This window comes from Trichoplusia ni, chromosome 2, assembly GCF_003590095.1.
Source record: "Trichoplusia ni isolate ovarian cell line Hi5 chromosome 2, tn1, whole genome shotgun sequence".
In the NCBI taxonomy this organism is placed as follows: Eukaryota; Metazoa; Arthropoda; class Insecta; order Lepidoptera; family Noctuidae; genus Trichoplusia; species Trichoplusia ni.
Genome location: NC_039479.1, coordinates 9,960,820 through 10,032,908, shown reverse-complemented (window position 1 = coordinate 10,032,908; position 72,089 = coordinate 9,960,820). Strand labels below are relative to the sequence as shown.

Below are 72,089 nucleotides of genomic sequence, written 5' to 3'. Positions count from 1 at the left end.
CTGGACTTTTTATGTTTCAGGGTTGATTAGTTATTTTGTAGCAATAATGAATGCGGATTTTGCATGTAGGAACATCAGGCAGAACTATGTTGCTAGGTGGATTCTAGTGCATCGTGTAACTAAATCGTTTGCTTTGTTTTAATAGCTAATTAAGCTCATAAAACATTGCTTGTATACAACTGAAATCATGACTTGAGTGATGTTCAAGAAGTGTTCCATAAGATAGTCAGAGACACGTTGAATGGAACCTAGAATATAATATCCTTTTAAAGCCAACAAAATGCTGAATAAACAAAAGCTCGTTTGAAAAGGGTTGCGAAAATAATACAAAAGTTGTAAACGATACTGAGTATGCGGTTTTGGATAAACCACGCTTGATCTATGATCCTGATGTCTAGCGTTGAAATTACTTTACAACAAAATATCCAATTTGTATCATTAAGGAATAAATTTGTCTATAAAACTAAAACTTTAAGTATATTTAAAAACTTCGATGAATTATATTTATTAATTTTTGAGAATGTGTTTAGAACAGCTACATCTTAAATACGACGCTACGCATAAATTTCGTAGCACTAAAATCAGTTGACCGCTACGCCGATCGTCCTAGAAACCCGTGACGCACATAATCGCACCTTAAGTGTATACCTAAAGTTCAAGGTAAAAGAGGTTTAAACTATCAATCTTCGGCATTGCGTGAACAATCTTGTGTGTTTATCAACAATTGAATTAATATATTTTTCATGCTTTCACCGATAGGAAACTGATAGCCGAGTCTACGTAAAATCCCCCGCCAGTCACGTTGCTACGCCAGATAATTATCTAATTTAGACAGTAGAAACTAATTATAGGTGTTTGATTGCTTTGAAAGTATATATTACAAAGTCAAATCCAGGTTCATTTGATTTTACAACCAAGTGCTTAAATTGGTTTTAATTGTTGTTTGTACTAAAGATCTAAGATACGATTAAACATAAAACGTTTGACGTTAACCTTTTATGTTTGATTAAACCGTAAGATGTTACTTTGAAAACTCATCAAATAAAAACCTTGTTTACCCATCAAGATGTGGTAAACCTTTCAAAACTGCTAATTAAACGATAAAACATTTGAATCAAACCAACTTGTTTTGATAAAGTTTACCAAAACTTCATCATCCTACTGATATGAACAAGGAACTAACTACTTTCATGAAGGTTGACAACACAAAGGCAAGTTATTTCAAAGCAATTCGGTGGTTTGCACTTCTAATTTGTTCTAACACTGTAGGCGACATACTGTATTCTAGCTTAGTCATAGAACTTGTATTAAATTAAGCATGGGCTAATCCATAAGGATGTCTATAAGGATGTCAGCTTTCGCAACAAAACGTCTTTGGATTTGGGGTTTGATATAACTTCAGAATCATCCAAACTAAGTTTTTTATAATAACTATCGTGAGACTGATTCATTATTAAATGATGCTCGCAATCCCGCTGCGTCAGCTCATGATTAAGGACTCCGGTTGGGTCCGAAACTAGTCGAGCACCCCCGATAAATACTCGTGAGTTAACCGTTGCATCATTTAATAAATTAAGTTTATTTGTAATAACCTTCTTAGGGCAGATTCTCTATCACTTACGTGTAATTATCGGGGTTTTCCGACTAGTTTCAGTTCGATTCACAACTCTGCTGCATCAGTTTATGATTAAGGATTTCGGATAGATTCGAAAATAGTCGGGTGATCCGAATAATGACTAAATTGTTGTTAAATAGATATATAAATAAGGTTTAGCTATGAAATATTAAAAACTCGATAAAGTTACGTTAACATAAGTAGTTTGAAAAAGCGTAACGTAATTTAACGTTTTCGAGATAATTTACATATTGAAGAACGATGTGAGATATAAAAACAGACGAAAGCGGCTTTTCAAATCCTCGTTTAAATATTCATGTGCATATTTCCCAAGTGTAAGTCAAAAAAATTATTAAACTCTAAGAAAAAGTAATTTATGAAAACATACATCCTAGGGCGATCCCAATACATTTCATCACGGTTTGCATTTTCAATTCTGAAGAGTTCAATTTCTGTTTTACTTTGGTAGTACCACACTTTTTTTAGAGTTGCCCTGAATCAATTTTCCAAATTTATTTCGGTGACACATTGAAATGAAACCAAGTAATAAATTTGGTCCTTTGGCCATTTACTTAAAAGGGTTGCTTCCAATATTGAAGATCAGATGTTCACTGTGGTTTCAATTTTAACTTTAAGTCTGGGACGCAAATACTTTGTTGAATAATCCTTAGCTACGAATATTTAAAAAACTGTTACCAATTCTACCTTAACCGCAAAAACAATTTTAATATTATTTAGAAAAGCAATTCCAAAAACTATTTGATAAAATGCAAAAAACGAAGTAGTTAGAAAATAAATTCGATAGCCCAACAACTATAATCGCCAATTCATGATCCCACCCTCATAAAACCAATAACATTTAATTTAATAACATTAATCCACTGCCAGGCCTTCGGAACCGCCACTTAACTCACTACTTATCTAAGGAAGTGACACGCAAGTTTATAACCCCGTACCACGGTATCGAGTTAATTTATGAAGACTGACCTTGACTTTGCCGGCCATTTTGAACTATGAACACTGTAAACTGCAATATTTGCCAAAAAAATGTTAAAAAATATTGAATAACCTCGTAAACAGAAAATGAAGATCCAACAGTCATTTGAAATCTCGGTGGAAGCGTGACCGCGCTCTACCCGTTGTATAGCGACGTCTCTTTCTCAATCGTGTGAAACACGAAACAATCTATTCACAGACAACTATTAACTGAACGAGTAAATGTACGGAAAGATATTTAACAATGACTGACATAGATAATGAACCACAAATTCAAACCCCCCCTAATTACGGTAACAAGCGACCTTGACCCCAAACGATAGACACTTAAGGTAACTTATCATGAGTTAGACTAAACTGTACTCTATATCCTTGTAATAAAGACGCATTTCTGTTCATCAAAATTATTTAATTTGTGCAGTATAATTAAAAAATTTGGAATGTTTAATAGTAATTATGGTTTTCATTCGATCACGAAATATGACGTGTTAAAGCATTTTCAAAATGGTTTACCTTGACATTACTATATCATTTCAATTCGAAAAGTTTTGTAGTTTTAGGAAGTTTTATCATTATGGAGTTTTCAATTCAATAACCTTTTACAAAGAATGGATATGGTGTTGAATAGACTGCACGGATAGTCGAGCGGTTTAAGAGGTTTACTCGCCAAACCCAGTGTGTGCGACGTGTTCCGGGTTCGATACTCGTGCAGGACAAGCATTTGTGTAATCCACGAATGCTTGTCTTGCACTACAAAAGAATTTAATGTCGTATTTTTTTACTTAATTTACTTTGACAAAAAACATTATATTTAAAAAAGCATTCGGCTCTGCAAACATAAAATCTTATCGTTTCGAACTAATATTGTACCTGCGCAATTTGCAACGATTTACTACCCACACATCTTTACCTAACCCAAAATTCATTACCTCGAGGCAAGCAAACAAATCTATACCTTCACATACCATCGGAATCTCAATAAATGAAAACCACAGCGAGTCATAAATAACACCTTATAACACCTTTTCATCACGTTGCGGTGCACCCTTTGTAATTTGCACGTTGACAATGAACTTGCACTTACAACATATCAAGTTGATTAATGAGACTACCTGACCTTCGACCTTGGCTTTGTCTGCAATGCTGCAGGTTTCTTTAGGTGCGACCTGCCCTCAGGCGGCGTAGGGTTAGGTCTGACCTTGGCCAAGACTTTTATTGTCTGCTTCCGAATTAATTAGTTTTATTTCCGTGTCTTATGGTGCACGGTTAACGTTTGAGGGTTTACTTTATAATTCTTTATCGTATACTGAGTATGTCCAACTAAACAATTCTTTATACTAGTTTGCAATATATGAAGGAAAGTTGATAAACCAAGCTTAATAAATAAAATTCTGCCAAATGAAAATTCATAGCGAATATGTTTTTCATATTGCTTTATCCATTTATTTAGTTACAGAAAACCTTTTGGTCACTGTTAAAAATTATTAATTTTTTACAATTTATTTTAAACATATTAAAAATACATTAGAATGTTCGGTAACATTTTCCAAGCCAATTAAATTTAAACCTTAAAATTTTAATTAACTATTTTACTCAACCAATAACTTAGAATGACTAATATATTATTTTCTTGACGCTGACTAATCGAAAGCAAACAATTCAAAACAAAGCACAACTACCCAGACAACATTGAAAATAACTTAATTTCTTAGACTGAAGTTAGTCATTCGATTCAAGGTATTTACAAAAAAAAAACAACATGACATTTTCCACACGCAAATACTGTGTCAAACGATTATTTGTTTAGCTTTAATGTAATATTGCATGGTTACGACAACACACGCCAGTCATAGGTTTACAAAAATCGATCTTAATAGTTTGCAATAGAGGCGATGTCAATAAAAGATTATCGGCTCATAGTTAAGCATAATTTGTGTTTTCAGCTCCAAAAATTAATATATATGAATATAAAATAATTGATGAGTTTTTCCTATTTAATATTATAAAAGAGGATGTTTATTAGGATGAATGTTTGGTACTTTTTACGTGAAAACCACTGGATAAATTTGGAAGAGATTAGTTTATAACATGGATTAACACATAGGATTATACCGATTTTATGTGCCCTGTTCCCGCTCGACTTGCAGGGGCAAAGCCGCTGGTAATAACAAGTTTAAAAAAACAGTATAACTGTAATTCACTGAACTATTCAAACATTTTTATCCGAACTCAGGTTCAAGGTTTCGCATTAAACTCTTACCAAAGAGTTTGAATAGCTTTGTATTTCCTTATCTACCCACATTTCAGTTGTATGTATATAGTAAAGGGACTAGTTTCAGATCGCATCTCTGAAAGTAAAAGGAACCTTAATGCGATGGCTAGAACTTCGATATATATCTGTATTTCCTACTTTGAAATAGATACGAGGAATTGTAGGCAAATAAATGTATTATTTCTGAAATGATGTATGCAATGCAGGTTTTAATGTACCTACACGTAGATAGGTCGCATTAAAACCTTTACCAAGAAGACCGTAAAACAAAATTCACACAACCCAATGCTGATCTTCTCTGACATGAAACAAAATGCTCGCGAACTTTTTAATCCGGCAAACCCGCGTATAAATACGTCTGCAAGTTTTAAACACATTTATATAGACTTTTTCTGACAACGTTTCAATCAAAGAACAGCAACTTTCAACTTTAAAGGAACAGTTTTTTCATTATGATCGCTGCAGGTATGAAAGAGAGACGTCGTTCTATACGGCGTAGCGCCGTTTCGGTCCCACGACTGTAAAAATCTTATTAGGAGTTACCTAACCGCCACCGCTAAAAGCCCTCTAGTATGAAACAATGAAACTTGTCAGATTTCCATTTGCACATTGTAATATTTGTAAAGCGGTAAACGAGCACTGAAACAATGCGCTCTAGTGAAATAACATTATTGGATTGTATGCATTGTTGCGTGCACAATAGGTTAGAAATTAATTCAACGTCTAACTGCAATTGTCGTGCATTTACGAGATAGGGAAGGGAAAATTCCGACTTTTCTGTTCCGTCTTAACTTAACATTCTTATTTATCCTTTAGTTTCTATTTTTAGTTTTTTTCACACATTTTTTTAATGTCCACATAATAAAAATTAAATGTGTCTTACTTGACTCGTGTACTCGTGTGTTATACTTATTAAGACTATTAATACGGCTGCCAAACAATTCAGTACTTCGCAGGGATTGAATGAAACAGAGAACAGGCTGCATGATAAGAATTTCGTTTGGAGCCCATATCGAGACACCAAAATCGAAATGTCTGCAATGAAGAGTCGCCAAAAGAGTTTGTCCGGCACAAAGGCGTTCCTCAGTGTTCCCCACCATCATTGCAATATGAACTCTACAAGCTCACATGAAACAACACACAAACTATTCTAGCTCTTATACCACAAAGCGGAATCGCCATCGGTGACAATCCGGCGAAAACCGGTCGCGTTTCCTGCGTCGTAAATTCAGTTATGCCATTTGTATTTCGGCCTGTTTCATTTAAACGAAGGTCGGAAACTGTGTTTGGTCACCGGACGCCCATGCGGTGGGCTGATCGTGAGCCATCCGGCGAGACAAGGGTTAGAACCATTGTTGTATCGTATATATAACGCCCATTTTGTCATAAGGAAGTCTTTTAGGGGTCATCGAACTAGTACCAAGAGGGACCGGCGTCGATATCGTATTATTTTCGGAAAGCAATACAATCTCGGAACTGAAACCAATTTTGGACCTCCCAAAATTTTGATCAATTATTAACATATTTACGAGTTTAGTGTGATTGTCTATCTAAACAAATTATTCGCTTTTGATGGGCAAACTTTATCAGGCTAAGCTGTTAATAGCGATGTTTGAAAAAAAACAACGATTTGTTGCGAGTCGGACCCGCAATACTTAACTGACGATTCCAAATAAGTTAAAAAAAATCAACATAAATCCCATCATCCCATCAAATTGATGACCGTAATAACCGTTGCTTTGCCTCTATATTTATTTATTTATTATATATCTATGTATATTTATTTCGTCATTTGGTATGCGGTACCATGTAACTGACGGATAGACGGACAGGGTAAACAAATGTTGCTAATTTAATAAAACTATTCGCCGTAGACCAAACTGTTCCCCAAAGTTCGTGACAAAACGTGGTCTAACTTCATTAGTGTGAGTTTGTATTGATTATGACACGCAAAAGTTTATTCAGAGGTACACTTCTCGCGCAGATTGACACCATGAATATTTAATGTAGTGATTCGTTGTTTGTTATGCATTTTGGACCTGACAAATAGGATTGATTATAGGACTAATTGCTCGTGGGCTGTGGCTTTGAAACGCAGGTTGGGAAATAGACTGACTTATATCCTTTCAAAACAATTGTGTATATTGAAATTGTACAACAAGATATGCTTAGTGAGGACACGGTGCGCGACGTACTAGTAAAGAGGTTTTGAACCCCGCTTTGGACATGAATTTTCGTGATTCAAAAATGCTTGCTTTGCGCTCGAGTGTCTTTGTGCATGTAACTTGTATAGTTGTTAATCCCCCCGTTAAAAAGATTATTTTAAGTAGGGTTTAGCCGATTCGATGTCGATTGCCCGGCTACTGTGGGACCCAAAAGGAGTCACTGTTCCGGTGTTAGCAATCAGCAATATTAAGGTTGTTGTTCGGTCGCTTGTCCTTGAGTATTTGTATGTTTCGTTTGCTCCCCTTAAAATGTAGAACGTAGAATTTTCACAGATGTTCAGTCACTTTCACATAATGTTAGAACAAGTCATAACCTTGTTATCTTTTAAAATCCTTACAAAGACATGGGTATAGTTAAAATTGATGTCCGAAATCAGATAAAGTACATTCCATTTGGTCAGTTGAAAACTTTGATAGCATCATGGCGGACCGGGGGACGAAATACCACAATAATTACAGCTATGAAAACGAAAGTCGAGAAAGGGATTGAACATTTTATACAAAGTTATATTATCACGATAAAATAATGACTGAACATAACAAACACGCGAAGAATGGGTATTGAACACAAGAGCATTGCCCTTTCAATCGCTTTATTATAATATTTACCTTTACAAGAAAATATATAACATTATTATGTTGTTTTTTAATAAACTGTCTTATATGTGTTTAAATCCTTAAGGAATATTCATGGAACACACGTTATACAGGTTATCCTTTCATCTGAAGTTCATTAACCTGCTTGAAGTCTATTGTAATAGGACCCTTTGAGTTCTTAGAATAGGCCACGTACTACGAATAGCTAATAGTTTGATTAGGTAAGTGTGGTTAGAGAGATATTGACTAATGAATCAAAGGCAGTTTTCATTATGCGGTAACTGGTAGTACTATTAAGGGAAACGATAATGTTGATTGTGCGTAATCGTTTATGTACACACAAAATGTTAAAGAAAAACTGAATATGTCAGAGTTGCTGATTATTTCATGATGATTTTTTTTTTGATAATCCAAAAAAAAAAAGTTTAAAACTTAAAGAAGCCAGCAGGAATCGAAGCCCACTCAATCGTACAAATACAAAGGCTAACAGACAAAGGAAAACCAGACATCAAATTGTAATGTATCTTAAAAATTTCGACTGTATAGGTAAATCTTTCAGTTAGTACAGGTGACAGACTAACAGACTAGGGCTCAACCTTTACCCTTTGGGTAAGGAACCCAGAAAATATATCGGCTGAATTGAGGAACGCCTTGTGTGTATCCAGTAAGGACTACCTTTTTAAAGTCGGTTGAAATAGTCGTACTTCCCATAATTCAAGCACTCCAAAGCATAAAGCTAGTTAAGGAATTAATTAATTACCCCAATAAAGTAATCATATATTAAAAGAAATTCCCCGCACTGCGTCCACTTATTACTGTATAATCAATACAAATACAGAGCACGCAGTAAGTTATTTTTTATTCTAAATATAGTCACATGGCGTGCAGTGGTCTCGTCAATCGATGTTACCTTGGCCCGAAATCGGTACGTTTACCATGTTATTCGTGAATTTGCATTTATATCATCAAGTCAACTGGTAATGGGTTAGGCAGATAGCCAGGTGATCAAAGGCCGATAGAGGGTTTAAAACAAGACTTCCGCATCTAGCTAAAAATTATGTATGAAAACAATGTCTACAAGGTAGACATATAATTCGAAAACAGATAGAAAATCAGTTGAAATAATAACATATTTTTTAATTGAATACGTAATCTATAAAATTTTATCCTTGTGTTGTTTTCAAAAACTTTTGTCCCTCATGATTAAAGACACCTAAATTTAAGACGTGAATTAGTGACAAACGATGTGACAGTTTGGTGTAGTGGCCTATTACCACATGACAATCCGTGGCTCTACAAAACTCAACTCATTCTCACATTGAAATAAAGTGATATAAATTGTTAGAATAACTTTTGTATTTCCAATTAACTTGAAGAATGTTAGTTAGCTAGTTGCAAGTCATCGCATTTAATATGAGTGCAGAATGAGAAACAACAAACAAACAACAATTTATAACTTAACTTTTGTTTATACTTGCAGTTGTAAAGTTTCTTTCTAGTTCAGTTAATTTGTTGGATCAATGAAATTGTTTAGGACTTAAAAGAAGAAAGAATGTGGTAAAACTTGTGGTAACGGTGAAACACGCTCATGTGGGCTCCGAGTACTTGAACTGAAGTTAGCCCGAAGGTTAGAGATGCATTTTAGGGAAGGTTTTACGTTGTTCCATTGAGATGTACGAAATTGACTGGCAAACGATTTTTGCTATATAAATTATGCCTCGGGATGGACTCGTGTACAAAAAATATTAAATACGAGTAAATGGTATAAATGGTGCAAATAAGAAAAAAAGTCTGCTCCTGGAGAAAGAGCCAACCGTGATCGTTTTAACTAAGGTCATGCAAAATCCCACATTTTTACCTTAAAACTTATCGTTAACCCATACTGGATTGCAATGGTACTGAACAAAAAATTCGTTAAATTTTAACTGATAGTTTCTCTTCGTAGCCAGCAGAAGCTAAGAAAGAATTTATAAATATTTAGGTGCATAATACCTTGGTTTTCTTTTATGCAAAATCTAAAACAGGTGCGGAGGAATTCCAACCAAGAATTTTCTAAATTATTTCTCAACGAACATTCCTAGCCGCTATTTACTTGCTACTAGAATGCTTCAGAAGATAAAATTCTGTACTCACTAGACGTCAAAACTCGAGCTAATTAAAAAAAGCAATCCTTCTCTGAAACAAGAACTATAGTTTTAAAAACAGAGAACTTCCACTTCAGTTTCAACGATACGTCAACGATATGGACAAAATGAATGGGCGAACAAGTCATGGAAGACTGAAAGTACAGCTACCAGGTCCTGTGACATAAATTAACAAGGAACATTATACAGTATGGTTATATCTTCCCCCCTATATTTTATTCAGATCGTCGCATTGCGTAAATCGTACTGATTGCGACATTTCAACTTACTTCGTCAGGTTTCTGTATGTTTTTCGTGTTATCTATTTCGTTTTCAAGTTTAGGTACCGCGTTTCTTGAAAATTCCTCTTCGTTTATCTTCGGACAAGATATTTTGCTTTCGTATGTTTGTGAATCTTAGCTTAGACATTTTTTATACTAAATATTATGACTTTTGTATCATTTCATTGCGTTTCACTCAACTTTAAGTATTTTTCTTCATCGTGTCCGAGGTTTTGATTTTAATGTTGGACGAAGAGATTTAAATTATTCCATAACGGGAATGCATAGTACTCTTAGCAAGTTGAAGTTGAGTGTATCGTCATTGACATTTAAGTACGCGAATTCATCGCAAAACAAACTTCATATCCCTGCTGTATACGAGTTTATCCGCTTTGAAGATTCCCATTAGTGATTATTTGCTTTTACTCATTACAAACGTATTGGCAGTACTTTTGATTAATCATATAAAGATGTAAGATCATACTTTAATTTTGGCTAGACATGATTTTAAAGGAATTCCCTCGTTAAGTCCTAAATCACTTATAAACATTCCTTCTTTCATAAATTACCTACGTTACAAAGATATCAAATTAGGAAATCTTGGTAAAATTCATACGAAATAGAATTGTTGCTGGCGGACATTTAAATTGGGATCAACATTTCAAATGTCATGGCATAGTAAGTACTAGGTCAGATGGTTCGTGTGAAATACCCTGGATTGGAGACAGGTGATGGCATTTTAGCGAAAGCTGTGATATCAGTTTTGATATTATAAGACCTTTATGATGGACTCACTTGATTCAGAGAATATCTTTATCAGAAGAAACGCAGTCATTATAGAGACCTACATGGGGCGTATCAATGCAAAGAGAACTGTTGGTAATTTTCAGTCTTTTTCTATAGCTTTGATGTATGTGTACATGATATTTCACTACATCAGTTAAACTTAGTCTGTCAATCCGCGTGGAAGGCAACTGTTATACCAAACTGAACGGCTTTTTCTTTAAAATTACAAAATGTTGGCACGAGCATAGTGTTTACAACTATACTAGATAGTAGTGAACATTTGTAATTTAATTGACAATGAATAGTATAATTGTACGCTGAAACTTTCAGTTTTGTACTGAAATACGTTAGGCGCACGCCAACACGTGAGCGCTGGCACTAAATTTAAACACACCATGCTAAGTTAGCATAATAACAATTTTCTTTGACGTCATAGCCTGCAACAACTTCCCAAATACACACAAACCTTATACTCATATACATAAGGTTGAGAATCCTTTTTTTAATACTCAATGCCTATCATGAAATATTCGGTTCATTACACTATAGTTTAAAAATATAACTCTTAATGCTTAGGCAGTAGAGTTTAAATTGTTTAAAAATTACAGGAATGTGCTAAGTTTGCATATCGGTTGACTCGTAAAACTGAAACGGAATTTGTTAACTACTTTAAATTCCAGTTTTATTAGGCTAAAAATAGTGTAAGCTTTTACATAAATTATCATAGTATGTGTTTTTTTATTTAAAGTAGTGCAACCTACTTTTGTTGCTTACGTCAATTGAAAAGGATGTATGACCTTGTTTTTTTTTAAATTACTTGTGGAATTTGAATAACCTGATAATTCATGTGCACTTACAGAGAGCTCTGACTATATTATAAGCGGGACTTGATGCCCTGCAATACATGGTTATGTGTTGATTAAACTATCAACTCATGTTAATGCAGGCACGCAAAATCTATTCGAATTATGGGTGCTTTTAGTAACATTAAAACTTCTGTTTTTCGGATGTCACGTAAAAATGCGGGTCCTGCGCTTGTTCGTTCTCCAGATTGCCGTCCCGTTGGGCTATGACCGCAAGGGAACAGAATTCAAATGTCTTGGTGCACACACTTGTGTACTGTAATATTCCCCTAGCTGGCTTGCGAAACTAGCTGCTCGTGGCCAAAAATCGATCTGGATAAAAAAAAACTTTAGCTTTATGAATAGAACTTAAGTCATCCATTCAGCTTTAACGTGCCGCTATCACTTTGAGATTTACAACTAGTTCCCTCATATGGCAGATCAAATTCCGATGCAAAATCCTTCACTTAGTAGGTCGTAATCGTCCTTAAAGCGCTGCGCGTGTCACATGACCTATATCTTCAGTCAGATGGAGGATAAGAATTTGCTTCTACGACACAAGTAGTTCACGGGCATGTTTCGCGAGACGGAATAAGGATACACGTGTTACACAAGTGACATTTCCACATTTTTTTCTCTCCCGTTTAAAGGAATTTAATCCTTGTATCGCGGGAGGCTTCACAAACATTCATGTCAAATGCACACAGGCAATGAAACCCAGGATAAACATTCACGGATCACACAAATGTTTCTCCGCGGGGATTAACCTGCGATACGACGCGCGTAGTAGGTTTTTGCGTGGTGACCGGAACCGCGCGGTTATCCGTGCAGTTAATGTTCAGACAATTTGCCATAGTAACCGATGGTCGTCTACTTTAGACTTTCAGAAATGAGTCAAATAATTCTCTTCGCATTTTCGAATCAAAACTTGATTTTCCGCAGTCTGACATTTCATTATATTCATGCCAGTTCAGAATGTACACCGTCCTCCGAAGTCTATTTTTGCCGCAACATTTGGCCTTCCACTTTCTATTTTTAGCCCAGTTCCAAAACTTCATCAATTCATTGCTTAGCAGCAAATAAACCCTCCAATACCTAGAATTGGAATTTAACTGACTAGTAACCTTCAAGTGCACTTCAATCTAATTTAAACTTTAATATAGTAAAAGGTTTATTCACGGGGGACATTTAAACGTCGAGTATTCAGGGGCGATAGAACACATTGATACGTTGGAAGATGTGTTCCTGGAATAAATATAGGAAATAAGGCACCAATATACTACTACTACCGGCAAAGCTGAGTATTTCTTGAACATTTGTAACAATTCTGCAGAAAAGCTCCTAGTTCCACATTTTTTTATTGATGGTGTATTTAATTCACATAATGGTTTTTTACATTCTGTTTTGTACTATCATTTATACAACCGAGGATTATAAGATCTAGAGGATTATCACAAGTCAGAAAAAAAATCCTTTGTTTTTCTATTATTTTCCTGTTCTTATGAATTGCAGCAATATAAGCAATCTTATTCTATTCTAATTAATTATTCCTCTGTAACACTTTATGAGTTCCGGTTTTCTTAGCCCGATTGCGTAATATAAAAAGTATATTCTTTGTTACAGGCTGTGCAATGATGTCGTGTCGAAAAGGAATCACACGTTAAAGCCACGTGTGGTTCTACCAGAAAACTATGTGAAAGGTGAGATTCAGGGGATATACAAACTTTCACGTTTAAATATCTTAAGAATGATTGCTCAAATGACACTACGGTTTACGAACAAGTATTTATCGGGATAGCCCGAATAATTTTGGACCAGAAGGAGTTCTTAATCTTGAGTTGTCTTAACAGTGGATTTCCGAAATTAATAATAAAAATGTGTTTTTTTTTAATGTAAATTAGCCATTTCACACAAGTTATTTCATGAAAAATAGAATATTTTTCGTTTAATATTATTAATAGCATCATACCTTGTAGAATAAAGAAGTGCCTTTTCCTATTGATCATGCCCACTTTGTTATATTTAATATCGAGGCGTTACCATGGAAACGAGTATAGCTAACGCTATTACTATCCTAATCTTGGAAGGATCTATTTATATCCTTTAATGGACCATAAAGGAAATGAGTTTCTTGTAATAATCAGTAATGATATTGCTGTAATCACTTATTTTTTATTTACGAAAAAATTATAGTAAACGTTAGAGAGGTCGTAAATCTCTTTGAGTGACAAAATTTCCTCAGGTTTAGTGTAATTTTATAGAAGTTTAGATATTTTTTTAAAAAAACATTCTAATTTAAACCCTACTGTAAATGATCATAAGACTGTATTTTGTTTAGAAATGCGTCCACCGGCGCGAAAAGGCCAGCCTGTGATCGTAGAGTTCAGTATATACGTGGTGGACGTCAACTCCATCAATGTTGAAGATATGGACTTCAGGTGAGAATTTATAAAACAATATAACCTTCAAATCGTTTACGACAAATAACACTTAGAACTTTGACCTTGTTGAGCGAATATTGTTTCAAGCAATATAGCATGGTTGAGGACGTAAAAACATTCTGAAGATAAAAAAGGTCCAAAAAAAATTATAATAGTCGTGATTTTGATTCAATCGTCCAAACATCAAACGGCTGAAGAACTTGCACTTAGCCGTCAAGCTCATTTATTTGATACCCATATTTCGGACGTTATAAAACGATATGTTCATCGGCATCGTCACCATTTAGCTATCTTGGACCGCTTTTTATGAAACGCTGCTTTGAAAACTCCCAACTTATTTAAATTTCAAACGAAAAAACACTACTCAGAAGAGTTTGTCTGTTTATCTGAGATATTTAGAGACATGTTAAAGTTATGCTATAATAAAGAATTGAGAAAATAACAACCCAAAAGATTTGCCCCAGCGTGTGTCAAAAAAAAGTTTCTAGCAAACACCCTTTCGGTGATTGAATTTTGCACCCAAAAATAAAAAGTCACTTAAAATTCACAGAGTGGACATGTTCATTCGTCAAACCTGGAGCGAGAGCCGGCTGCAGCTCCCCGAGGACATCTTCGAGGAGGGGGACGATCACGTGACCTTGCCACCCGAGTTCTTTGACAACCTGTGGCACCCTGACCCTTACTTCTTGAACTCGAAGGTCACAGGTGAGCTAGGCATGTTAGACTTTATAAGTATGTATGTGCCGTGAATAATAATAGGTTTAAGCGTGATTTATATGGGTGAGGAATTAATGAGATTAATGTGTATTGAGAAATTAATAGTAGAGGGGTGTTAAGATCGTTGACGTATTAGTGGGGCGTTGTACTCTAAATTCTAATTACGAGTGGATCTCCAAAAAATATTATTATTTGAAGAGTTTTTTGTTCTACAAAAAGTGAAGGATTTAAGAACTGCGAAGACATAAGATTATTTCACATAATTAGGATATTCCACATACAAATGTGGTTAATTACCTGAATGTATGCATCTAAATAGTTCTGTTACCTATCACATCCTGAGGGAAAGAGACAATAATTCCTTATCCATGTAAACGTTAAGACTAATATGATCTATGTTGATTGGGGAAAGGTGTAAGGTGGAATGTGAACGTTTGTTATGAGAATATACTAATATCTGAATACTAATACCATTGCTTTTTTTAATTATAACAAATCTAATATTTAATTACTCTTTTGCATGTTTAAAGTCACATGAAGACGTAAAATAGGGTACAGCATCTTGTACACTTTATTAACTTAACCCTACGCATGTTATTAACAATAATTTAAACTTTAACCCTAAAATACCCAAGGTTTTACTGCTCTTTACTGTCTGTTCACCTAAGCTAGTAATTTACGAAAATTATAATTTAAACATTAACGAAATTAAATGTAAATTTTATTTAATAAAGTTTTGCTTTTTAGGAGGAGCAATGCATTACAAACCTCGTTCACCGGGTAATATATTAAGCTTTAAAAGCTCCCTTTGTCACAAAAGCCCGTTGTACACGCCATTTAATAATATCAGCTTTTGCAAACCTATTTTGTTTTTTTTTTTTTTCTTAAGATAAAGGATCAATTTATGTAAATATATCTTACACATTTTTCTCAAGGATTTTTCTCTTCTTAAATTTCGAAAAAAGCTAAATTTTTATTTAAATTTTAAGTGACATTTATTTGCCAGTGTTAATTGTAAATATGTATGTATAAATAATTGAAATTACTGTTAATAATAATTAATGTTAAAATTAGACTAAACATGTCAAAATCGGATATTTAACTTGTGTTAGGATACGAGTTCTCGGAAATCATTTTCGGTTACACAGTTTCCTTGCATTCAAGTATTTGGCACGTGTTTCGGTTTCAAAGGATATAAAGTTTAAATCTAATTATTTTTTATCAAGAAAAGAAGAAGATCAAGTACACACACAGTAAATAAATTAATTAATCAATTTAGTTTTTAAATGAAAGAAAAATAGAATATTCGCATTTTTGCTAGGTCGGTATATTATGTATCTAGATGTAACGTATCCTATCGCTTCGAAACGTAGTTTTGTGTTTTTGACCTTTCACTTAATGTTATTATTTGACACAAATTATATTGTGTGACATGCAAAATGTTGAAGGTAATGTGATAAGAAAGTTCCTTCATAAAGTGTGGTAAAGCCAGATAACTGAGTTAGACTTGTGGAAGCCGGTATAACACAGCGTTAGTACTAAGTTTATGTTGACTAACTGTGTTACAGGTATCATATAAAGCCAACAGTGTCACCGCTTTTTAATGTTTACAAGATTCGATTGTCGTTCTAGGCATATAGAAAACTAGCTATTGCCCGCGACTTCGTCCGCGTGGTTAGAAGATATAAGTTAGGAATTTTTGAACGGAAGCCCTCGAAGATGAATAATTTTCCGTTTTTTCCACATTTTCCATTGTATCTTCGCTCCTTTTAGTCGCAACCTGATTTTACATAGCCTCCAATTTTACCAGTAGTTTCTGAGATTAGCGCGTTCAAACAAACAAACTCTTCAGCTTTATATATTAGTATAGAAGTATAGATTTACAAAATGTATATTTTGTGTACAACTTATAGTGTGTCTCGTTATTTTTTTGGGTTCCGTGCAGTAAAGGTAAAACCGGAAACCAATTACTGAAGATAAGTTGTCTATTTATCTGTCCATCCATCACTAGGCTGTATCTCGTGAATCGTAATAGATAAAGAGTTGAATTTTCACAAAGAATGATTTTCTGTTGCTGCTATAACAAAAATTAAACATGGCAATTCAGATTAGTCAACGGTTTTTACGATCATAAATGTATTGTTTTATTTGTTACAGGCGTTTTCAAAATGTACCTTTTGTGTAAAACAATATTTTAGAGTACCTAAGTGTCTTGTTACCTTTTCTAGGAGAACAAAAGATAATTAAAAATCACTTATATCTATACTAATATATAAAGCTGAAGAGTTTGTTTGTTTGAACGCGCTAATCTCAGGAACTACTGGTTCAAATTGCAAAAATCTTTTTGTGTTGAATAGACCATTCATCGAGGAAGGTTTTAGGCTATATACTATCATGCTGCGACTAATAGGAGCGAAGATACAATGGAAAATGTGGAAAAAGAGGGTAGATACAAATCATAACTTATATTTTCTAATCACGCGGACGAAGTCGCGGGCAACAGCTAGTAGTTTATAATAACCATTTTAAGTAGATTACTGTCATAGTAAATAAAATGTTTTATAGCTCAGCTGCGTTACAGCGTTCTCAAATATCAAAGGAACGTCTAGTATTCTTTTCTAGAAAAAAAAAACCTTTCAAAGCATGTGACTCTAAAACCGAATACATGTCTTTTTTTATTTTTGTTTGATGCCAACGAATCATTCATTCAGACAAATCAAAGAACTAAATACTAAACTTTTTTAGTTTTGAAATGTTAAATTGAATTCAAAAGCTCATTGTGAATTCGAATGTCTAAGCAAAAGAGTTTTCATCTTTCAATATTCGACATTTAAGATCAATTCACGTTCAAATCATGATTCAAAAAATGCGTCACATTGGTAGGGTTATTTGCTGCACATTTTAAATTCAAAAAGCGAATTTTTAGAATGTTCTTTTTTTTTCTTGTATAAACTTTCACGAAATTTGTTGTGTATAAATTTTAAATTTTATTTGTATAAATGATTAAAGAGATGTAATAATTGTACAACGGGCTTTAAAATCACTTTGCAAAAGTTTAAACGCTTATCACTTGCAAATATATTATTTAATCTGCATACCTATTTGGATAATACAGGTAAACTAAACATTAAAATTAATACAGAATAATATTTAACTAAGACATTTAAGTTTAGTAAATTTAACTTAGTAATTGAATATTTAGTGCGAGAAAAATGATTTCATGTATTAGAAACGTTTCCATTTACAAATTAGTTACATAATCTCCAAAATGTACAAAAGTTATTTAGCGAAATTAAGATTGTCTACGCCTGCTCTTCAATAGATCAAATATGGATGGCTCCTGGTATGTTTCGCATTGTATGTAAAAAATCTCACCAGAGCCTGCAGGCCCAGTATCTCTGACTACGTCTTTAAAAAGAACCAGCTCTCTTCCTTTGAAGATATCTTGTGAACTAAAAGAGATACACACTATTAAATTATTTCATAGTTTTCAGACAAAACCGTATAGTCTCAAACAAAACAAATCATAGATATGTAAACTGTTAAATATATATATAGATAAATACTACAGATTACGTCTCAAACTCAGACAATTCTTGTTTGTATTCTGTTCCGTATTCCATGACTATGTTCATTATTGTCGATTACGACTGAGTAAAAGGAGCACAATCACAAGTTAAGATTAACTTAGAAACAGTAATTAAGCTTTAGTGTTAATACTTCACATTAACACCAAGTTTCGTCCTATCTTGATTATGTGAATGTTCCTTATTATAGCTTAGACCTAACTTGATACCACTTAAGTTGAGCATTATACAGTAAACTCAAACTTAGTCAAGGATTGTATAAAACGGTTAGTTTATACCCTGAAGTTTAGCAAGAAGTGATGGTTTAACACCACGTTTTAGATGTTAACTTGTTATCTCACTTTCAAACGCCAGTCTTATATAGCGAGCAACAGGATGCAAAGCGGTGTCCCGCTTCCACAACCGGAACTTATTCTTGAAGAGGTGGCTATATATTTTCAAACCTGATGTCACCTGTGGCCAGGTGGGACGATGGTATTCCTAAAGCAGCGGGCAGGTTTTGGAGAACGCTCAAGATCGAGCTCATTGGGGTGCCTTGGGTGATGCATATATTATGTCCAGGACAGTAGACCGAGACGGGCAGATGGTGGTGTATTTCCAGAGCAACAACTGCCATTTTTTACGCAACAACCGCCATTTTTACGGATTGGAAATCATCAAATGACTCCCCCTTCTCTGGGTTGAGGGGAAGAGAGAGTTCTACTTTTACTGACGAAACCCCATCCATGTTTCTTTCCCTTGCCCTTTGTGAGCTAAGACCGTGTCAACTCTTTTGAACAATTCCGCTGACCATTCATCATTATTCGTCGTTGAATTAGTCAGCAGTCATTAGTCGAAGGTTAATCGATATTTTATAGTTTCTTTAAGTAGGATTACCTGAACATTGAAGTATTTACTATGTAGACCTACGAATTGACATCAAACAAATATCCTTTTCGCTCTTTGATTCAGTTTGAGTTTACTTTTTAAATAAATTGGCTTTTACCTTCTACAGTATGAAAAGCTTTGGTGAACACTCGGTTGGAGCACGAATTTTCACTGTATTTTAATGCCTATTTATAACACTGCAATAAGTCTTGCATAGAATAAGTAATACAGATAGACATTAAGATCGCTACGATAGGAAAACTATAGTATTTAAGATTGATGTGTAAACTCGTAAAACTTATACTTGCATGTTTGGTGTACATACTTAGGTGTATACGAATTATCATGTTTGTACAAGACTCCGATAGTCTCCCGTACTCATTGAGTTGTTACAGATACAATGCTTGTACAGACACAGCCGTTTTTGGAAAACGTGAATGATTTTCTTAGATTAAATTTTTCGCTCTCAATATTTTTACTCAGCATGATTCTTAATGAAAAAACACCCGTTGCACAATAGATGAGCATCTGTAAAGGCGCGGGCAGCTGCATCAACATAATTGTTTTTAATTATTTTCAGATGTTTGCTCTTTATTTGCAAATTTCAATTTGTAAACGTTCAATTTATTCCAGTTCAGTCAACCATGTCGGGAAAATTAATTAACGTGAAAATGAATTGATGAGGTTTTTGAATTATCCCAACAAGCTCTACCGGAACTGTTATTTTCCGATGTATTTTTTTATTAATATATTTTTTTTTAATATATATTCAAGAATTTCTGTAAACTTAATTTAAGTCAAATAATATTAATTATGTTTGATTGTTCTATTAATTCAAAACTTTTAATATATTTAAAGGTTAAAAAATCCATTTAAAAAATGAGCAAAAAATATTTACTAAAACCAGCCCAAAAACAGTCTTCTGCAAGTTGCAATAAAACTAGGGAATGTTTCATATTGAAACAATCAATTTGTTTTGACAACGTCATGCCCATATAAATCAGTGATTGCTGAAACCAAATGAAAACTAACGCACGCACAAATCCAATATCAGCAGAACATGTTTCCAACAGTCTGGTAATGAGTTTTTCAAGCTATCGGCAACGAAGACAAATTCCAATCTCGCAACAAATTTCTCTATTAATTGTTTTCAAACCACTAACTTGGGAAAATTTGATTATTAAATTCAGACCAATATAGAGGACGATGAACTCTCCATGGTTTGTGTAGGTAAACAGTTGTATCCAGCTATTAATAGCCATATAATTGGGGGATAACCAACACTCAATGATCAAAGTTTGATTGCAATGCTTCAAAGTTAACAATTTAGTCTAGAATGGCACTCAAAGGGATCATGTTTATGAATGTTTGTCTTTCTCGGTGCAGAACGATGAGTTGTCGTTTCACTCTGAAAATTAGTTTTACAAAAAGAGTTTTCATGACATGCTATCGTTTTATTGACATTAGGAACGTGATCATGGGTTTAGAGAAGGGTAATTTCCTGATTAAAGTATAATGACATTTATTTGAAAACATTTTTTTTTATTCTTCTGATAAATTTATTGTTCTTCGTCTCATGTATCAGTGTAGGAAATATTAACAATCTAAAAGCAATAATTCAAGCGTAAAATGTACACAGCATTATGCCAGTGCATCCTATAATGCATCAGTACCTTAAATGCACAGTTGACACTAGCCAACACTCTTGGCTTTGTATCTTACGGATGCACTTTATGAATAGGCAAAATTTCTTATAAGCACTCTATCCACTTCAGATCACAAAGAAAGTTTCTTATTTACTGATACACGTCTATTGATGCTGCCTAGACTTCCTCTAATGGTCTAATATTTGGTTTCCAGAAATCGCAGAGCTGACCCACAAGTTTTCATCAGTGACTTTATACAGGAACCAGACAGTGAGATATTCCGCCCGGATGCATGCGATCATCGCATGTCAGATGGAATTCCAACTGTACCCGATGGATATACAATCGTGCCCTATTTATATCGAAAGCTGTGAGTTTGCATTTCTACGAAGTACGACTAGTCAGAAATGATGCACGAGAAATTGTTCGCAGAAATGTAGATTTGTTGAAACATTCATCAAAACGCTTCTCAAATTAGCTATTTTTTTTTTACTTTTTTATCCTCTTATACCGACCCATCGATCGGCCATCTTTTTCCTTTTCAAAATAAAAAAAATCCTATTTTCCCCTATATTTTTCAGTTTCATACAGCAACCAAAAGGTACGGTTTCGCTGGAGCGAAGCAGGTGTCACCATCAACCCTGAGTTAAAACTTCTGCAGTATCATATCGGACAGCCGTTACGGCTTGAAGAAACTAATGGATATATGATCGATAAGGATGGTAAGAGTTTTTACATGTAGAAATATCACTGACACTGACTGATCTAAAAAAATATGTTTTTGCTGATACAAGTATTCTATCCATCAAATTTAAGCTAGAGCCGCTAAGCCATTCTAATATTGGACTTCCCCCTACGACATACAAAATCCTTTCAAGGTACTTAAAGTTTTGGGCTTCCTCACCAATGATTATATTTCTGTATCGTATTGGAACTCAATCGAGGCAATTTTCCTGGAGCTTATCGCCGGTATCACTAACTCGGGTCTTCGCACCTAATCATTTTCGGACTTACCGAAATCAAGATTTGGAAGAGCCATATAGCTATATCTTTAGGTTAGACGCAAGAATTTGGTAACAGTATTATATTTCACACAATCAACAGTTTTTCTTAATGAAGAAGAGTGTAAATGGCTTTCTCGAAATCCAATCCTGTGTTAAGAAAACGTTTGTCTTTATATTTCTTGAACTCATATCAGAGTCCATGAAAAGTAATGACGAGAAATTTATTAGGAAGAGTTTTAATAACGTTATCAAAACGTGATGAAAGTACTCTACATACGCAATTCAAATTAATTTTCGGAAATATGAACACGTTCAAGAAATATTCATTTTAAAATAATTAGTGCGGAATAAAGGCAAAGTTTCAATTTGTTCGTCGTATTTAAAGTTTTGCCCTGGAACGTTTGGCATAATAATCTGATGATATCCTTTATAGGCTCGTACAGTTGACAAATTCAATTAAATCTAAAGTACTTTTATGTGCTCCTTCTTAGTAAACGCAAGCCCGATTAGAAAGTTGTGTAAACTAAACATATTGACTGAATATTCATCTATCCTCTACCACTTCGAGGTTGAAAATTATTATTTCTTTTGTATTAACCAATTTTTCAGGAAACTACTCAAGACTAGTAGTGTACTTCAGATTCGAGCGTCAAATCGGGCACCATTTGATCCAAACCTTCGCTCCGTCCTCTTTGGTTGTGATGCTGTCCTGGTTCAGCTTCTGGCTCGACCTGGACGCGATCCCGGGACGTGTGACCTTACTAGTCACCTGCATGTTAACCCTCGTTACCATGTTCACGGGATTACGAGCTGATATCCCACCTGTTGCATATGTTAAGGTAAGCAAAACAATCATTCAGGAAAAGCCAGACAACTTTTAACTCATTATCATCTACATCAGCCCATGTTCGTCCTCTGCTGGACATACGCCTCCCCAAATGCACTCCATCGAGAGCTATCTTCGGTATCTAAGTATATTCACCAAAAAATATACATGTGAAGCTGACCAAATTGGTCTTTTTATGAATTGGGTTTGTAGTTTTGTTGTCTTTGAAGTACTATTTCGTGTTTGCAGTTCGTTATGAAATTTATGAATGCGTTGTGGTCAATTTTTAGGCCAGTTTTGTTTATACAGATTTGGAAGCAAAAATACACGGATATTTTTGGACGAATATCGTGCAAAATGTAAAAAGCAAATGATCGATTTAAATACTTTAAATCTAATAAATACATCTTAATAATTACGAAGATACTTGCAAATCTGAGTAACAGAAAAAAACTAAATTAATATATTTATAAACATAATATATTATGTAATGGCTACCTCAATTTTAGTGAAATTATGTTTCCACTTTGGTAATAAAATAACAAACAATGGTATATTAAATACTCTACCACACTTTCTTAAACATAAAACGAATTACGCTTAGTAACGCAATATGGAGAGTTCTATGTACGAAATTAGGAAACTGATGTCCTACTACGAATTATATGAAGATCCTTATTTCGCAGTATAATACTAAACCTTAATTAACTCCTGCCATATATTTTATTTCTGTGAATTACATTAAACGATACTATCATATTAATAATTTCTCTGTCCTTTTAATGATACAAACTTTTTCGTTACATACTTCAAAATCAATTTCAATGAGGAATTCCCCCGGCGGCAAATTCTCAAGAGACAACAAATTCCTAACCCGGTTTATTTAAAATGTCTTTGGTAAAACTTATTTATTAATTCTCCGAAATTTTAATATGCTTTACTGTACAGAGGTCTTATTAAAGCGTATTACTCGTAAATTATATTGGATTCTTGTTACCAAGCTATTGAGATGTTGTTTTTGTCAAAAAGTGAAAGAGAACATTAATTAGTAGAAGTACTGTCAGTATTAACCTTACTTATTCCCAAGAGAGCAGGTTATTAGGAAAGGAGACCTTACAGCTGTATCCATGTTTCATTGGAACCATTCATTTATTTTTGCGTATAATTTTCTAGGCTCTGGATCTATGGATGGCTGGTTGTATGATGTTCGTGTTCGCCGCTCTCGGAGAGTTCGTCGTAGTGAAGGTGTTGGACAAGCAGTACCAGATGAACAAGACCAAGGCCCAAGAGTCCATGCCCAGGATCATTCCGGTGGTAAATATTATCTTCTTGCAGATGATAAGCTTTCAATATACTAACAAGACACCCATTGATATTAGTTCTATTAATTGGTATTTGTATCTAAACTTGCTGGGATTATGCTTTTGTGAAATTTCTGATTGTAAATACGCTACGCAAAAAGTTGGGGGCGAAGTTTTCCCTCATATAAAAAATATAACACACAAGATAAACATTTTCACATCACATCATACACAACCATTAAAAAATCTATCAAAATTCAAAGAAATTATAAACATGAATCAGGATTGAAAACACCTCAAACTTTCATGACCTCAATCTGGAGAACCAGTTCGAATTTGAATCAAGATTATTGAGACGAAGATGTTTCGTTATCTTTGGCAGCGTTTGAACGGGGAGAAGGGTTCGTGTGGAACCCTGGCCGCGTGGGAGGGTAGTCAGGTGAGATGCCGGAAGGTGGACCTGACGTCGCCGACGTCACCGCCGGCCGCCACGCCGGCTGTCCACCCCGCACCGTCCGCGACACACACTACAGCGCACCTCGTCGGCGTTGAGCGAAGGCAAAGCATACTACAGGTACGTTACACATTTTATCATCATAACTGGGACCAGCGATCACCTTTTGAAACGAGACGCGCTTCGCCGTGAAAATCAGCGGAGGGATCTCGCATAGGGTCGCTGCTTATGCTGAGCGATGCCATTTCGCGTGCTTGTGAAACATATTTTTTTCTATCTTGTTTTTTTTTTGTTTGTATTGTTTTAACATGTACTTTTGTTTGAATGTGTATTTGCTTATCTGTATTGTGTCCCATATGCGATATGCGTCATAGCGGCAAATCAATGCTTTTTCTTTCTTTAGTAGAGCAGTTACGTGTCTTCCTAAGACATAGATAAGAGACATATATAAGAGATATAATAAGAGTTATATCAATATCCATCAAACGGTTCTTTAGCAAAAAACGTCAGTTATTTACTCTTGATTTTAGATTTACTCCAAAACACCGCAAACCCAGATTAATTAATAATCCTTTTCCAGAATAAATGGTTCAATCGCAATATTTTGGGTAATGCGTAGAACGAGCTAAATGTAGGCTTTAGAGTACAGATGCGGCTAAAATTCAGATATTATTAAGCCCTAGTAAATTCAATTTATTCTGAAATACTGAAAACTAAATTTTGTGAACGAAATGTGTTGAATTAATTTGGTTGAAAAGAAACTATCCATTACAATCGTTTTCTAAAGGTTCTTGATCCTTATCGAGGCTAGAAAATCGAATCGAAGTTTGGAAACTCGAGGTTACCTGATTTCTTTTTAAAACGTCGCGGCCTCAATCACGATTAGAGTCGGGTAAGATAAGTTATCAAGAGACTGAAGTAAAATTATGATGATCGGGAAAACTGATGAAGTTTTATAGCTCTGATTTAGTTTTTCTTAAAAACTGGTTTGAAAGAATGGGCTTGGAGTTTTAGAATTATTTTACCTAGGCCGTCAGGTATTTTAAGACTTAAATAAATTTCGGCTCATTCTAAAAAATATAATTAAATCTGGCTGGTGTTTATGATAACGTTATGCTTGGAGCACAACTAAATTAAAATATTATTTTGGAATATTCACGTTCATTTACAATTTTTCAGGTTGCCTGGTTGGATGCCGACACCGGTCAAGAACGCGTCCTCTGGCGGGAGATTGACAAACTATCTCGCGTCGTTTTTCCCGCCTTATTTCTCCTCTTCGTCACAATGTACTGGCCCGTTCTCCTCCTGAAAACGAAAACGTCTTCATAACAATTAGAGGTTTTGAGTTTCGCTGCCTTTGCCTGAAAACCCTTGATGGTAAATCAATGTGTTATCAGGTTTTTATTACCTACCAGTTTCGACGGCAATGCCGAAGTAGGAGAAGATGAAATATTGCTTTCAGTAGATCAAAAATTTCAATTTACGAAGTTCTATTGCGAGAAAAGGTCTGAGAGAGGGAAAGATTATAAATATTGAAATATTAATCTTGAACTTTTTTGGACGTAAAAGAAGTTGTTTTTGACGTATTTGTACTGATACGTACGCAATTGTTTCAGACAATAATATTAACGTGTTTTATGTTAACCTTTTACACTTTCGTTAGCAAACCTTTTTTCTCTCGCCTCTTCCAGTTTCTGTATACACGATGTCAAATGAAATGTCATTTTAGGAGCCTACCAATATGGTTACCGTTGTGGCCAAGAGCTGCTATTCTAAGCTGAGTAGCGCAGGTTTGAAAAGATGGAATTAGGCCCTCTGGAGATACCAGTTTTGTTGTATCTACTTTTAACACAAGTTTGCCGACTGGTGATACAGAGGGTATAGTCATAAAGTACAAAAATAAGAATTAGAGAGGCTCGAATGTAGATATAGAATAAAAGGTAGTCGCTTTACAAGATTCAACGTTTTCAACAAAACATCGAACATGAATATTGTACAAATATGCACAAAAGTCTTACGAATAATGTAGGAACGTTTCAACAATATTCAATTTGAAAAATTTTATTTTTAAAAGAATAAAAAGAAAATTGGTTAAATTTTATTTTCTTATAATACTTAGATTTAAGGTGCTCATAGAAAAGCTATTTAATATAGCATTGTAAAAAATATTGTTGTTTTAAAGTCAAACTGTAATCTAATTACGAAATTTTATCCTCGTTTTCATTTATTCTCTAAAGTATTAATAAACCAATTCATTCTTTGAATATTTCACTTTTTTAAACCACATTGTTGCATACCAAAAGAAACATATCTGAAACGAATTTTGAGAAAGTCGTTTTTTAATTTTAAGCAGGTAAAATATGATCACTCCTGATCGAAAATATACATAATTATTAAAATGACTTTTTAAACATTTATATAAATTACGTAAAATAATACCTATATGATTTTAAAACAACAACAAATTATTATTATTATATAAGGTGCTTGCAAGTCATTGATATCATTATTAATAGTATCAAATCATCATCAGCTTTAAACCATTGTGATAGCTTAATTAATATTTAAGAAATTATAATTTTATTTGGTTGGGGTAGAAATAAGAAACAAATTTTATTATAGTTATAGGTAAGTACTTGAAATTTATAACAAATATGTTGTATATTTTGTCAGCAAAATATAAAATTATATTCTTAATTTAGATATTTTAATTTTAAAAACTAATGCTACTTTCTTTATGAATATTGTCATTTTAAATTACGACGAGAAGTATGGGTTTTGTTTAATAATAAAAACTTAAAAACGTATTATATCAATTGGGTAATATTTATTATGCGAATAAATATTTATAAATAAAAGATTTGCTCCGTAAATTATATATTTACAGAGTGAATTTGAAAAACCATGTCCAAAAATAAATGTGATATATTACTATCCCAATTATCAAGAGTTTATAAAGAGTATATAACAGTATCTAAAAAAAAATACACGAAAAATATTATTTTATGAGATAAAAATATTTATGAAAAATATGTATTGTAATATTTTACGGAAATAATATATTTCCTATCTGTCCATTGTTGCAGTTATATTGAATTGTATATATTATTGCTTTAGTGCTAAGGTTACAAGCTCAAACGTCATGGATGCCTTACTATTTGACGTTTTTACGCGCAAAATTAATTAAGAATATTTTTGTTTAACACTGATGATAATAAGTCGTATTGTTAAAAGATTAAACATGGTTTTATCATTATTATTGTTATTTTATTAATAAAAATTCTATACTTTATACTATAAAAATATGAGGAGATTATGAAAGTTAATTAGTGTTGTTGGAAATTTCCTCGTTGAAGAAAAGAACGTACTAAAACAAAAAAGAGCTATTAATAGTTGATGAATCCTTAAAAAGAAGCTAGCGCCTTAGAAAAATAGCTGAGCAATTAGTTCCGCCAACTTCGCGTTGAGCGCAACTTTGCTTGATGGTTAACGCAAGGCGCTGACTTTTCTCTTTGGCTATGTGTACAAAGTCGCTATAAACTTATCCATTAACACTTTTCCCGATAGACTGAGAAGTTAATTGGAAGTATCGCTCGAGACTTTTATTGCGTATTTTAAATTAAGCTAGTATTTTGAAAATATTCTCCCGTATATACTCGTGGGAATTCTCGTTATTACAACTTCCATTGAAAATGTAAAGCAACTTTATTAGTTTAACACGTCTGGGGGCTGTCGGTACTTAAGTATTTTAATAACTTTACAGTTCCCTTTCGCAGTGTGTGGAGCTCAAAGTAAAAATAGTAATTAAAGCGAGGCGGGTAGTACCCACATAATTTGAGCGCCAGCTGACTCGAGCACGAATAGTCGAATGTTATATATTTTATTTTTAAACATCTTTACTGAAGTGGAAAATATCCTCCACTGAATCAACTTCATTTTTTTTTCAATAATCGGCTTCAACAGAAATACGAAAAAAACATGCAGACTTAAAAAACACATCAAGAACGAGTATCTTCTTCTAGTAGGTATAAATACGCAATTCAAAAGGGCCTCTGAATTAATAAGACCGTTTTACTTAAATACGAATATTTTTGTGTGACTCAAAGGGTTTAAGTGTTTGAGCCTAACAAATTGTTCTATGTCGAAATCCTGAAGGATCAAAAACATTTGAAACAAGTACATTATACAGACAACAAGCTGCAACTTAAGGATAAGACCAAACAAGAGTAATTAATTTCGTTGTGAGTCACGTTATTTCTGCTTCATTTGTTTTCATACAAAACTTCTGTCAGCTGACAGTTCAATTTACGTAGCCGTATGAATAAAAAATGAGGTTTGTATGCAACTGAGTGTAGCAGAAGTTACCTGACCAAAAAAGGCAGGACAAAATAAAATGCTTGTTTAACTTCACCCTAAAAGGGATCTATCCTGGCTGTCTTCGTTCAATATTTAACGTGATTGATGGGCAGTGAAAACTCAGTGGCATGACCCTTAGACTGCCCAGTCAAATGTCGCAGGCTTGCGATCCTGATCCCACACCATTGCCATTTTGGAGCATATGCGTATTATAAAAAAACTTGCTAACTGTGAACGAAATCATCGTAAAAAAACAACACACCTAAGATTTTTCCAAAGATGGCACACACCTTTGGAAACGCCACGACAAAGGCCCACGGTTTCAATTGAAACCATGTGGTTCATCAACCATAACATAACAAGAATAACGTGAATGAGTAGAAACTTTTACTCATCAGACCTGATCTGATGAGGGACTGTGGCGGCTCATCAAAATTCCACAAATCGGAGATGACAATTTAAACAACATCGGTGTAAAAGCATGTCAGGGCCGTCACGGCGCGCGTCCGATACAATGACTTCACACTTCATGCTCGTCGAGCCCACAAACTTGCTGGATACGCTCCACAAACACTCAGCTTGGTACTCTCAAGGTTTATTTTCGACTGTTTTGATATCTACTTCTAGAAAAAGAAGCTGTAATATTGCAGATCTGGCTAGGATCAGATCAGATCAGGCAAGATCGCATCATTCCCAATTCTAAAAGACTTTAGATCTATCCCAAGGTTTACAAGGACTTGTCAAATTTTTTATAGTTTTAAGAAATAAATATGACAGCCTCCGTGGTTCTAAAGGTAGGTGGTAAAATGTGGGTCTTATACCCGTTCTCTCTCCAGTCAAGTTGGATTGCCATCCCGTATGAGAGTCAGGTAACAGAGAGTACTATGTGTTGGAGCATAAGCTTGTATTGTATGACGTCTGTCCCGTGTAGATGACTGGTGTTTTATGTTACTCGCCGTCGCAAAAATCGGTCGGGATAAAGATGTGATAGCCGGAAATTTGCTGATGACTAGAAAAAAACGTCTTGGCATTCCAGCATCATTATAGTGTTGCGGCACTTATGTGAATCCTTGGTCTAGAAACCAAGTTTCCGAGCGTTATTAGTCGTACCATCCCGAGGCATCATGAGGCAACACCTTAGTCGGTAGCACAGAGTACGGGATCCTACTTCAAAATCTTCATACCCTGGCTTCAACTCATAATGGAGAATTTCGGTTGGGTCTGAATTTGGTCGGGCAATTCCGATAAAACTGCCTGAGTACAATTATTATGTATCCGAATCAAGAAAGTTACTATACAGTTAAACCTTCAAGAGATTGCAGAATCAACTAAACAGTCCTATTTATAGCCCCAAGCCCTTTTAACGACATAATAATATTAAGAAGAAAAGGGCAATTTGAAGCAGTAAAAATCTGGTCACGTTTCTAAATCTATCGGCAGTATAAAGTGACGTTAACCCTTGTAATGGCAGACATAAAAAGTGAAACATTAAATTGCTTAACACTTTCAACGGCGTCAGCTTTCTTTTTAGCCAGTTCAGGTAAATTAAATTGTGACGTAACTCTTGATAATAGGCGATGCGTACGAAAGTGTAGTCTTATGGTTTCACGGAGTTAAGGCCGACAGATATTATGTAGGGGAGTGGACTATTTATGGCGGCATTTTTATGGGTCGAATGATTTTACTGCAGTAGGTAAGTGGCAGTTTTTATGATCTGCAGTAATAGAATTGTTAATAAGAGTATAAGTTTAGTATTTAGTATACATATTTCTGCGTAATTACCTGCTAATTGAGCTGTATGTAAAACATTTTCATTATAATCGTCATCGGCCTTTTTTTTTTACTTTATAACAGTGCGAAATATTTTTCGTCAATTTCTTACATTTTCACTTTTGAACTATTTTTTTATCTAAAGAGAAGTCATGTCAACAGAATGACGTAAAGTCAGTTCTTTTATAATAATTATAACAATCCATACACGTGTAGCTTATTACGATGTCTGTTTCTATTAATACAGTTATAACATGAATAGATAGGTATAATAACTGTATATGAAATGCTGAACTAGAATAAATATTAAAACCGATCAGAACAAATAAAGTTCAGATGTCTTCTTTTCTTTTTTAACACTTATTACATTACGCAGTTAATATTCTTTACAAAATATTTAATGAATAAATATTTCTGCTTCAGTATGTATGTGAATGCATCTTAATAAAATTATTCACTTTCCTGTATAATCAACCACAAAAGTAGGTAAAAGATCAAAATTTATAAATTCGACAGTTTGCGTCAGAACTTTTTTTTTCGATTACTTATACTGGGCTAGTTAGTATTTTGGTTCATAGACTCTTAAATCACTTTGACGCGACACAGTTCTGACATAAACCCCGTTCATCAGACTGCTAATCTTGATCATCTAACTACGATGACTGTAAAATTAACGTACCGTCATCGCAGAGTCTTTCATTTCTAGAGCCTTTAGCAGAGATAGTACTCTAAGACGCTTCTGTCAATGAGAGCGAAGAGCGTATTCTTATGACTCTTCTGGTGTTGGCGGTGTCCACCAGCGGCGGTAATCGCCGATCGCAGATCTGCTCGTTTGCCCCTTATCACATAAAAAAAACATTAATAAACATCCAAAACACGTGACGCTTACGCTGCGTATACGTTCATCAAACGCCTACAAAATCTTGTTATAAGGGGCACTTAAAAGACAACAATAGGATTATCCAAGTCCACACTACCAAGCGGTAATCACTCACTCGAATTAAGTTACATAACCATCTATTTATCTCGTTACAGCTGACCTGGTCACCTCAAGTCGCTGTTCAGTAAGAGTGCTATAAATTTCACGGTCAAGAACCACTGATTACCCGTTTCTTTGCTTTTGATTATGACGACGTGATTTATTTTCTACAATCATGTCTTTATTAAAAACTATAGTTGTTTATAAACAGAACAAAGAATTGCTGTATCAGTTTTGATTAATGTAAAAATAATCATAAAACTTTATTGAATTTAAAAGAGATGTTTTAGTAAAATGCAATCACTGTCTGTTTACAACGTTTGTAATGTTTTAATTAATTCTTATTTTATTTTTTCATGCGTAGTTTTTTTACGATGTATTCGTAGACGTTCGTTTCAATGAACACTTTCGTTGCACAAAATATATATGAACATGAGACAATCTTAGCAAAGCTGTTAGCCAGAAGGCATATTTTGTAGAAATCTGTTCTCTTTTTACATTAATAACTAGCTGACCCAACGAACGTTGTTTTGCCTAATAAATTATTTCTAGTCGTATGTATCTTTTAATGCGACATGATAAAAAATAAAAAAAAATCGTTCAAAAATTAAAGAAAAAAAATTAGGGTTAACAACCCTTATCACTTAGGGGTATGAAAAATAGATAGTAGTCGATTCTCAGACGTACTGAATACGCAAATAAAAATTGTAAAAATCGGTAAAGCCGTTTCGAAGGAGTACGGTAACTAACATCGTGACACGGGAATTTTATATATTAGAAGATTAATATTCATTTAAATAATTTAATTTCTGTCATCGTAAAGATAAATACGACCACACTATTACCATGGTTCACATTACCCCTCTCAGAAGCAGTTGCGCCACAAAATCCGTTGTCAGCATAAGCTCTTAACGCATGACTTCCTTGTGTGTCAAAACAAACAGATAAATAGTTACCTTCACTTTTGAAACTCAGGTTTGCATACACTGATCACTAAATGTCATGTTTACAACGTCTGCAGAAAGTGAGGAGGCATTTTAATGTATGAACTAGCAAAGGATTTACAAAATTTTAATGCAGAAAAAAAACAGACACTATGTAAGGTTTTTGTACGCTTGACATTCGCAAGTCTTCTGTATCTTACTTTAGTTCAAGACTTTGTTAAAACTTCTATGAGTTTGTATGACACTAGTTACCATAAAATAACCATAAGCTAACATAAAATCATATCTCTTGGTTATAGACTATCTATGTATCTATATTCGTCTAAATCCGGTCAGTGGTTTTTGCGTAAAAGCGGAACAAACATCCATACATACAATTTTCGGGTCTATAATATTAATAGGAAGATTCAAGACTTTGAGTTTAGAAAAATAAAATTTTCTGCAATTAAGCTTCAAATGAAGAAAGAAGTCTGTTTTTAGATTTACATTTGGTTGTCATATAAGAATACCAATAAAAGCTGACAAAGGTTAAAAATATAATTTTCCAACAAAATTACGTGCTAAAGAAAACATCAAGTCCATTAACACGCCCCACGCGCAATTGACAACATTATTGATGCAGCAAATTGATCCCGTTCACGTGTTCGTTACTTTTTATATTTTCATATCAGGCAACAAAAAAGGGAAGTTTATTGTGTATTTTTTGATTGCAGCTGGTTTTCGACTCGTCTACTTAAAATAGACACCTAGGATGCCTTTGGCAATCTGGGCCCCGATTCTGCTATTTTACAATGGCCGATGAATGAAAAGCAATTGGATTAAAGAAATTATTCCTATTATCCCAAGTATTTTGCCAATACAATAATTGGAAGTTGGAATATTGACATTGAGTGTGTAGAAAAATGCTTAAAAGTATACAAAATTTGTCATTTTAAGCCAATTTTCATTCATTCAACGGTCATTGTAAATAGCAGAATTGGGGCTCAGTTCATTGCTTTCTCATTAGTACATGTTATGGTACATGTGAATGGGTATTTAAATATACCCTTAGTTGGCGTTTATAAATGCTTTGTTTTCTTTAGTCTAGATCAAATAGTACGTTTTCCCAGCGAAGTTATCGTTCTGGTATCCAAATGTTTTCCCAGCGTAGTTACCGTCCTCTTGCCCAAGAAGTTTACCAAACTTTTAAGACATTATTTTTCTTTTCTCACGATGATCTCCTATATTTTGTTTTGGTTTCCAGACAGGTACAAATTCAATTGTCCTCTTCCGATCATAGAAGAGAAAAACTTATATCACGTCCGCTAGATATGATACCAGAAACCAATAAGTTGTTACATAAACTTAGAATATCTAACCAGAGCCATTAATCACCTTGATACAGCCGTCAAAGGTACTCTACAATCAGTTTCTTGCAATAAGCAACAATGTAGCATCGAGATTTCACACGCACCACAGAATGCAACGAGAAATGGAGACCTACCACCGAATCTTAAAATAAGACTGTATTTGCGGAAGCAAGATGACACTCTACACCGTGTATCATCGTCCCGCTCTAACATTTGCAAGAGAAACACTTAAACTGGTAATAATAGGCCCTTAGGAAGCCAAATTCCTCTCCCCAAATATAGAGGCTGTACACACGTTTATTATTCTTGGAAAGAAATAATCGCTGGAGAAAGATCACAACTGCGATACGAGAAAAACATTTTGTCACCGTTAAACGTCCATTTAATGAGAAAAATGAATTTAACCTTACCTCTTTCAATGCCAATCTTACCAGTGTAACAATAGGAGGTTCTTAATTTTTAGGAATGTTAGTTCTTTTCAAGCTCCTAAGATTATTTTGGTAGAACATTTGGTTACATTATTGGACGGTTCTTTTAATTAAGTGCTTGGTTGTATGACTTGTAGACAAAGTAATAGTTTTTATGAGTGTATCTAATGATATAAACGATGGCAAACGTTCAGTAATTATTGATTCAAAATCTACATCGTCCTTGTCATAAGACAGTATTTTTGCAGTGTTTTAAGTGGAGTCGTTTCTAAACGTTTCTAAAGGTGCATGTAACATTGCTCAATGAAAACATTTTCCTTTCAAACTGTATAATAAAACCCTGACCTGATAACTTGGCAAACTGAACTGCACTTGGTATTCCCAAGTTCTTAACTTAAAGAGTCACTGAACCCAGTCGAAACCTTTCGGCCGTCCTTATAATGAGCCAAATCATTTCATTGCCTATAAAAACGACCAATTTGTAAAGAGCTACACCTTCCCTCTGGTGGGAAAGTTGACGTACGTAGGAAGGGGGGATTGGAGTTGTAATGATGGACCAAGGTACAGTGGTGTTGGGTTTCTGCGTTGGCGCATTTCGCTACGCAAGTAAGCATGGTCGATTGCAGTGTTGGTTAGGCCGTGTTGCGTGTTATACGTGAGTCGACGTGAATTTTAGTGTTGATGTTTTGCACTGTCGGTCTTTGAGTGATGTTTGATAGAAGGAATAAGTGAAGGGATTATTTTTGACAATCATTTACGAAACAGGTAGGATTCTTTTGTTTTAATAGTGTAGTAAGAATTGTGTGTGTATTTTGTTTTTATTGTCTGGTGCCCTCAAATTTAGGGATGATAAACATTTAAATAAAATTATTATTTTTCTGAAATTCAAAAAATAATGACTTAATATACATCAACATACCTTTGTTCTGCGATATAATTAATATAGTTTTTATAATTTAATTTTACTCAAGATATTTTTTCTTGAATATTTGTACCGAAATCGCTCATTTAAAAACTATATTCGAATACCCTACAATTCGTTAATACAATAATTATTCCCACGATTTGTTTTGTTTTTAACTTAACTATAATTGTTCAGTTAGATGAATGGTTCATGTCTATTTTGTGCTGTTTTTCGGTTCAAGGCAAACATGTCTAGTTAAATTTAAAGGTTAAGCAATAACGCGAGTTAAATGGTCACTTAGTTTAAGAATAAGGTAAACTTTACTATACAGGGACTTTCAACAAACAAGAAATGCTTGGAATTAAATATAAGATATAATTTGAAATTGGCTATGTATGACAAAACCATATTATATTATACCTGCCACAAAATAGTCAATTAAAATTTATTTTTAATAAACGATGCAATTCTTTACTCACGCGTATTTATCTGAAATGCCCGTATAAGACCCAACCGGATTCCTTAATGTTGAGCTGACGAAAACTGATATAAATGTATGTGTATTTAGAGCAAAATAATAATTTGGGTTTTGTTAATATTCGACAGCATTTAAGAATAACTTTGAAAACACGTGTTAAAACGCATATACGAATTGCAGCAAAGTACTTAACAGATATTCAAATAAGTAATTTGCTCTAGTTTCAAAGTAAACTGGATCTTGAACTAATGTCGTCTAAGTTGCCATACCTACATGTAAATTAACTAGATTAATTAGATATGCAATAAACTAAATATCCATTTGTATATAAATGTCGAATTTTTTTTATCATAAACACAGTCACTATTCAATATTTAACTTAACCTTATTTTCCACCTCTGACTATGATCAACCCAAAATTGCCTGCAAATTTGGCTAAATACGGATTTTTCTTTTTCTTCTCTATTTAGCCTGACAAAAATCCTTCCAAACCTAAAAAAAATAAGCAGAAAATAAAGGGGAATCTTTACTTTTTTAGGTATAGCTATTTTGTACGAAATTTCAAGATTCTGGGCTCACGGGTATTTCAGTTTAGGTTTTTATTTCCTTTCGGATGTCGAACCTTTGCGGAATAAACGGCTATACCTTTTGTTTTTGTTGGCTTATAAGTTTCAGTTTTTTACATCTTTAAGGGATCACAAACTTTAGAATTCAGTACCAATTTCAGCTAGATATCTCAACGCAACGCGATCCTGAAAAAAATCGCCTTGTCTGACAGACGGACGAACAACAATTTTTTCTCATAAATATTCCTACTTTTCGAAATACGGAACCCGTTAAATATAAACTCTTCAGAATATTAGATAATATTTCCAAGTATTTCCAATATTGAAATAATGTTTACGTTTTTATCCGCTTAACTAAGTAGGCGAGGCGTTAATTTTGTAACAGACTGACAACTCGTTCTCCTCGAGTTTAACAAGCCGTTTTTAATCTATCTGAGTTTAATAGGAACATTTATACTTCTTATAGAGTTATTTTTTAATGTCCGCTTGTCAATCAGAGTCTGTGTAATTGTTTGACATAATGAACTTGGAAAAAGCAAGTCTGGCAAAACTCACCGGAATCAACATCGTGCCTGACAATAAAAATGTTATTAAACCAACTTACTTATTTTCAAATTAATATTATGTCGAACTAACAGTAACAACCAATTTAACACTGCCGTAGCCGCGGACTTGCTTGCGCGTGCAGCTACTGATCATTTTACTCAAAATATTAAAAATTCTTCTTTTTTGTTCAAAACATAAAACTAAATCCTGTGCTAACGTAGAATCAGGGAAACAAAGAAGAGCTTGCTATACATTGCTGTCGACAACCGATCACTTCTGCTACCAAAGCCAAATAACGCCGCAATGTACACAACGTGCACGAATATTCACGCTCTCAATTAAGGCTCGTTTAGACGAGACGAGAAATATCGAGATTTGCAATACATTGACGGCAAAGAAGCATAAAATTTAACATCACAGTTGTGCGGCCGCGCAATGTATTGCAAGCCGTACGATATTACTCGCCTCGTTTAAATGCACCTTTAGGCTCAAATAATGCGTTGCAAAATCCGGCTGCTACTGTACAAACGAAACAGGTTTTTGAATCAACCTCTGTGTTAAACGTCGAAAAGTCCCGAGTACCATTGTACTGATGAGTATGTACGGGTATATCTTAATGTCAATCTATAACCTTGAGAACATGCACCACTTTATATCACATACGCCTATGTAAGTACCAAATAAAATTGTTTTTATTTACTAAAGTGCAAACTGCAGACTGCGTTTTGAAGAAAAATAATGGTTTATGAAATTAAATCAAAACTATCCTCTATTTTCGTGTGTTTTAATGAACTGAGTTCATAGTTTTAACGAGTCCCGCATTAAGAATTCACAGGGGTCACAGGGGTTTCACAAACATTTTATTCACACCCACAAAGACACCCAGACTCGGATAAAAGATCGGGGATCACATTAACCTGCTTGTCCTACGCGGGGATCGAACCCGCCACACATCGCGGTCTGTCCATCGCTGCTACCATTTTATTCTTGTTTTTCATTCTTCTAATAAACATCTACTTAATCTATTAGAACCAATTTACTCGTCTACACAAGAATTACCGCAAATTTACCTAACAACTTCATAAGAACCTCAATTAACTGCCTAATGAGTATGATTGAATTAATACACGATTACAAGTGAATGAAACTGCAAATGCTAGGCTGTCGTAAAAGTTCCCACGGTTTGTTTATGAAGAATGTTATATTAGTAGAAGAAAATATTATATTTCTCGCTTATAAATAATCTATTACCTATACCTTAGGTATATAATTATATTCTTACCTATATGAAAGTCAATGTTAAATTATTGGTTATTTATCAATCTCACTTTTGATATCCAACACAAAAACACTGGTTAATTTTATCTGTTTCAATTTTTTACTTAATAATTTACTGTGGCATATTTGGTCGTCATCAATATTTTAACCATAAAGAAATATTTTTTGCGTGATTCCGTCATGCAATATGCAAAGATTAATGAGTATTCGTCTGTAACACAAACGTATCTCTCAACCGCAAATAGCTCCCATATATGTCTTTATTTAAAGGGCTCCTGGCCATGCCCATTGCCGAACCCAAAACCACACAAATTCGTCACTAGTTTTAGAGTGGAAACAGCCTTGGATACAGCGTGACTCACAGACACTGCCTTTTCCTGCGCCATGACATTTGTGTACTAAGAAGTACTCAATGCTAACCGCCTACTACCAGGGACTATCGAATAGTGCTACTACCGCCTCTAATAGTGCCTGAGATTGTTGTGGAAGCAAGATGCGGCACTACAATGATTAGCGCCATCTCTCTTCAGCAGCTGTAACAAACTTAAGGGCTGTTGATATGTCTTACGCTTAAGTGACGTCATTTAACTGACCTGCACAATATTAATGGTAATTGATGCGTATGAGGTCTCAATATAGCCCTGAATCTGTTGGTGGTATTTAATAAAGTGCAGTGATGGAATTTAATAAAGATTAATTAATAATAATACTAACCTGTAAATGTCACACGCCTTGGCATATGGAGAAGGATAAGTTGATAGACCAATTTTGTTCTTACAAACTATCTATTGAGTTTAAAACTGTGTACAATATGCAACAGGTATTTTGGCGTCGTGATTCTAAACGTAAACACTCTTACTCCTTTGACCCATATATATAACTAGCTGTTGCCCGTGACTTCGTTCACGTGGTTAGAAGATATAAGTTATGATTTATACCTGCCCTGATTCTTCACATTTACCATTGTATCTTCGCTCCTATTAGTCGCAGCGTGATGGTTTATAGCCTAAAGCCTTCCTCGATTAATGGTCTATTCAACACAAAGATAATTTGTCAATTTGGACCAGTAGTTCCTGAGATAAGCACGTTCAAACAAACAAACTCTTCAGCTTTATATATTAGTATAGATGTACCCGAATGTATGTATATCTAAAACGAGCACTTCGAGAAAAGGGAGGTCTAATATCAAGATTACAAAAACAAAATACCGCAGCCAGTCGTAATTTAATAGACATAATGTCTCAATATAGATGCGGCGTTTCGAAGACGTTTAATTTGCCGTTATGGACTATTGTATACCAGACAGCAAGTCGTCCTCAAATTGAGGTCAAGATAGCCGCAGAAATGAACATCACACAACAAATAGACGCGACTATTACACTACATAAAAACAAATAACTATAACTTAGTTAATAGTATATAGTAATGACAAAACGAAATCGTATCAAAATGTACCCATTACGTATCTTGGTTCAAATCATAGTGTTGTACAGTCAAGCACATAAATCCAAGCTATGTCGACACGGACAATTACTAAGACGTTGCTTCATCTTATCTCACGATTTCTCTTGCTCGCGATTGTACTGTGAGGTTGTGGTGAGTGACGTCATGATCGAACTTCCTTTTATTTCATTTTCAAGGTTTGTTGACGTGTGTGCTAATTGATGACGTAATAATAACGTGTTTATTTGCTAGTGATTTAGTTTGGGTTTTATGATCGAATATAAAAATAGAATGTGGTTTTTAGGGTTCCGTACCCAAATGGGAAAATGAGACATTATTTTTAGGCTAAAAGTCGCCAGGGTCAAGGTCATAATAGTCACCTGTGATATCTAGACAGTTAAAATTTTCACAAAAGACGTATTTCCGTTATTTTCCGTCTGATAGCAAATATTAAGAATAAAAAAAAATGTATGGTCATAAAATTGATGCTCAAAATTAGCAAGTTTTTTTTTGCCAGCTTGTGCGGAACCTTCAGAGATGCAGCGACTCGCACTTCAGCGGTGAATAATTAATAACTAGTTTTGACTGATGTAGTTCAGACACGTGACTACTGAATTAATTGGATGTTTATAATAATAAAATATATTTAGATTTTTATTTTGCTGATATTTGTTACCTACATTATAATAGATTCGACATTTTAAGATTTTCCTTATTGCTGTATTTGTTTCATTCTTAGTCTTTGTTTTCAAAAGAACTTTAGTATTTAAATTTGACCTGAATTTATTTACTTCTTTAGGGTTTACCAACAGTTGTTATAGTGTTGTATGGATCATACAACTTACAATGGTAAATAAAGTTAAAGTATCTAATACCGCATAACTAATTTCAGGCAAACACCTCATTTAATAGAATTAAACTGTTAAACTGAACAACTCAAAAGTGCTGAAATACTGAAATTATGTATCAATTTTCACAATATTTTGTTCTCAAATATAAGAAGACTGCTTGATACACGTATTATATTATAAACTATAATATAAAAAAAAACTTGTATCAAAGTCAGTCAGTAAAAATACTTTAAAAGAGGTTGAATAAAACTAATGAGGTTTTAGAATTGATTATACTTTACCAACATTGAAATAGTACAAAAGTTGTTTTTTATTGTAGTTCACGAAACTAATTTTATCTTCTTATGAATAAAATTGAGCTCGAATTGGATAAAATTTAAAATTATAATAGATCCAATACTTATACATAAGCGGGCAGGGATCCTCGGTTCACCGAGCTCCGTCACAGAAGCCTGCGAACGTCCCAGGAGACTTCTGCGCTTCTGGAGGGAGTTGGGATGGCTGGACTGACAGCCTCCCAAAGCCACCTGACGCACAATGGGCCGACTTAGAGCCTACGTGCGGAAAAAGGAGCCCATCACCAAGTACTTATACATAAGTACCTTTTCTAAAAGCTTCAGTTCTTAAATAACCTGTAAATTAAGATTCGACTTATCTTAATGGCTTTTTACTTTTAAATCAATTCTATATTCTTAGCTTATAATGACTTGTAGTTGAAAAAAAGAGTTCTGCACTGCGCTTGAAATAATTTGATCCTTGCATCAAGGGGTTTTAGAAAACATTCAAGTCACATGGACAAAATCACCCAGACCCAAAACAAGCATTCGTGGATCGTAGGAACGGTTTTCCTACGCGGGGATCTCCACTCGGCTATTCGTGAAAAATCCCAAAAAAGTTAAAGTTCCCCAAACCAATCAAAACAAAAGTAAGCAACTATTTGTTTTGTTTTAGTTTTTAGTAGCACAAAATATTAATATTCGATAAACTACGGCAAAAAATTACGTATGTAATTTACCATTTACAAGAAGAAATTACATATGACAAAATAGCAGGAGAAAGTTCAACCGCGGTGTAAACCATAAATAAATACAATACATGCCATTCATCGATCTCAATATCAACACAATGATCAAAATTACTCATTGAACCGACCTACATGATAATAATAGGGTTAATAATAGGTAGTACGAATCTGTAACGGTTACTTCAAATTCGACTATGAGATCAGTGAGGCAAATAACAGTCTTACAAATGTCGCAAGGTACGATAAATAAATTATAAACTACATCAAATTACTAGTTACGACTCTATTAACGAAAACATGTGTAGGTATGTATAGTTAATCCTGATTCGTTTCTTGCGAAACTGGAACAGGTATTAGTTAAAGATACGGTGGTATTAGGCGGTAATGCCCGATAAAGATTATCTATTACAGAAATTGCAGCGATTGCATTATAATAGTAGATACTAGGTAGTTATTACCTGTTTACGGCCAGTATTATGTTACATGGTATTATCTATTTTGTTAAATCAATATTGTTTGTGCACATGCTGAGTTTGATACTTGTATGGACCTAATAAATATATCGTTTAGAAAACCACAACATTGATTGCATTTGATACATTTCTTCATTTTGTGTATTTTTGGGAAATACGTCTTTTATTAATAGCTAGTTTACACGGGTCATTATTTTTTATTTTACTTCTTAGTTTAATCACAAGGCTTTTGTTTTGTCGGGAAAGCCCATCGGACAAAAAACAAAGTGTTGTTTTCGGGATTCATAGTGACTATGTGCATACATTTGTGAGTTATTTTCCTCCAACATTTTTGATGTCAAATGTTGTTCAAGGTCTGGCAGTCCTTGTGCATATGACTTGAATGTTCGCGAAAACCCTTTAATACAAGGATAAACTCCTTCCATTGGGGAGTCGTATAAAAAATCCCGGCGGTTCTAGAATGTATTCATCGAAACATTTGTTTACACATATTTCTCTTTTATGATACCGATGTGACACCGTCCGTTATTCCTATGCATCGTGAATACCGATGCGGTTTTATCACGGCCCTATCATATCCGGGTCTACACGTGCTCTGTATCCGTTATAATAATGTTAGTGTTCCTACTTTATTATACAACCTCATTATGCTTCGTAAGTGATTGTATCTGGAGATTTTTAATGCGATTCGATGTAATGTCGATCTTATGTTTGCTAACCTCTTTGGTTGTTCCTTTGTTTTCTCCAATTTGAGCGCTATTGGGGAATGCTTTACGTATTTGTGTTCGGTTGACTAGTAGGAATGTCTTTGAAATCCATTATGAGACTAGGGTACTTTGTGTGTCAGCTTTGTATCTACACTATCTATCTAGAATAGAGTGGGGTTGTTGAGAGTTCAGTCGGTTAAATACTTTGAATGATAGCTGAGAGAACATTTATTACTAACCATTTAATACTTTTACATAAGATCTTTACCAGCCAATCAAGAGGAGGGTCAGCGAAACAAGAAGTATAAATAAAAAACTAATAGATTTTATAGTAACTCTACTGAAAATGATGACTACGGTTTGGCCAGAAACTAGTCGGCCGATCCGGATAAATACCCGAAGCATCATGAAGAAAGTTGCTATAAAAGATACTAATAATATTTTCCTGAACTACATTTTAACCTGTATACTCCAATCACATAACCACTGTATATTTTTTTATATTTTGGTTTAAATCATCTCTACATTATAACAAGCCGTTACAATGTTTTAAAAGAGGACAAATTAATAAGACAGTTTTATCCACCAATCGATCGAATCATGTCGACATTGAATGCTCCTTAAAATAACTTTGATTACCAACAACACATTTGAAGTATAACTCAACAAGTTGACTCTACAACCTTGGCAAAATATAACGCTGAATGCAGAGGTAATTATCCTTTGTAACAATAGGCACATAATATATCATAATAGTAATCTGGGCCAGTGAACGGCCAGATCATCCGTTTGTAAGAGTTCGTTGACTGAGTTGCTGTAACACATAATATCATTCAAGGTGGGATCTAACAAGCTGGCGAATTGATGACATTTGTGGTGTGGTATGGTGGTTTCGCTATTATCTATTGCGGAGTGTTTTTAACCATCAAGTGTTGATTCAAACAGTTCATTCAGTTTTTACACCTTACACAATAAGCTGAATAGGGTATTTGAGTTAATCGTATTATCTAAAAATATAGAATGAAAGATGATGAAAGAAAAATAGCATATCCAATATCTTTTGCAAGTCCGTCTTGCTTATTACTCGAATACCCTACTGAATATATACCCAACTTTTGTCAAATCCTTTTTAAAATACAATTCTAAAGAAAATCGGGTTGAGGTCCAAATGTGCCCAATCTAAACAAAGCAAAATCTCAGAGGAAAGCAGTAAAATTAATATGGCCTATTTAGAAACTACAAATATATTAATAGGTACAACTCAGTCTAACTTTATATTGCTTTCGACTAGTCATAGGAGTGGTTTCCTTTAGAATATTGAAAGTGCATTAACTTTGTATTTAGCTGAATGGTCTCAGACTGCTAATGTCATTAACTGAAGTGGTTTTATGTCGCAAGGAACGTTATCTTTAAGAGCATCGTCCCTCACTCCTGATACCTTAGTTTGGTAAATACATGGCCTTTGATAAATACGAAGTGGGCCAATTTTGGTAAGCAAAACTGGCGCTGTGGGATGAACCAAACGTAGTGTTAAGGCGCCTAAAAAACGCTCATGGGACACCATGAAAGGCGTTGGTCGCTCAAGACATCAGGACGGTGGCCATGGAAGTCGGAATCCACTAAGGAGTATGCAACGACTCACCTGCCGAAGCAACCAGCCCTGAAAATGGATGACGCTGAAGCGTTTTGCCTATACACTACTGTTACGGGTATGTGCGACGTGCTTTCGACGTGGGTTGAAGTCATTAGCAGTTCACCCAGATAAACAAACGGGAGATCCTTACGGCTAGAGCCCTCAAAGCTCTGAAACAGTAAGGGTTCAAGAAGCTGAAGGGTTAAAACCATGTTCTAGAACTTTACGTGCTTCCGTCACTGTTTCCCGGATAGCTGGGAAAACAGCTAAAGCCGATAAACACACTGACAAGCACTGTGTGCATTTACGTGTTGACAGATTTGCGCTTACTAACGGGAGCCAAGATCGTAAAAGAGTGTCGTAAAAACCAGGATGAACCAGAAATACAGGATGTTGCAGATGGTGAACATACAGCGGTAGTGTATTGTCACCAAAGAGGTAGAACTATAATGTAAGATGACTAGAGAGCAAAAATACTTGCCAAGCAAAACCCGTTAGTTTTTAATAAAAGCAAGATTGTAAATTGTCGAAACATTGTAAACGAGTACCGTTCGTTCGGAACGCTTTTGCATCTTTCAACCACACCCTAACCTACTGAGAAAATATACAGCTACATACAAAATTGCGGGTAAGATCAGAGATGTATAATTAATTTAATTGAGCTCAAAAGTTCTAATGTAAGTACGTATGTATGCGAAAAGCGGCCTAATAATTTTAGCTAAGCATTTTCATCTGTATTTTAATCAGCTTCCAGTCCAATTCATCTAGATTAGGCTAAATACCGTATTTTACGAGTAGCAGTTTATATTTTCCCCTTCTATTATACGGGATTTATTCACTCCGACAGTAAAAAACCTACTTACGATCATTTCCATACTTAAAAGCAACTAAATAATCTTTAAAATAAATGTAACACAGAAAAATGTCTGTAAAAAACTCGACATATATTATTCACCACAAGATGAAATCGGATCGAAACAATTGAAGTTTAATTGCAGCATGTAAGCGGCATTCAAATGATCTCTATGACATCATCATTCATGTACCTATACAAATTCCAGTAGTCACAAAAAACCTACATACCGGATCTGTTAAAAGGTCTATTATGTTTTTTCCTCGTACTTTTCGTTTTAATAACCCAGCTGTATTTTTAGAATTCATGAGCACGATGATATAATTATAAAATTTTAAATATATCCACATCGTTATAAGCACCAATTTAATAGACAATAGATACAAAAATCCCAATACGAAATACTTCAAAATATTCATAGAAGACTGCGAAAAAAGTATTTAAACATTTCCACCCGAATCAGCTATCCAATGGTATCTACTATTTTTTTTCTCAACACAATTATTTCTATCCATACTTATACTTGACATAAGATCTACTCGAAAAACCAGACGACAATCAACTTTAATCGGGTCTGGAGTTCCAGGCTCTTCACCTTTTACTTGATTTCGTCAAAGACCTGCCTCTCTACCACCACTTCTTTAAACAATATTATTGCGGTTGTAGAAGCGAGATGGGATGATACACTTAGTATTGCGTGTCTCTTTCACACCCGCAATAATCTTATTTCAAGGGGTAGTGGTAGGCGCTTTGTTATTTCTTCAGATAAGAATAATGTTTAGCCAGCTGACACTTGAAACTACTTCACGTACAGCCTTAACTCTATCTTCCTACAGAGATACATTGTTTTCGTTTTCGCGAGGATTTTATAGGAGTAAGTGCTTTTCTATTTCTTTGACTGTGTCAATGTGACATGCTTTTGTCCATGAGGTAGTTTTTATAGAATTTGAGTAAACAATAAAATATGGTTTTATTTTAACGGGGTGAAAAACTAACTTAACCTAACCCCTGAAGGTATAGTGTAGCGCTATTAAGATATGAATAAATTGCTGAAAAACTTAACCTAGGTCGAATATTTGGAATAAATTAAGAAAAACTAAATCCAAGAAATCGACGTGGATGTTCCTTCTCTTATTTCAATATATACGTATATATATTATATGTATTGTACTAAATATCCTAACGCAAACAAAACAAAAGGTACAAGTACAGAGGCGCTTATATTCCAATTGTACATACATGAGCGGCCTATCTCACCTTGATATCAAGATAGGCCTACAACATTCGCTGACGGCTCTTTAATGTCTTTGTTTCTCACGGTAATATGACGTATGTGGAGGAATGCAAACATTTCTGCCCCGTATTTTAATGTAAATTAATTGACATGAAGTTTACGCGTGATTTGTGGAATGCAGGGGTTGAGAACATTTGGCACGCGATGAGATAAAATTGTTCCTTATTATTTTAATTATATTAAAATTCTATTGAATTAAAATTTTGCGTGTGATTTGACTGGCCTGCTGGTTTACTGGTTAGTGGCCTTGTCTACTATATAGGTCGTGGGTTCGATTCTTACTTAAGATAGTACAGATGTTTAATTGATGAGTATTCTCGTTTTTTATGTGTAAATTTATCTGTAATTTGTGTATGTTTAAAAATACCTAAGTCACAATCGATCGGATAATAGTTGTAAAATATCCTGTTTCAATTTTAATGATGCTCAAAAAATGGTCCCGTATTTTTCACATTTCGGAGTCCGTTCATAAAACCGTGTTGTTCTTAAAAAAATATTGTTAAGCTATTTCAGCTTACTTTGAGCTACTTCAAGAATCTCAAAAAAACTTGGCGAGCTTGGTCCAAAAACAGATGTTGGCATTTGTATTGAAATCACGTCCATAAACAACTTCACGTGTATGATTTTATGACACGCCAGAATTACGAGCGTTGCCGATGTAACTGAGACCAAGCTGAATGGTCACTAACTCTTTTTTTATTCCCACAATAAGAAATAACGTCTTTGTTATTGAAATGTCAAACACGTCACGGACGTCACGCCCGACCCCATATGTTTGAAGTAGAGCTTAAGCTAACATCAATTTTTTTATCCGAATGTTGCTAATCCCGAAATGAGTTATGTGTAACCTCTATCAAAATTTGGAAATCAAACAATTAAAAATCAGAGCATTTTACGCAAAAGTACAACCTACGCTCTCTTCAACCCAAATATTTGGCCTTTAAAAATAACGTTTCGAATGCAAAGTTTTCAAAATATTGCATGTTTATTGAAACGATAATGCCTAATATGGAAGTGTCAATATGGTAACATTGTAAAATATCATTTTTATGATTGGAAATATATGCCAAGAAAGGATTTTTACTGTTTAAGGTTGTGGATCGTGAAGAAATATTTTATTTAGAATGTCAAAATAATATTTGAATATGGATAAAAAGTGGTTTTAATTTAGTGCCAAGTTTATAAATAATAACTCGTCATAAATATTGTTGCTAGTAGCTTTTCTTTGATGTATTTCAACAGATATTACATATTATCAATATCTTTACGTAAGAAACTAAATTCCGGAAAAAAACTTAATTGTAAGACAAATTTCAAAATTTTTATTTATTTGTTTATTGTCTCATTACATTTTACAATCGTACATTAAGCCCTGAATACCACACTAGAATTCCATGTCTTGTATAGACATATAATATCAATTTTACGCTAAAACATTATAATTTTACAGAAAAAGCTTTGTAGACTTCGTATCAAAAGCGTTATAAAAACTGTGATAGAGAAAGAATAATAGACAGAATAGCCATCATACAGGCTATGGTGTTACAACTGCATATCATATACCCTTTTTTATTTGGTAAGGCGGGGGAATCCTCGTGGACACCCACCGACTAAACCTGAACCGCCGTGCTACGTCATCCGCGTTTTTGTGTCGGTGTATGGCAATGCGTTGCAATCCTTCATACAGCATATCATAAACCCTAAACATAGGTACCATTAAACGTAAATCTTGTACGCACAAATAGGCCATTCAAACCAATCTATGTAGCACACACACCACACATAAATTGTTGGTGAAGATCGATCTTATAACTAAGCCAAGCAGGCACTCCGCCAATTGGGTCGTTAACCTTGACCGCTGTCATTTGTATAAACTCACAAGGAATTGTTTACACGATTGTTTTGGTTTTTGTAAAGTATAATATCTTATAATAAACTAACTGACCCAGCAAACGTTGTTTTCCCGAATATTTTTTTCTAGTTGTATGTATTTTTAATGCCACATTATAAAAAAAAAACAATTTCGTTAAAAAAAATTGTTTTTTGTAGTGTGAGCAACCCTTATCACTTATGGGTATTAAAAATAGATGTTGTTCTATTCTCAGGCCTACCCAACATTCATACAAAATTTCATAAAAATAGGTCGACCCGTTTCGGAGGAGTACGGTAACTAACATCGTGACACGGGAATGTTAAATATTAGAAGATAATAAGTATTTTTTGTAGTTTTGATACTTTTTATATTATTATAGTCACGAATCTGAATATAATATAAAAATATCCATATAAAATCGGAAAAATAAAAAATATAGTGAGATATAAATACTACGTCTTTAATTTCAATTATTTACTACGTCAAACAGCTCTCTTTCAATAAAATACATTTAATAAAGACATCACAAAACAATAGATACGGAGATAATGACCTCTCGTATTATGAAGTCAAAAACCTTTTCCTTTGTGCTGAATATTTGCTGCTCGCAATAAGGAAGTTAAGTTACCGAAATATAATTATTTTGTATCGTGATTTTTGCAGTTCATTCTTGGGGTCAAAGGTCGCTTTTATGTTTCAAGCGTAATACTAAGACGACCCGAAGGATGATGGCAAAATTTTTCATTGTTAAAGTTCTAATGAGTAGTTTAGAGTAGTGCAAATAATGTTTTTGCTTACCTATGGAAAACAGCCTTCCCAATTTTTTCTAAGAAATGTTGTATTTAACGAAAAATCATAGGTTTGACTATCACTGCCCAGCCATGGAACTGTACACTCGTACAGTCTATATGACGAAAAATTTGCACGAAAGTAAGTTTGAAATAAAGAATAAATAAAAAAACTATAAATTTATTTTACCAAAGGCGAATGACCTTTAAAACAAAAAAAACAAAAGCTTGCAACCATCAAAAAGTTTATAGTTACCATAAAAGCATATTTTCAAGAGGTTTAAAATGCAATTAACGTGTAACATATAAAACGTTAATTACAAGAAAGTGGGTAGTGGAAAGTTATGGAAAAACTGGTATTTAATAACAGAAAGTGTGATCGTTGCAGTTTGCAGCTTAATTACGATGACACTATTACACTGTTGCTTATGACATACATAGTTGGGCGTGTGGCTTCGCTTGCAATTAAAGCTGTTGGCAAGTACTGGCAGCACAGCATGAGGCTTGCTTAGGCAGTGTGATAAGGCCCGGTAGTCGCAGTCATAAATGTATAGTCAGTTTAAAAAATTGTGATGTCACACAAAGTAAGTTGCTAAAGCACTTGTGTTATGGAATTCCGATACAACGAAGGCACAACACCCAGACCCGAGACAATATAGAAATGTGAATTTTTACATTGATCCGACCGGGTATCGAACCTGGGACCTCAGAGCTAGCGACACCTTGAAACCGGTGCGTAAGCCACTCGACCACGGAGGTCATTTAAAAGTCCTACTTTATATTATTAACGCGAAAGTTTGTATGTATGGATGTTTGTTCCTTTTTCACGCAAAAACCAGTGAACTGCTTTAGACGAAACTTGGTACATAGATAGATTATAACCTAACACATAAGATTTTTACCCCGTATTTTTCCCGTGGGATTATTTTCAATCTGTAGCGGCCGGGCAAGCGGGCAACAGCTAGTGGTTCATAACTAAATTCGCACTTTGCAATGACTGCTGAAACTCAAGAGATTTCCTATCGCTAGCACTTTAATTCAGTATAATGGCCTTATTAGGAAACTCGTTATAATGTTTATTTGCTACAATTCCAACGATTCTGTCTACCGCATTGCTTTGGGTTTTGCGTCGTTTAGCTTTATATGAATGAGTGACGTCAAACGATGGTTACGCCAATAATTATATTTGCAACGTAGACTAAAATTCTTTTAAAAGTGCGTACTTTATAGAAATGCTGATTCTCCGTTTTTTTTATTATTCGTACGCAAGAGTAATCAAATACGATTATTTTATTAGAAAAGCATACCTTTTTTTAAATTAAAACGAACTAATGATACAAAGAAGGTTCTACTACTTTAAAAACTTAAGAATTTAATGCACAGCGCCTAGGATAGCCCAATAAACGTAAATTTTTCCTCAAAGAAAAATATTGTAACAATTTTTCAGTTAAATTCATTTTACTATTAAAGAAAAAAATTGATAATACTTTTAAGATTACTGAGAAATTAAAAACAACGAATGTTTAAAAATAAATACAAATATTTATAGCGTTCAGATACTACTGATAAGATTCGTTTCAGAATCTGTAAGGACGAAAACCACATTTACCGTAACAAATCGTACAAGTGAGCAGACAATGGCATGGGATTGTATTTTTACTAGGGCTGCCAACGATACAGATAAAAAATATGCAGACGTAACCAGTTACAATCTAATATAATCCCATATTAGGAATGAGTGCCAATGAGAGACCCGACTTCATGAACCAAATAGTTATTAATGTTAAAAAAACTTGTTGTTTAATTGCACTACAAAAATCGAAAAGGTACATTTTCAAGCAAAAGTTTCGAAATGTTTAACATCAGTATAATATAAAATAACAGAATACTTTATCGCTACAAACAAACAAATAAAAATATTACGTAAAAAAAAACACGTAAAATTTTACACCTACATAACTGTTGACAACCCTACGCGCGCACAGATAAAATCGTTGCGAATACATTTGTGTTTACGAGCGTACATGAAACTCGTGTAATTGTGGGTCCATTCATACAACTGGGAATGAATAAACATAAACATTTTACAAATGAAGATTTTAATTTAAATTATTGTTGAATCGCGGTAAATATTACAATACAAGAGAGATTGTTACTATTTTTGTCACATATAGAGCGGTTTTCCGCTTTTCTGAACTTAATGAGCTGTCAATCAGTCAATTCAGCCTATCAATGTCCAATGCTGGGAACAGGCCTCTCCCAATAGGCCAAAACATTCCACTTCATTTAAGCATACATACTTGCCTGTATGCATGCTAAAATGGATTAGCCTATTTGAATTTCACCCCAATTTCTGGATGGCTGGGCAATTTAATCTATTGTCAAATCAAATTATTCTGTGTAGTGATACAAATTACAAATGATAATTTGACTTGTACGTGTATAAGTTATTGTACAAGCAATTACGAGGATGTAAGATATAAGCTTATGTTGGTTAATCACAAGATTAACAACCAATCACACCTTATTAAGACTTGACAGATGACGGTTTTTATCTTTGTTTCATCTATTATCCGATATTCCGATTATTAGTGTAATTTGATTTTCGTAATCTTAATGAATTGTCTTATAATATTGACTCAGGGTTATCGCTTAATTTCGAAATATTAATAGTATCTATTTTGATAATTCCATTGAATATTTTTGTATGCTAACTTGTGATCGTAAAAGAGTACTTATTAGATATTTTTCAAGTGTGAATCCCCGTTAAAATTGTTTACCAGCGTTGTATTATTGAACATAAAATGAGCATAAGACTATTAATGTCAAGTTATATTAATAATGATTCCGCATAGAATTCTCGGTAATATTACACTTATGAATGGCGTAAATAAGTATTACTTATTAATAAAAGTTATTTATTGCCGTTTAATCAAGGTCTGATGATAGCAATCTCATAGATAATGCATGTGTTTATAGCTGCTTATAATCATTGCAATCAATCCTTTGTAAGATTATTCTATTCTTATTTGTAAGCAAGCATGGACGGCTATTGACTTTATTGCATGCAAATGATGCAAACCACAGATGATTTAAAATAACAATTTTACCTGTTTTTAACGTATCGAAAAGGTAAATTTATGTCTTTAATAATATGAAACTAAATGTAAAACAAATATTCTTAAAGAAATTGACTTACATGACCATGGAAACCGAATAATCTTCCTACATTTGTGAGGACACCTGTTCCGCAAAACACGTGGTTTGGCACACATACAATATAGATACATGGTGTTTACCCGTTGTTCCTGGGCGGGCTTAGCGGGTTAGCTACCAGCTAGTCCAGCTTCCCATTACTCACCGTCCGCAGGCCCGCTCTAAACCGTGGCTGGTTTAGAGCGGGCCCAGCTATCACTATAAGAACCAGTTTACTAGACATATATGAATACGGGATGCAAAAAGGAAAGTCAAGAGCAATAAAGAGATCTGTTTCGCTTGAATTGAGATCGAGTCGGTACTCCCGAAACCGACACTAGCGCCAATTCGTACAGTGGCACGAGTTGGAACTACGCTACGATTTCGAATCAAAATAAAAAAAGCAGTAAACCAGTTGCGGGAGTGAGCTTGCAGTGCCCAGTAGAGGGCAATTCTTGCTGATATAGACGTAGTGATAAGGTTCTGTGTCATTCACCCGATATACCACACTCATATAAACTACAGACATTACGTACGATGTCTCTTCAATTTAATTAACATTATATCTATTTTCTCAGCTCAGCATTTGGCGTTGCGGTCCCTAATTCATTTCATTAAGTTAATTTCGCATCCATTCATCCAGATTACGGATCTCTTTCAGCTATTGACACATGTTCCTCGTAATTACGAATGTATTCATACTCCTTTAAACAATGAACATACCTATCTTAATATATATAAATCTCGTGTCACAATGTTTGTCCTCAATGGACTCCTAAACCACTTAACCGATTATACTAAAATTCGCACACCATGTGCAGTTCGATCCAACTTGAGAGATAGGATAGTTTAAATCTCAAGTTATAGTCGCTATTCCTTGTAATCACGCGGACGAAGTCGCTGACAACAGCTAGTATATTATTATGTATTACAAGTAAATAAGGTGTAAATAAAATAACCTTTCTGCGTATAGCAATGAATGAATATATTATAGATGAATTTTGAAAACATATTTACCCTGCTGTCAGATGATTAAATTTGATTAAAATAACTCAAATTTCTTTTTTGGTATTTGAACTTTGTTCGGAAAATTTATTTCTGTAATCTGTGTATGGTTTCCGTATAAAATATATTGATTTTTACTGGCTTTCATTTAACTTATCGGCTAATCCATCTATTTTCGACGCAATAACAATTATCGACATAATTATACTAATTAAGTTATTAAAGAAACGTATTTTGGTGTGTTCACACGCAACCCGCGCTGAATATTAATGCACTTTTCAAGTAGGTCTGACTGATATTGCTATTAAATAAACGAGTTGTCGATGTCCGTGAAATTAAGGTAATTAAATCGAATGCTCGCAACAAGTTGCGATATTTTCCAACACACAGGGAAAGACAAAGAGAGAGAGGAGCGAGAAATAAAGCCTTTCCGCAGAGGTTTGACCTTATACAAGGACTTAGTGAAATTCTTACAAATAAAAGACGAGACGTCCCTATATTATAGAAAGAGGAACAGCACAACACTGTTAATAACAAAGAAATCAAAATAAGAGATTCCTTTTTTCACAAATAAAATACTTCAAAACCAACAACATTTGACCTATGTCAAACTTAGTCTATGACTACTTATTTTACATTCAATTTATGAGTAATAAAACATCAATGACATGACCAAATCAAATAATTCAATACACTATTAACTTGATACTAATTCGGAAGGAAATAGTGTTTTATAATGATAGTTATCCATCTCAAGCTATTATAGCGTAGCGTAAAAAAGTTAATCTTTAGATTTATTTTTGACAAAGGCTTTTACGGTTTTTTTTACCAAAATCAGTTTTTTTTAAATATAACCAGTTTGTGTTGCATCTATTTAATAAAATCAAACTAATATAAAAAAATGTGGAAGTATTATTTTGTATGTGTATGATTGTTTCCTCTTCGCGCGCACACCTCTTGACCGATTTCGATGATATTTGGTACAGACGTAGTTGATGCCTTGGATTAATATAATGACTAAATTATATTTCGGTGCGCGAAGCTACGAGCAAAAAGTAGTAGGTATGTTTATAAATATGACAAGGTATCCAAACCATAAATCATCAGTTACATAGGAACCGCATTTAGAAGAGACTAATCCTAATAAATCTTAATAAAGATAACATTGTCTTAGTCATCAATAAAACAATAACATTAAAAGCAATTTAGGTGACCGGACACGCGTCAAGAACCATACCGTTTTGTTTCAAAACCTTCTAGATAAATAGACAAAAAGCAAACCTTATTGAGACATTGATTAACTGAACTAAAACTTTAAAACACCAGTAAAAATAACTGCCTATGACCTATCACCTCTTAAAGTAATAATATTAATTCAGTTATGGAAGCGTGACAGCATAACTACTACACTAAATAGCATAGAGCAACGTGTCTCTTCGACAACATTTTTTTATAGCCTGTGCCTGACCCGACGGTTGGGCAAAAGCGTACCCCTATATTCTTCCAGACCTTTTTATCCATAACAAGTAAATTATCATAACTTTAAGTAGGTATATCTTTCTTCTACGGCTATAACAACATTTTGAGTTGGTAGCCTTAAATAGGCTAAAGAAAAACAAGCAGTCAATTTTTTTGCGATCAAAAACCTTTTCATGAATCTTTCATTTTTGTATTTTTTATAGAAGCAATAGAAAAATATTATCCGTGAAAAATAAACAGTCCAGTTATCACATTCATAAGATAGTATATATAAGTGACAGACTGACGGACAGACAGACAATGGACTTTTAGTAATAGCGTTCACGTATTTACCCTTTTGGGTACGGAACCCCAAATAAAACAGCGGATAAACATCAATGAAATAACCGGTAGCTAATCATCATAATGACATTTGAAAATGTCTTTAAATTAATGACCGTGACCGGTTTGAATTTGTTAAGCATCGGTGAGTTTACTTGTTTGTATGTTTGTCTCTTTATTTGTTTTGTATAAACTGCTATTTGTCATACAATGGCTCTCCAAGTTTGACCAAGTGAGATCCACAAATGCTCGTCCTGAGTCTGGGTGTCGTTATGCTTGTGACTTGAATGCTTGTGATAGGATAGGTGCGAGGCAAGGTTAAGTTCCTTAGTTATAACAAAAAAAAATATAGCTATACCAACCTTAAAAGTGTGTATTATGTATTATTAGGTTCAGCGCTGACTTCCTACTATGCCTGTAGATACACTTTTAGAAATAACTGCTGTCCAGCATTAGTCACTTACATCTATAGATTCAACCAAATATTTCCGAAAGCATTCAAATGAATACTTGAAAATGCTACAACTGTTACTATAATATTCTCACGTAATAGCTAATAAAACATTAAAGAATAATTAATTAACATGGCCAAACAATTAACATCAGAAACTGTTTTTAAACTTTCCTCTTTTGAGCATTTCCATTATTTAAATCGGCAAAAGTGTTTTTGCTCGCAACAGGTTACCGAAATTGAATCCAGAAAACATTAAAACGATTACCTCAATTCCTATATCAACCTCAAACAAAACATTGTTGAATCAATTTTAATTTGGCTTTTTAATGACGGTAGCACATTCCCTTCGTAACTTACGAGTGTTGCAACACTGACAGGTTTGCGGCCATCTGCCTTGACATGCGGGCTGCCTGTGACCTTTGCACGATGAATTATAACCTTCTGGAGTATGCTAACAGAATACTTATTTTGTATTGTCTGGTCATACGTAACAATAAAAGTAGTTTAGTAGTAGTAAAAAAGTATTTTCGTCCTTCTGCTAATCACAGATGTCTTCTAGGTAGATAGTCTTAAGCTACTTCGTACTAAACCCAAGGACCTTTTGTTTTCGGATGGCAGTCAAAAAATTTCTGCCGCTTTGGGTTGATCGGAGAAAGGTGTCAGACATTTACAGACTAAAACTCACCCATGTTCTTTCTTGTCCTTTGTAAAACTATGCGCGCGGTAAGCCTTTCGGACATTCCCGCTCCGAACCAATATACATGACATTATATTTATGTCACCGAAATTACAAATTATTTTCAAGTAGATAGTAGAGATGTATGCATAATATTATAACTACCTGTGTTATCACTTCATTATGAAACAAGGCTAACAATATATCGACTAACAAACTATAGAACGCTATCAACCAAACTATTTTTTGAATCCTCATTTTGAAATCCAACACCGATCTAAACCGAATTTACCTATAAATGTTTTATGTTTTTTTTAGCATATACATTTAGGTAAATTAAATCTGTTTCTCATGCCACAAGTTCTAATGTTGTAAGGTTGTTAAGGTGCGTCCCAGGGTCAACGAGTAATGACATGTTAATTCTGTATCTATGCAATTGTGCCAAGAGAATTGTTTGCACAACCATATATTATAAAACGCAGGATAATAGAGGACACAGTTAAATAAATTGTAAAGGTATTTTAATAGTTGATAACATGTTATCAATGGTAGAAACCGTTTTATTGTCAGTGTGTTTAATTTTAATTACAATATTTAGATATCATATCATTATCATTCAATTTTATTTTTTGTGCTTATAATAATTAGTTAAATTTGATCCATATTTGAAAAGGCGTTAATCTCAACATTTAATTAACTTACAAATGAAACCTAAATTAAAAAAAGGTCAAGATGAAAAATAACATTGAACAAATATTTATTCAATATTGATCCTATTTATTCTGTTAACCGATTAAATTTTCGATCAACATGAAATAAAATTAATAATTATTTACATTAAAAAAATATTGATTGTTCTCAAGATTATTATTACAGAACGGCAGTCACAAGAACTACATTCAAACGATCAAAGATTTATCATCGATACATATTGTCCTTAAATTGTATGTAACATCCTAAATGATTTATTAATTTCTGATATCATATCTGTGAATCAAAACAAACCACGCAACCATGTCTTGCGCATACAAATACCGAAGAAAAAGCCGGCGTAGTTAAAATTCATAATTTTAATTTCCATCGTTCGGAATTCCGATTCCCAATTACCGAGTGTCCGGTTTTTGTTAAAAAGCATAATGGTAGCTCGTTTCCAAATGCTTAGCCGAAAAAAGTTGAACTCGTTTATCATACCTTCCTCGGCATTCCACAAAGTTTATCTAAGACTGGAAGAGTTTGCTTTCATTAGTATTAGTGTCAATTTAAATAATATGTACAGCAACAAAAACAATGGAGCAATATGGGTTATGATTGCCTGAAATAAATGTATTTTTTTTTTTATATTATAGAATTATCGGTGGGTGTTTTCTGTATAGTAAGTCTTAAACCAGAGCGGGGGAGTTTATGTAAAAAAAAAAGTTTGTTTTTTCTTCCGTTAAAATGTCTCTTTCTTCCTTTAATTAGTTACTTTATCCATAAGCTACTACTATATAATTCCCAAAAGTAACGTATGACAAACAACATTTTTTGGCGAATTCATAAACCTTTTCAATCTATTCACAGATGCACAGAACAAACTATACTTCATCATTTATTTTATGAATCATAACTGAAAGACTTCGGTGAATCATTTAATGACAGCACCGTTTGACCGACGATTTAATCTGTGATATTTCATGGTCAAAACTCATTTGTCTATGAGTCATGTCTAGTTACCTTACAAATATTTGAGCATGTTATTTGTCTAAATAAACTTTGCTATGCTTATTTTGACACATGCCAACGAACCGGACCCTGTGATTCTTCATTGTTGTTTTTTTTTTGTACATAATGACAACCACGTCCACACTGCCAATCATGAGATTTTACAATAGCCACAAAAGATCCAACTACTAATATTAAATCACCAATTAAACTAGATGAGACACATGGTGAGGCAACCACCATACTAGAGAAAACAGAACTACGACCGCATCCAGTAACTTTATATCTGTGTTCCACCGCGCCCCACTTTGGTCCGCTTGACACCGATTATGTTCGCGTCAAGTACGACGTGCGATTATCAACGATTGTTATCTTACGGACGTTGACGAAATGTTCGTGACGTAAGTGAAATGATCGGCTTCGGCTCATAATATGGCTTTGAGGGAAAGGGCGTTGCATTTCAAGCACAGTTTTATAACCGGATAGTAAAATTCTATCCGGCAATACAATTTTTAGCGCTCCGATGCGGTAGAAAAGCTTATGATTGGCTTGTGCACTTGCCCGTTTTATTTTTAAACTGATGGTCACACCACGGACACGTCATTATGCTTAGAACCATTTTAACTGCATAAGTAGCTGAGTTCTTAGGTTCAATCCCTGTGTAAGACAAAAATATTAAAATTTATGAGATCCACAAATTCAAAACAGGTATCCTACTTATCAGGCGGCGTGTGAAACGCTTTAAGGCTCTTATTAATTAGTGTCCAATTGATCGTGTTAATTCTAACCTACAAAAAAGAACTTAATATCCTTTGAACGTTGTCTGCCGTATTTGACGAAGAGTTTCTCAATGTTACCTATGCCCAGATACCTATTTCTAGTCCGGAGTTATCTTCATTGAAATTTAGATAACACTGTACCCACTGATTGATCTTTAAATTTTTCTTCTAAACTTCCAGTTATAAGAACAGTCCAATTGATTGTTTTCTAAAGGATTTTTTTTTGCAGATACTCAAAATGGGCAACGATGAGAAAAAAGGCAGCATTGTGCTGGAGAACTTTAATTCAACGTAAGTTATTATTTTAAGAACTTTTAAGTCTACTAATCATGACCGTTATCAAAATTTGATATTCAGTTTAATTACGATTTACGATTTCACTAAAATTATTTATTTAAAAAAAAAGCACTGAATGTTCATTGACTTATGGACATCCATTGTGTTATTCTCACCTTCAAAAATTCTAAATTCGCCACAGAAAAATGTTTTGGGAAAAGTTGGGTCGGAAAAACATCGTAAAAAATACTTAAGGAGGAAAATTGTGACAAAAAAGGTTAAACTAATAAGTTAAATGAAGTTATTTTCGTTTCTGTTTATATCCAATGACGGCAAGAGGCTTTTGAGTTGAGTTTAATAATATTCTAATATCGGATTTGGTAATGCAAATTTATGCCTTATTTTCTTTTGTTTCCGGCATGAAATTGAATCATTTATTAATTTAAAAGACAGTGTGGCCAAGAAAATTGAAATTAATTTTGTATAATTGGAGTATTGACAGCGAACAAAGCAAATGACCTAATAAAACTGAAAACGGTAAAATCTGTTTGGCATTTCAGAGCTAATCTGGCTTCAAACCCGGGCTTCCAATCAACACTAAGTCTGGGCTCAAAAGAAGTCATTAATGAAAAAGCTTACAATCCGTTTGAACACAGAAAAGTGGAACATCCTAATTCGTAAGTATTAAAAGCTTTCTTTCATATTGAGCCTACTTTATAGACACTAATTCTTTATGCCTAAATGTTTCTGATGAAAGCATCCATAGAAAGAATTGAATAATTTACTTATACATTTATTTGTTTATCACCGTGCATAGGATCATTGTGATACATTAATGATGTGATGATAACTCAGGCGATGGTGAATGAAGGAACGGAATGAACGAACTTTACCTATAAAAGTGAAAATATCACTTTTAACACCCACTTGTCAAGGAATTGTGGACTGAGAAGACCCTAAATTGTCAATTTAATGGTTCACGATTAAAAGAGCATGCTTCCTAGGAGACAATAAGGGCCCATTTAGGCGATGCTGGCCCGTGCAAGCTGTAATACATTGCTGATATTCATACATCAGGATACCCGGTTAGACACCAGAGCTCCGCAGCTGCACAGTGTTTTGCAACTTGCATGGTATATATCGCATCGTCTAAATGAGCCTTAAGTTGGCGTATTTTTTTTTGTGTAAGCTCACAAGTCACAACACAGCATCAAGCTGCATTTCCTTTTCCCGACAACTTAAGTCCTGCCTATAGCTTATAGTAAATACGGAATCCTTATACCACTGGTACATTTTCAGGACAATAGGTTCTTTAGTTCATCTTCTCAAGTCATCCCTTGGATCTGGTATCCTTGCTATGCCTGCAGCGTTCAAGAATGCAGGTTTAGCAGCTGGGGCAATTGGGACGCTGGTCGTCGGATTCATCTGCACACATTGCGTCTATGTTCTCGTAAGTTTGACTTGTATTATGAACTTAGTGCAACCATGCTTGTATATAGTGCGTAAGCATGTATCTTCAGCGCAAATCGTCTCGTGATGTTGGCAGCTCTGGCTAAAATTGATCGGGACATGTTTTTTTATTTGTTTTCTTTTTACTTCAGCAGTTTGATGTTTTATTTTGATGTCAGTAGTACACCTCTTCTTAACACGGACTATGAAAAAGTGCTGTTAAGATCTCTTGACATGCTGACTTCCTAATGTATTTCTATAACGTTCTCTGATGCACTATATGGCGTGAAGCTGTAGTCAGTCTATGATATTTATCAGAAAAACAGCCTTCTACCAAGTTACGAACTTTAGTTAGTCTTTTTAACCCGTGGCTGCCATTTTTTTACATTACGTCACCATTTAGAATGGCGCTTAAATGAAAATATTTACGACGGTATTTTTTCCTGTTTACATAATTTAGTCACGAGGGATAGCATTACACTTTTCGTTTTTATTTCCGTTTATAGTCAGGGGACTATTTCGAAACAAATTAACCTTGGCGTATAGTTCTATTTCTTGGGTATTACAAATTGTGTTAGCTTCTAAGTTGCCAGTTGTTTTTGCCTGCTTTTGTTGATTGGGCCTAGGTATGCTTATCCACATCCGTTTGATATAGCCAGACTAAATATGATAACATTAAATAGGATAACAATTATATTTAGGGTTCACTTTGGTGATAGTTAAGTTTTTTTTCGGATCATAAAAACTCTCTTTGGTATTCAGCAAAACAAGTATTGAGCTGTTATAATAAACTGCATTAAGGGACACTAACCTAGACCCCTAGTAATAGTGTATAAAAATAATGTAGTAATTCCAACCTATTATATGTCCACTGTCCACTGGGTATATACCTCCATTCTTATAAGGAAGGTTTCAGCGTTGATCACAGCACTAACTCACTGCAAAGTGGCCAATATTTGGACTCTCGGGTGTTTTGGTTTCGTTAATTAAAGATGTCTTGGCATAATTATAAAAGTACAACTTAAAACAGTCACATACATAGGTATATTTTCCCGCGTTGTGAACTAGCCTGCAGCACTGACATAGCGCCTTAAATTTAATATTTTTCTGAGATAGCCTAGCTCAACAAGACTTGTGTTTGTAATGTCATGTGTCATTGACATTCACGGCTTAAATGTCAGGGTTCTCAACACAGATGAAGCTGATTCATTGATCACAATACATTGTTAGCTGTACCCGATTTGGTACAGCTACCGGTAGAGGTTGTAAATATATTGTTGTGCTAATTTAATTGTTGTCGTATTACGGTATCTTGGGAGAATAGGTGTTGACGTAAAATATTGAAACAAGTTGAATACGGTAAGACAAAGAGAGATGAAGAAAAGACTTATCTACTAAAGATTTTCACTGTGACCAGTTTGCACAAAATTATGAGAAAAGTTTTTTTTGGGAATCGACAAATCGAGATAAAAATTATCCTATATGTTAAATCCTGGTTATAAACTATCTGCGTATCAAGCTTCGTCTATACCCATACATACATAATTTCGCGTTTATAATATTTGTAGTTTTTTATACTACTCTGTACCTAATTAGTTATATTCAAAGAATTAAAATAAACTTTAGTTTGTTTTTCTGGAATAAAACTCATTACTGAAATGTGTACAATACAGAATTAAACATGAATTACTTCTCAAATTGTTATTATCTTCTTCCATCTATCAATTCGTCAAACACGATTTGCTGTTTGTTCTCGTACTATTTAATATTTGCTTCAAATAACACGGAACTAAACCAAGGTTTGGTGTCGTTCTAATAATTATAACACGTATGAATAATTTGATTTTAATATAATAATATGCCTGTTTAACATTCTGATTTCTTAGAATATAGATTATTTACGTAGTTCAATATTTAACAAACGACACTTCGCATTCCATGTATGAAAAAATAGGAACTTGTTATAACCAAATAGTTTGACTTAAAAAAACGATTCCGGCTAATAAATATTTCACACACATTTACATGTACAAATACACACTTATTCAGGGCACGGGTTCGAGACATACAAACGCTTGTTACACTTAAATCGAAGTCCACATTTGTTGTGGTAACCTTTATCACTCTTCTACTCGGTAAGGAAGCCCAAATTCTTTAAGTGTGGTGTTAACCACATCAAATATTTTATGCTGACGGTGATCAACTTTGGTGTGTAAAAAATCCCACTCTGCTTGGTCTTAAATAAACACAAAATTAGACCTTTCAAGGTCTCACTTGGAGAAAAAAATGTGTGTAATAGGTACTGGTGTCAATTATTTATCTCCCATTGTCTTCTTCATTAAACATAGGAAATCCTAGAATAGTTCTTTGTTAATCGCATCTTAAGATCTCTCCGCATCGAATGATGACAAAGGCGGAAGCTAAGTAATGTCAAGGCGGCACTATTGATTTGTTATTCATCGTGAAGATTACTTGTCTTATATACTATTCGTGTCTTCGGATTTATAGTTTCTTTATTTAATTATAATAATATTAAATAAAACATTGTCGACATGAAAGCATCGAGGTTTTATCGTTAATTACTTTAAATTCTGTACTATCGTCTATATACCTCCTTTACCTACTATATATCTTCCCATTCAATACAAGTAATAAATTGAGGAAAATAACTAAAAGAATTAGTGTAGTTTTATTTAGAGACTTACTGAAGATACTAGATGCATGAACAAATTCAAATCCTTTGCCAGTGATCTCGACATCTTAGTCGGTAAAAGACCTGAAGCCAGGTCCAGTCGCAGGTTCGAGCCCTGTCTAAGGTTTGAAGATTTTAATTGAAAAGCACGATGAAACTACTATAAATTAGGACTATTTGTAAGACAGAAAGTTAATAACAACTCACCCAGTTATGCAATGGAACAAATGTGGCCAATTCAAAACAAAATTAATTAAAGAACAATAAGTACAGAAAATATAAATACTTCACCATAATAAAGACGCAGATGCAAGAAAATACAAAAATTTACGATTCGTAAAACCTAAGATCCTGTCTTCATAAAAACAATTTTACGGATCAAACTTGTAGCTAAGTTTACTGCGAACATTTTAACTTATTCATCGATGCTAATCTCGGTGTATTGAAAATTTTATTACTTCGCTTGGGATTGACTGAAATAGGTCTTATCTTAGAAGGGACTAGGGAGCCAGTTTTATGAGATAAATTAGGTGGATTGAATGATTAAAGTCTGATTTTCTGATATTGCTCCTGGAAGTACTTCATTTTGGTATAAACATTTTTTTAAGCTTTATTTTAAGTGTATATATATAGGTAGTAAATTTGCCATAGCCGTAAATAAAATGTAAAAATAATTTATTTTCTTACTATAAATATTAATCTAAATAGAAAATATCGAGAGAATCTGTTATTAAACCTTTGTGTCAAAAGATCAGTAAGATACCATAGAAACACCACTTAACCTTCTTCTTATTCTATCCTTAGAATCTTACCATATTGTTCGTAACGACACGATACGTGAGTCCAAAAATATGACAATATAAAATTTCTAAATGAAAAAAGACAAGAACACTTTAAGGACCTAACAAACTCTATTACTAAAACCAATGACAATCTCCATTTTTTCTTCTCCAGGTCAAAACATCTCAAGAGGTCTGTGTGGATGCCAAGAAGCCATCGATGGGGTTCGCGGAGACGTGCGGAGCGGCCTTTGAGTATGGACCCAAGAGATTAAGGCCGTGGGCTAACTTTGCAAGGTACGTACGCAGGGAAAACGAGGCACTAAGACCTCTAGCAAACGACTACGATCAATATGCACTGGAGTACTTAGGAAGTGGTGGAAGGTGGGCAAATAGGGCAGCTGTTAATGTAAACTTTGACGATCAAAAAGTGATAGTTAGTAGCCTAATTTGAATAAACTATGATTTAATTTATGTCGATAAGGTCACAATTAGCATAGAGTTACTTAATTTATAACTAGGTGTTCAAAAAAACAAATTTGACTCAAACAGACCGATAGCATTCGAGCGAACATCACAGATAATAGAGATACAACTCGCCGTAGAAGATTTTCAGGATAGGTTAGTATTTATGTAAATATGGCCCGAAAATGATTTTTTTAAACGACTCCCGCACTGAGGAATTTAATCCTTGTATTGGCGCGGGGGTTTTCACAAACATACAATTCATATGCACAAAGGCACCCATACTCAGAAAAAGCATTGGTGGATCACGCAAACGCTTGTCCTACGCGGGAATCGAACCCGCGAAACGTCACGCACAGTTTGTGTGTCGTGATGACCTTAACCACTCGGCTATCCGTGCAGTCGAAAATCTTCTACTAATCAACAATTTTATTTGGACTTACTTCATTCATCATCATTGGCCTAGCTTTTTCCCAACTATGTTGGGATCGGCTACCAGTCTAACCGGTTTCAGCTAAATACCAGTGTTTTACAAGGAGCGACTGCCTATCTGACCTCCTCAACCCAGTTACCTGGGCGACACGATACCCCTTGGTTAGACTGGTTGTCAGACTTTTCAAGCTTCTGACTACCTGTTACGACTTTATTTTGGCTTTTTATTTGGACTTACTTCATAGATTGAAAATAAAACATTTGACATCAATTTTCGTCCGAAAACTTTACGGCATTTTCCATTTAAGTTGAGTACTTAAAATCTATAATTAACGCTTAGTGTTTCTAAGTATCCAATTTAGAATTTTGAGATATTAAGGAAGTTAGATTAAAATATCACTGAAAGGTTTGACTAAATTTTACTTTCTTTTGAGACTGATTAAATTTTATTTCTAAAATCTTAAATCAAAATTACTAAAATCCATTCAGCCATACTTAGATTGAGTATTAAAGTTTGAAAATTAATTTCATATTTGTTGGTGGAAACAAAGTAATTAATTAACACCTTTCTCTCAAAGAAATTAATACTCGGTTGTTTAATTACTTTTTGTATTGCTCTCTTGATTTCTGCCGATGCACAAACTCCAACTATTTCTATACGTTTAAATGGTATTAGTATCTTAAAGACTAATATTGTCAAGTACCAAATACTTGAGTTGTCTTCCGAAGGCTCTTAATAACTTTTCTTTTTTAATTTCAGGACTTTTGTGGACTATGCGATGACTTGTACCTACCTAGCTGCACTTTGCGTCTACGTAGTATTTATAGCTGAGAATTTCAAAGAGGTAAGCTTCCATTGCGTGTTAACTATGGAACTTTTAATACACAAGTGTTACATAACATTAAATGAAAACCATTTGTGATAAAACGTCATGGTCTTAAAATTTAACAGCTAATTCAAAGCGATCCACTTCATAAATAAAATATGTTACTGTTTTTATTTAGTCGTAAGTCTAATGCCATAACGTTATTAAAACAAAGCTCTTGTTTGTGTGAAGTTAATAATGATAATTTTAGAACAAACCAAGTGTCGAACTGCCTGACTGAGATCCTAAATACAAAACAACTACGTGAGTCTGTGACTAATTTAAACGGGTTTAAGTTAATTCAGTTGTAGGTTTAGTCGACAACACCTAAGTAGTTACAGTTCTTTAGCCAGTTTCTTTGAGCCTGGAAATGTCTCTTAAAAATAGTCTTACTGCCGGTTATATTTTCAATAATATGTTTTAAAGCCTCTTTTCTTTTTAACTAAATCCAATGATAATATTAGCCCTTTGATGGTACTTACAAATTACTCACTACGCCTAAAAACAATTTGCTTGCAATATTTTGTCAGGCGTTGACATGAAATTTGTTTACAAGGTTTATAGTCTTTATTTTATTTTTATAAACATATACATACTTAACTCTTTAGCAAGAAATCCTTAAGGTAAAAGTTAGTTACAAAACTTTTATCTCAAAACCTTTTGGTTCTCTAAAGTTCTTTAATTTAAAACTATTAAAAAGCCAGTCGTCGTTGACATCTGGTGTCTACGTTTTCATTTTTTGTTGTTTTGCGTTCAAAACTTCTAAAGGCGCCCAACTTTATCAGGATTTATAGGATCGCTGCGGGGTTGCCTAGCTTGTGAGAGTAATGCGACATCCAGAAACTTCCACTGCCACTGATCATTTTTACCGTCCCATACTCAATGTAAACTTTTGTAAATGATTAATCTCTGTTGTCGTTATAACGACAAATAATTAAACAAAAGTGTCGGCACATTCATAAGTTTAATGACTGTCCGTTTGTTATTAGAAGAGATGACATTTTTTATTTTTATTGCGGAAAACACAATCTCGCAATTTAACCGTTTTTCAACAGCGCTGCCTGCGTTACAGCGAAATTTTAGACACCACCTTTTGAAATTCTTGAACTAACTGTAAATCACATGAATCCTGGAAGAAATTCTTGGAATGTGCCAGTTCTTCTCATAACCGACGATTTACTCGTAGAATAATATTTTAAATATAAATCACTAAGTATAAAATCTCTGACATAGAGCCCATTCTGGCCGAGGGCCCGTGGCATTTTGCAGTCTTGCCACCCTATTCTTACGTCATAGCTGGCAAGTTAGGTAATACCCTGAGTATATAGTAAGTTTCATTCTGTACTAGATGTTGCTCGTGGGCTCGCCCGCTACAAATAGCAAATTATTTCACCGGAACTTAAAATCCGAACAAAAACTGGTTATAAAATACCTGTGTACTAAGCTCTTGCCTGAATCCGTTCAGTGGTTTTTGCGTGAAAAAGCCATCCATAGATCCACGCGTACAAACTTATTAAAATTACATTATATTAGCAATATTATAAGACTTATAATTGTCAAACAATTATTATTTTTCCAGGTATTGGACGAATACGTACCCGAATACAAGTTGTCAGTGGAAGCGTACTGCGCATTGACACTGGTACCTTTAGTGCTGATCTGCCAAATAAGGAACCTGAAGTGGCTGGTACCATTTTCAGCGATAGCTAACGTGTTCCTGGTGATATGCTTCGCGATCACCATGTACTACATCTTCAGCGATTTGCCAAAGCCTGAAGGAAGGGTGGTGGTAGCTAGCGTCACTCAATGGCCTTTGTTCATAAGGTAAGCACGCATGAGTTAATAAACTCTTCTAATTGCTGCTAGAAATGATATCGTATTTGTAGCCGATTTATTACAAAACTCTTATAGTCGGAGGCATGTAGTAGAGACGCTGGCTGACTAATCTTAAATACCTGTTTAAAATTTTATAATAATTATGTAATTATGCCACGATTTCAAAGTGCATCTGGCTTTTGGATGCTTCAGAAAATGAATTTTGTTCATCCAATAATTATCTCAAAATAATTAACGACCTTATTTGTAATTCCGACTTTTACCCATTTGACTTAACTACGCACGTTTGTGACTGTGTGACTTAACTTCGTAGCTTTCCTAGTTAAGCCCTCGAAGCCTTTTACTTCGAAGCTAATTAGATTAAATAGAAATACGCTGATTGCTTTTCGATCGCAATGCATATTAATTTTGTAACGCATAAACAATAATATTGTATCGAATACCTCTCTCAATTTCTCCCATATGTTATCCAAGCAGAGTTTATTAAATATTAACTTTATTGGAATGCGGTCCCAGAACAATCATCATCATCAGCCCATATTCGTCCACTGGTGGACATAGACTTCCCCAATTGCACGCCATCGAGATCTATCTTCTGCTGCTCTCATCCAGCTCCTGCCAGCCATCTTGCTCATCACTCCAACATCCCAAAACAATATATGATATACTTATATATTCCAAATGACTACCTAAATCTTCGAAAGCAATGTTCTCATCAACTCCTTTTCCTTTACCAGTACAGTAATCTTCGCCATGGAAGGTATCGGTGTCGTGATGCCAGTTGAGAACGAGATGGCGAAGCCCCAGCAGTTCCTCGGTTGTCCCGGAGTCCTCAATGTAGCTATGACTATCGTCATCTCTTTATACGGACTTGTTGGGTTCTTCGGATACATGAAGTATGGTGATGACGTCAGAGGAAGTGTCACATTGAATCTACCTCAAGACGAAGTGTGAGTATTACATATTAGTAAACATTGACATTGGTTTAACATTGAATAAAAAAATGGAACATTAGTTCATTTTAAATTTAATTACTAATCGGGATTATCCTGTATGAAACACGTTACATAATTGGAAAAGTAACAAAAGTAAAATGTTGTATTAAACATTTTATGATAATTAACGAGTGTTAAACAAATTGTTAGTTTTATTAAACAAAATATTGTCGTTTTTTAAACTTTATAGTTTAGTTTTAATCATTAACAATGTTAATATTTATTTATGTGTCATTGATTGATTCTATGTAATTTCGCTTTTGTTTTCAGCTTGGCCCAAAGTGCCAAGATCCTGATGGCATTAGCAATCCTCTTCACATACAGCCTGCAGTTCTACGTTCCTATGGAGATGATCTGGAGACAGTTGCACAACAAGATCTCAGTCAGATTCCACAATGTCTCCCAAATTGCTATCAGGACTACTGCAGTTGTGGGATCCGGTAAGATTTGGAATTATTTTTACTTGAGACTTGAGGGAAATTACCATTGAGGGAAACATGAATGACGCTTTAACAACCATATAAAACCCAATCATCTTCAGCTATCGCTTTTCCCAACTATGTTGGCCTTGTCTTCCAGTTTAACCAGATGTTGCTAATTACCAGTGTTTACAAGGAGCGACTGTACACCTAATGTCCTCAACCTAGTTAAATACCGCTTAGAGAGGCTGGTTATATCAGTCTTTTTCTAGCTTCTGACTACCTGAAACTCAAGTCAAAGATGTATAAATAACAGCCGCGATCCACCATCTAACTTGTGTTTCGAAATACGGAGTTACGCTCTATAACATTGACAAACGTAATAGAATCTGAGATCAATCAACTTGTCCAATTGTAGCTTAGCCAATAAAATAAAAGGAATAAATGGTAACTGAAAACACCTTCATTTGGTAACCCTAGTTATATCGCCTACTGTAACTGTGTACATTCCATTAATTATATTTCTCAAAACCAATATTTCCTGGTAGACCATGCATAGAATAAAATCGAGTTTAAAATAAAAGAATAACACATATAACCCTACTCTGCACTCAGTACATATCGGGTTTTATCGAGTAAATACACATAATCCTAAGGGATTAGGGTTAAAAAAATACGATACTATAGATGCTTTCACAACGTTTTATTATTCAGTTCACAAACCACGCTCGTTCGGATTTGCAAGATTTACGAATATGTGGATAATGTTTAGGCAGAGTGCCTTAGTTTGAGTTACGTTTGGTATGTCTGTTTGCATATTTTGGGCATAAGGATACTGTAACTGCTTCTTAGGGTTCCTTACTGGGGGTTATGACTTCACTGTCCGTCCGCCTAACTGTTCGTCCATTTGTCTGCCATCAGGCTGTATCTCATACACCTTGATAGATAAAAGGCAGATGTTTTCACAAATGATGTGTTTCTGTTTTCGTAGTAACAAAGAAATGCTAAAAATAAAGGTCGAGCTGTATTGGACTAACAACTTTAAATAAGAAGACTTCATGCAATGGACTAGTAACAGTCGATTTTTTTTAACAGTTTGCTTAGCAGCAGCCTTCCCAGACCTGGAGCTCTTCATCAATCTCAGTGGTGCCATCTTCCTGTCAACCCTGGGCCTCCTCACTCCAGCAGTCATCGACACCGTCCACAAGTGGGACCGAGGACTTGGGGCCTACAACTGGATCCTATGGAAGAACATCTTCATTGCCTTCATCTCTCTCCTGGCTCTGTTCGCTGGCTCCTTCGTTTCTATAAAGAGTATGATTGAGAAGTTCGAAGGAGTTGAAATGATGGAAGTAGCTGCTAATGTGACCAGTGTATCAGGAAATGTCACAATGGGTGTGTGAAGGAATTTCATCTCTCGAACCGTTGTCACGTTCGATGGTGAAAATATTTTAAGAAATATTAAGAACTTCAGCAAAGTGATGCTGTTAAATAATAATCAAATTACTTTGTAATTATGTAATTCGTTGAACAAGTTCTCCAAAATTAAAGTATCCCTGACTATTTTTTTGTAAACAATGATATAAGCAACATTGACATTCCCGATATTATTTTAACTATTTGATAAGGTTATTATAAGGATAGTCTTATGGACTATAAACTCACTAATTGGGTTGTGAATTTAATAACAAAAGCCTTAAGATTAACTGTACTACAAAAATATTTCTGATATAAGTTTTGACATATTGTTGTAAGTTTTTTCTCTTGATAGGAAAACAGTTTTTTTTCTATTCTTTTTTATCCCTGTAATATATTTTTAAACCACAGACGGTCGAATTAAACAAACTGTTTTGAATTTGAAAATATGACACTACTTTACTAAGAAATATGACGTGATAATTGTTTAGAAACAATTTAGATATAGATTTGTAAGATATTCAAAACTCATTGAGCTTACAGATTTTTGTAGATTTTTATGTACAAAAGACAAAAAATTGTTTATTTATCTTAGTTTTCTGATTTGAAAATTATATCGATAAAATACCTACTACATCATAAAATTACTTATTTTAACGAATTAATCTTGGAGATTTTTTTTTAATGCAATAGGTTTCATTCCGAATTGATTAGAACAAAAATAAATTCAAAATCTATACTTTGCGAATTAATTTTCTTCTTAAATAAGAATTGATACATATTCTCGTGTTACCAATAACTTTTACAATAGATTTAATATTATACATAGATGCCATTTACTAAGTGCCTAACGATACTCTAACGAAAAAGTAAGATGTGTTAAAGAAATTACTTAATCAAATGTAAATAGAACTTTTCAATCAGGAGTTGCTTTTAATGCTTTAAAATATAATAAGTCGACAAACACTTGTGTGATCCACGAATGCTTGTCCTGAGTCTAGGGGTCTTTGTGCATGTGACTTGAATGTTTGTAAAATCCCCCGCGACACAAGGATTAAATTCCTTAATGCGGGAGATGTGTAACATGCTCTTGACAGTTAAGTACTTCGAATTTATATTTGTGAAAACAAGGAAAACTAAAAACTATTTTCGTATAATAATCCTGGGCAATTACAACCATCATTATTAAATGATGTGACGCGGTGGGGTCGCGAGTTCAGTTCGACTCGCGATCCCGCCGCGTCAGCTCATGATTAAGGACTCCGTTTGGGTACGAAACTAGTCGGGCACCGCCGATAAATACGCGTGAGACCGTTACATCATTAAATAATGAATCAGTCTCACGATAGTTATTATAAAAATTACAACCATCGCTGTGGAAGTAGGACGATGCGTGCCGAGACGTTCTATCTCCTTTCCACCAATACAATGGTGTGCTTTAAAAGTTGATATTATAGGCACTATTTTAAGATATATAGTAAATAGCTTAAGTAAATGAGAACAAAATACTTTCAAGTGTTTGTATAGCAAACTAAAGTACATAATGAATCCCACTAAAGTTCTTTTTCAGTTTTGCGTTTTAACTCCAGACATTTGTACAGTCCGTCCTCAAAAAAATAATAATATTAGTACAATTACATTTTAAATATTCTGCTAACATTTATTATTATAAACGTTAAATGAAATGTGATATGAATAATTTTAACATTTAGCTGTAAGTTAATTAGAAAATAAATG

At 34.2% G+C, this 72,089-nt stretch overlaps 2 protein-coding genes across 5 annotated transcripts in view; both read left to right on the top strand.

Moving 5' to 3' along the window:
• LOC113506884 (glycine receptor subunit alpha-4) overlaps positions 1-26,437 on the top strand; it is a 41,897-nt gene extending 15,460 nt beyond the window's left edge. For 2 of the 4 annotated variants that reach the window (XM_026889720.1, XM_026889726.1), the window contains exons 3-11: positions 13,361-13,437; positions 14,076-14,175; positions 14,729-14,892; positions 21,210-21,365; positions 21,577-21,717; positions 22,609-22,838; positions 23,999-24,139; positions 24,488-24,700; positions 25,760-26,437. In XM_026889720.1, the coding sequence (XP_026745521.1) occupies positions 13,361-13,437; positions 14,076-14,175; positions 14,729-14,892; positions 21,210-21,365; positions 21,577-21,717; positions 22,609-22,838; positions 23,999-24,139; positions 24,488-24,700; positions 25,760-25,909 (1,372 nt within the window). In that variant the 3' untranslated portion in view covers positions 25,910-26,437. The remainder of the gene's footprint in view (positions 1-13,360; positions 13,438-14,075; positions 14,176-14,728; positions 14,893-21,209; positions 21,366-21,576; positions 21,718-22,608; positions 22,839-23,998; positions 24,140-24,487; positions 24,701-25,759) is intronic. The other 2 variants (XM_026889730.1, XM_026889737.1) reach the window with 2 other exon arrangements.
• An 8,499-nt stretch (positions 26,438-34,936) lies between these two features.
• LOC113506875 (proton-coupled amino acid transporter-like protein pathetic) lies at positions 34,937-70,692 on the top strand. The gene is made up of 10 exons (XM_026889713.1): positions 34,937-35,171; positions 58,957-59,018; positions 59,564-59,680; positions 60,303-60,453; positions 64,099-64,220; positions 65,581-65,665; positions 67,266-67,510; positions 68,260-68,472; positions 68,788-68,957; positions 70,032-70,692. The coding sequence occupies exons 2-10, from the start codon at positions 58,966-58,968 to the stop codon at positions 70,337-70,339; spliced, it is 1,464 nt and encodes a 487-aa protein (XP_026745514.1). The 5' UTR covers positions 34,937-35,171; positions 58,957-58,965; the 3' UTR covers positions 70,340-70,692.
• The last annotated feature ends 1,397 nt before the right edge of the window (positions 70,693-72,089 follow it).

What these genes read in the sequence shown, in the direction of transcription:
- LOC113506875 (XM_026889713.1), top strand. Translation starts at nt 58,966, where the DNA reads ATGGGCAACGATGAGAAAAAAGGCAGCATTGTGCTGGAGAACTTTAAT. An exon ending in CAATGGCCTTTGTTCATAAG is followed by an intron (nt 67,511 to 68,259) that starts GTAAGCACGCAT and finishes TTCCTTTACCAG; the next exon opens with TACAGTAATCTTCGCCATGG. An exon ending in TACTGCAGTTGTGGGATCCG is followed by an intron (nt 68,958 to 70,031) that starts GTAAGATTTGGA and finishes TTTTTTTAACAG; the next exon opens with TTTGCTTAGCAGCAGCCTTC.